The following is a 72089-nucleotide window of genomic DNA, read 5'->3' on the forward strand; positions in this document are numbered from 1 at the left end:
ATGGCTTCCGGCAATTGCTCCTTGAAAGCCCCAGCTGTTCCACCAACTTCGGCATCAAGAAAGCTTCCATCGGCACCTGAATCGATAAAGCGTTAAGCGCTAAGCTCTGATTCCTGTTCACAAGGGTAGCCGGAAACGGGTCTGACAGAGGTACTGAGAGGTTGAAACTGGCTCGCTAAAAGTCCTCCCAACTTTAGCGAGCCGGGCAGTTTGACGACCGCCGGGAACAAGTGGAGATGTAATGTCCCGAGCTACCACAGTAGAGGCAGCAGTTGGTCTTACGTCTATGTTGACGCTCCTCCTTGGTTAACCCGTGCCGCCCCACTTGCATGGGTTCAGAATCGGGAGAGAGAACCTCTCCACTAATCCATTGTGGTGGAGAATGATCGACGTGTTCTGGTCCACCACCCGACCCGACTGGGAACTGAGAAGCTGATCGATTGGACGGACCCCATTGCTTCTCCCTCCCTTCGGCTCTCGAACTCGATTATCCACCCGAATAGACAAGGCTACCAAGCTGTCCAGGTCACTAGGCTCCGGATAGGAGATCAACTCATCCTTGAGCTGCTCCGACAGACCCTGGTAAAAGGCCGCTTGCAGAGACTCCTCGTTCCACCCACTCTCCACAGCCAACGTCTTGAACTCGATCACGAAGTCGGCCACGCTGCGAGTTCCTTGGCGAAGCGAAAACAGGCGCCTAGCTGCGTCCCTCCCTCGGACGGAATGGTCGAAGAGCTTCCTCATCTCGGCCGTGAACCCCTGGTATGAAGCCATGCAGGGATCCTGTCGTTCCCAAACGGCTGACGCCCACTCCAGCGCTCGACCACGCAGCAACTCAATCACAAAGGCTATCCTAGCCTTGTCTGTGGCATAAGAGTAGGGCTGTAGATCGAACACTAATCCACACTGCATAAGGAAGGAACGGCATCTTCCCAGCTCCCCCTCATATTTATCCGGCGCCGGAACCTTGGGCTCACGGATGGACACAGCTTCAGAAGCGGCAGGCGAGATGGGTGAAACGGTAGTGGATCCTCCACCGGACACTTACGTTGGTTCTGGACCTCCGTCAGACCGGTAGAAAGGTTCCGAACTGACAACGCGATCTCCTGTAGTACCGTGCTATGATGGCCCAACATCTTCTCCTGCTGGGTAATAGCATGGCGAACAGAGTCCAGGTCCGCTGGGTTCATTACTGGCCGGATCGTTCTGTCACGGTTTACTATGCCAGAACCCAGAAGCAGACCAGGACAAGGTACGTTGAGAGAAAGGTGAGTGTTTATTTAATAGATTCCGAGTGAGGCTGAATAATCCAGGGAACAGAGCGGGTGGCGTGGATGGGTTGTTGAGGGTGCAGTGGTTGGTCCGTAATGGCTCGGCAGCCGCCGACCATCAGGCAGAGGTTGGGTGAAGGTTCCGGGTGAGAGACTGCAGACAGAACAAAAACGGAGGTCAGTACACAGCAAGTCACAAAGTGCAAAACAACAAAACTAACACTAATGGCTCAGAGGCTGATACGCTGACAAACATACTGTTCATAGCTAACGATCCGGCAGGAACTGGATGTTCGGCCAGAGCCTAAGAAGGGTGATGATCAGGACCAGGTGTGCAGATTGCTGATGGGATGCAGGTGCGGAAAACAGAGCGCTCCCGAGCGTTCCCGAACCCTCGGGAAACTGGAGATTACGAACAGGAACACTAGTCACCAGACAGGACCCGACTCAGACAGCCGGGATCGTTACAAACATTGAACTGAATACCTGTTGTTCTCTGTTTCTATAACTCTCTATGCAGTTGGAAAAAATACTGAACAAAAATATAAATGCAACATGCAACAATTTCAAAGATTTTACTGAGTTACAGTAGGAAATCAGTCAATTGAAATAAATTAACTAGGCCCTAATCTATGGATTTCACGTGACTGGGAATACAGATATGAATCTGTTGGTCACAGATACATTAAAAAAAGAGTAGGGGCGTGGATCAGAAGAACAGGCAGTATCGGGTGTGACCACGATCCATTGATAAAATGCAATTGTGTTCGTTGTCCGTAGCTTATGCCTGCCCATACCATAACCCCACCGCCACCATGGGGCACTTTGTTCACAACGTTGACATCAGCAAAATCTCGCCCACACAACGCCATCTGCCCGGTACAGTTGAAACCGGGATTCATTTGTGAAGAGGCCACTTCTCCAGTGTGCCAGTCGCCATCGAAGGTGAGCATTTGCCCACTGAAATCAGTTACGACGCTGAACTGCATTCATGTCAAGACCCTGGTGAGGACGACGAGCATGCAGATGAGCTTCCCTGAGACGGTTTCTGACAGTTTGTGCAGAAATTATTCGGTTGTGCAAACCCACAGTTTAATCAACTGTCCGGGTGGCTCGATTCAGACCATCCTGCAGGTGAAGAAGTCGAATATGGAGGTCCTGGACTGGCATGGTTAAACGTGGTCTGAGGTTGTGAGGCCAGTTGGACGTACTGCCAAATTCTCTAAAACGACGTTGGAGGTTATGGTAGAGAAATTAACATTAAATTCTCTGGTAACAGCTCTGGTGGACATTCCTGCAGTCAGTATGCCAATTGCACGCTCCCTCAAAACTTGAGACATCTGTGGCATTGTGTTGTGTGACAAAACGGCACATTTGATAGTGGCCTTTTATTGTCCCCAGCACAAGGTGCACCTGTGTAATGATCATGCTGTTTAATCAGCTTCTTGATATGCCACACCTGTCAGGTGGATGGATTATCTTGGCAAAGGAGAAATGCTCACTAACAGAGATGTGAACAAATTTGTGCACAAAATTGGAGAGAAATATGCTTTCTGTGCGTATAGAACATTTCTGGGATCTTTTATTTCAGCTCATGAAACTTGGGACCAACACTTTACATGTTGCTTTTATATTTTTGTTCAATATGCATGTTCCGATCCTGAAGTTGAGTGAAGCGTGAAACCTGTTACACATAGGTCCCCATGGAAGAAAATCAAATGCTAACAAAAGGATATCAATCAAATGTACACTGCTCAAAAAAATAAAGGGTACACTAAAATAACACATCCTAGATCTGAATAAATGAAATAATCTTATTAAATACTTTTTTCTTTACATAGTTGAATGTGCTGACAACAAAATCACACAAAAATTATCAATGGAAATCAAATGTATCAACCCATGGAGGTCTGGATTTGGAGTCACCCTTAAAATTAAAGTGGAAAACCACACTACAGGCTGATCCAACTTTGATGTAATGTCCTTAAAACAAGTCAAAATGAGGCTCAGTAGTGTGTGTGGCCTCCACGTGCCTGTATGACCTCCCTACAACGCCTGGGCATGCTCCTGATGAGGTGGCGGATGGTCTCCTGAGGGATCTCCTCCCAGACCTGGACTAAAGCATCCGCCAACTCCTGGACAGTCTGTGGTGCAACGTGGCGTTGGTAGATGGAGCGAGACATGATGTCCCAGATGTGCTCAATTGGATTCAGGTCTGGGGAACGGGCGGGCCAGTCCATAGCATCAATGGCTTCCTCTTGCAGGAACTGCTGACACACTCCAGCCACATAAGGTCTAGCATTGTCTTGCATTAGGAGGAACCCAGGGCCAACCGCACCAGCATATGGTCTCACAAGGGGTCTGAGGATCTCATCTCGGTACCTAATGGCAGTCAGGCTAGCTCTGGCGAGCACATGGAGCCCCCCAAAGAAATGCCACCCCACACCATGACTGACCCACCGCCAAACCGGTCATGCTGGAGGATGTTGCAGGCAGCAGAACGTTCTCCAAGGCATCTCCAGACTCTGTCATGTCTGTCACATGTGCTCAGTGTGAACCTGCTTTCATCTTTGAAGTGCACAGGGCGCCAGTGGCGAATTTGCCAATCTTGGTGTTCTCTGGCAAATGCCAAACGTCCTGCACGGTGTTGGGCTGTAAGCACAACCCTCACCTGTGGACGTTGGGCCCTCATACCACCCTCATGGAGTCTGTTTCTGACCGTTTGAGCAGACACATGCACATTTGTGGCCTGCTGGAGGTCATTTTGCAGGGCTCTGGCAGTGCTCCTCCTGCTCCTCCTTGCACAAAGGCGGAGGTAGCAGTCCCTGCTGCTGGGTTGTTGCCCTCCTACGGCCTCCTCCACGTCTCCTGATGTACTGGCCTGTCTCCTGGTAGCGCCTCCATGCTCTGGACACTACGCTGACAGACACAGCAAACCTTCTTGCCACAGCTCGCATTGATGTGCCATCCTGGATGAGCTGCACTACCTGAGCCACTTGTGTGGGTTGTAGACTCCGTCTCATGCTACCACTAGAGTGAAAGCACCGCCAGCATTCAAAAGTGACCAAAACATCAGCCAGGAAGAATAGGAACTGAGAAGTGGTCTGTGGTCACCACCTGCAAAACCAGTCCTTTATTGGGGGTGTCTTGCTAATTGCCTATAATTTCCACCTGTTGTCTATTCCATTTGCACAACAGCATGTGAAATGTATTGTCAATCAGTGTTGCTTCCTAAGTGGACAGTTTGATTTCAGAGATGTGTGATTGACTTGGAGTTACATTGTGTTGTTTAAGTGTTCCCTTAATTTTTTTTAGCAGTGTATTTATAAAGAATTTTTTTACATCAGCAGATGTCACAAAGTGCTTATACAGAAACCCAGCCTAAAACCCCAAAGAGCAAGCAATGCAGATGTAGAAGCACGGTGGCAAGGAAAAACTCTCAAGAAAGTCAGGAACCTAGGAAGAAACCTAGAGAGGAACCAGGCTCTGAGGGGTGGCCAGTCCTCTTCTGGCTGTGCCCGGTGGAGATTATAAGAGTACATGGCCATTAAGGCAAGATCGTTCTTCAAGATGCTCAAATGTTCATTGATGACCAGCAGGGTCAAATAATAATCACAGTGGTTATAGAGGGTGCAACAGGTCAGCACTTCAGGAGTAAATAAAAGTTTGCTTTTCACAGCTGAGCATTGAGGTCGTGGCCGCAGGTGCGGTAGAAAGAGAGGGAGAGGGAGAGAGATGGTCAAAACAGCAGGTCCGGGATAAGGTAGCACGTCCGGTAAACAGGTCAGGGTTCCTAATCCGCAGGCAGAACAGCAGAAACTGGAGCAGCAGTACGACCGGGTGGACTGGGGACGAGGACAGCCAGGAGTCGTCAGGCCAGGTAGTCCTGACACATGGTCTTTGGGCTCAGGTCCTCCGGGAGGGGAGAGAGAGAGCGAGAGAGAGATGGGAGAATTAGAGGGGGAATACTTAAGATCACACAGGACACCAGATAAGACAGGAGAATTACACCAGATAGGACAGACTGACCCTAGCCCCCCAGCACATAGACTATTGCAGCATACTTTAGATACTGGAGACTGAGACGGGGGGTCGAGGGACACTGTGGCCCTGTCCAACAATACCCCCGGACAGGGCCAACCAGGCTGGACATAACCCCACCTACTTTGCCAAATCCCAGCCCTCACACCACCAGAGGGATATCAACAGACCACCAACTTACTACCCTGAGACAAGGTGGAGTACAGCCCACAAATATCTCCCCCACCGCACGAGCCCAAGGGGCGCAAAACTGGACAGGAAGATTCCATCAGTGGAAAAAGCCTGGCATTACGTGATGCAACCCTCCTAGGGAAGGCATGGGAGAGCAGTAGCAACCCAGTGACTCAGCCCCCGTAATAGGCTCAGAGGCAGAGAATCCCAGTGGAGAGAGGGGAGCCGACCAGGCAGAGACAGCAAGGGTGGTTCGTCACTCCAGTGCCTTGCCATTCACCTTCGCACCCCTGGGCCAGACTACACTCAATCATAGGACCTATGACTGACCTATAAAGACTTAAAGGTTGAATGGTCGTTCCCTCGACGCAATTCAACGGCTCAGACACGAGACGTATGTGGAAGGGTTTACAGAAAATCACGGACTACAATAGGAAAACCAGCCACGTCGCGGACACCGACGTCTTGCTGCTAGACAAGATAAACAAGTTTTTTGCCCGCTTTGAGGATAACACAGTACCACCGATGTGGCCAGCTGCCAAGGACTGTGGGCTCTCCTTCTCCGTGGCCATTGTAAGTAAGACATTTAAACGTGTTAACCCTCGCAAGGCTGCCGGCCCAGACGGCATTCCTAGCCGCGTCCTCAGAGCATGCGCAGACCAGCTGACTGGTGTGTTTATGGACATATTCAATCTCTCCCTATCCTAGTCTGCTGTCCTCATATGCTTCAAGATGGCCACCATTGTTCCTGTACCCAAGAATGCAAAGGTAACTGAACTAAATGACTATCGCCACTCACTTCTGTCATCATGAAGTGCTTAGAGAGACTAGTCAAGGATCATATCACCTCCACCTTACCTGTCACCCTAGACCCACTTCAATTTGCTTACCGCCCCAATAGGTCTACAGACGATGCAATCGCCATCACACTGCACACTGCCCTATCCCATCTGGACAAGAGTAATACCTATGTAAGAATGCTGTTCATTGACTATAGCTCAGCATTCAACACCATAGTACCCTCCAAGCTCATCATCAAGCTTGAGGCCCTGGGTCTCAACCCCGCCCTGTGTAATTGGGGTGAATGTAGGAAACAACATCTCCACTTCGCTGATCCTCAACATTGGGGCCCCACAAGGGTGTGTGCTCAGCCCCCTCCTTTACTCCCTGTTCACCCATGACTGCGTAGCCATGCACGCCTCCAACTCGATCATCAAGTTTGCAGATGACACAACAGTAGTATGCTTGATTACCAACAACGATGAGACAGACTACAGGGAGGAGGTGAGGGCTCTTGGAGTGTGGTGTCAGGAAAATAACCTTTCACTCAATGTAAAAAAAAATCGTGGACTTCAGGAAACATCAGAGGGAGTACCCCCTATCCACATTGATGGGACTGAAAATCAGCTTTTATCTCAAGGCCATCAGACTGTTAAATAGCCATCACTAGCACAGAGAGGCTTCTGCCTACAGTTGAAGTCGGAAGTTTACATACACTTAGGTTGTCATTAAAACTTGTTTTTCAACCACTCCACAAATGTGTTGTTAACAAACTATAGTTTTGGCAAGTCGGTTAGGACATCTACTTTATGCATGACTGTCACACCCGGGCTCTGGGACTCTATATGTTGAGCCAGGGTGTGGTCATTCTATGTGTTGTATTTCTATGTTTGGGAGTTCTAGTTTGTATTTCTAGGTTGGCCAGAGTGGCTCCCAATCAGAGGCAACGAGTGTCAGCTGTGGCTGGTTGTCTCTGATTGGGAGCCATATTTAAACTGTCTGTTTTCCCTTTTGTGTTTGTGGGATCTTGTTCGAGTTGGTTTGTGTTTGACCGTTGACTGTCACGTTATCGTTTTCTTGTTTTGTTCGTGCTTTCATTTAATAAAGTAAAGTATGTTCGCAACTAACGCTGCGCATTGGTCTACTGCATACGACGATCGTGACAGAAGATCCCACCATACCAGGACCAAGCAGCGTGTCCAGGAGCAGGCAGCCTGGACGTGGGAGCAGATCTTGGACGGGCAGGGGTCCTGGACCTGGGAGGAAATCCTGGCCGGGATGGATCGCCGGCCATGGAGTGAGACGGTAGAAGCGCGACGGAGAGAGGAGCAACGGGGGGGGGGCACAGGGCATGGACGATGGGGCTGACGGAGGCAGAAAAGGGGCGAATTCAGAAGGCCACCAGGTTACGGGGGCCACTGGTCAAAGTAGGGAAGGAAGGTGTAGAGGCACGGCGAGAGGTACTGGGGTGTGTTACCAGTCCGGTCCGGCCCGTTCCAGATCCCGGGGTAGAGCCAGTGGTGTGTGTCCCCAGTACGGTCCGGCCTGTTCTGGCCCCTCGCACCAAGTGTACGGTGCGCGTCGCCAGCCCGGCCCGGCCTGTTCCTGCCTCACGCACCAAGCCTACGGTGCGCGTCGCCAGCCCGGCCCGGCCTGTTCCTGCCCCTCGCACCAAGCCTACGGTGCGTGTCGCCAGCCCGGCCCGGCCTGTTCCTGCTACTCGCACCAAGCCTACGGTGCGCGTCGCCAGCCCGGCCCGGCCTGTTCCTGCTACTCGCACCAAGCCTACGGTGCGCGTCGCCAGCCCGGCCCGGTCTGTTCCTGCCCCTCGCACCAAGCCTACGGTGCGCATCGCCAGCCCGGCCCGGCCTGTTCCTGCCACTCGCACCAAGCCTACGGTGCGCGTCGCCAGCCCGGCCCGGCCTGTTCCTGCTACTCGCACCAAGCCAGGGGTGCGAGACGTCAGCCTGGTAAGGCCCGTTGCTGCTCCACGCACCAAGCCTACGGTGCGCGTCGTCAGCCTGGTCCAGCCCGTTCCTGCTACTCGCACCAAGCCAGGGGTGCGAGTCGTCAGCCTGGTCCAGCCCGTTCCGGCTACTCGCACTAAGCCAGGGGTGCGAGTCGTCAGCCTGGTAAAGCCCGTTGCTGCTCCACGCACCAAGCCAAGGGTGCGAGTCGTCAGCCCGGTAAAGCCTGTTCCGGCTCCACGCACCAAGCCAGGGGTGCGTATCGTCAGCCCGGTCCGGCCCGTTGCTGCTCCACGCACCAAGCCAGGGGTGCGCATCGTCAGCCCGGTCCGGTCCGTTTCTGCCTCACGCACCAAGCCAGGGGTGCGCGTCGTCAGTCCGGCACAACCCGTGCCTGGGTCACCGGTGCCTAATCAGGTACCGGTCAGCTGCTCCACAGCGGAGCTGAAACTATCCGCTCCTACTATGTCCAGTTCAGCTCCAGCCAGCGGGGCCAGATCGGACCAGGGGCTCTATGGGGGGATGATTGGAGGGTGGTGGGCAAGCCCGGAGCCAGAACCGCCGCCGAGGAGGAATGCCCACCCAGCCCTCCCCTGTTTGGTTCTAGTTGAGGCGCGGTCGCAGTCCGCGCCTTTAGGGGGGGGTACTGTCACTCCCGGGCTCTGGGACTCTATATGTTGAGCCAGGGTGTGGTCATTCTATGTGTCGTATTTCTATGTTTGGGAGTTCTAGTTTGTATTTCTAGGTTGGCCAGAGTGGCTCCCAATCAGAGGCAACGAGTGTCAGCTGTGGCTGGTTGTCTCTGATTGGGAGCCATATTTAAACTGTCTGTTTTCCCTTTTGTGTTTGTGGGATCTTGTTCGAGTTGGTTTGTGTTTGACCGTTGACTGTCACGTTATCGTTTTCTTGTTTTGTTCATGCTTTCATTTAATAAAGTAAAGTATGTTCGCAACTAACGCTGCGCATTGGTCTACTCCATACGACGATCGTGACAATGACACAAGTAATTTTTCCAACAATTGTTTACAGACAGATTATTTCACTTATAATTCACTGTATCACAACTTCAGTGGGTCAGAAGTTTACATACACTAAGTTGACTGTGCCTTTAAACAGCTTGGAAAATACCAGAAAATGATGTCATGGCTTTAGAAGCTTCTGATAGGCGAATTGACATCATTTGAGTCAATTGGAGGTGTACCTGTGGATGTATTTCAAGGCCTACCTTCAAACCCAGTGCCTCTTTGCTTGACATCATGGGTAAATCTATAGAAATCAGCCAAGACCTCAGAAAAAAATGGTAGACCTCCACAAGTCTGGTTCATCCTTGGGAGCAATTTCCAAATGCCTGAAGGTACCACGTTCATCTGTACAAACAATAGTACGCAAGTATAAACAACATGGGACCACGCAGCCGTCATACCGCTCAGGAAGGAGACGCATTCTGTCTCCTAGAGATTAACGTACTTTGTGTGAGAAGTGCAAATCAATCCCAGAACAACAGCAAAGGACCTTGTGAAGATGCTGGAGGAAATAGGTACAAAAGTATCTATATCCACATTAAAACGAGTCCTATATCGACATAACCTGAAAGGCCGCTCAGCAAGGAAGAAGTCACTGCTCCAAAACCGCCATAAAAAAGACAGACTACGGTTTGCAACTGCACATGGGGACAAAGATCGTACTTTTCTGATCTGATGAAACAAAAATAGAACTGTTTGGCCATCATGACCATCGTTATGTTTGGAGGAAAAAGGGGGTTGCTTGCAATCCGAAGAACACCATACCAACCGTGAAGCACGGGGGTGGCAGCATCATGCTGTGGGGGTGCTTTGTTGCAGGAGGGACTGGTGCACTTCACAAAATAGATCGCATCATGAGGAAGGAAAATTATGTGGATATATTGAAGCAACATCTCAAGACATCAGTCAGGAAGTTAAAGCTTGGTCGCAAATGGGTCTTCCAAATGGACAATGACCCCAAGCATACTTCCAAAGTTGTGGCGAAATGTCTTAAGGACAACAAAGTCAAGGTATTGGAGTGGCCATTTTTTTATTTCACCTTTATTTAACCAGGTAAGCCAGTTGAGAACAAGTTCTCATTTACAACTGCGACCTGGCCAAGATAAAGCAAAGCAGTGCGATAAAAACAACAACACAGAGTTACATATGGGGTAAAACAAAACATAAAGTCAAAAATACAACAGAAAATATATATACAGTATGTGCAAATGTAGCAAGTTATGGAGGTAAGGCAATAAATAGGCCATAGTGCAAAATAATTACAATTAGTATTAACACTGGAATGATAGATGTGCAAGAGATGATGTGCAAATAGAGATACTGGGGTACAAATGAGCAAAATAAATAACAATATAGGGATGAGGTAGTTGGGCGGGCTAATTTCAGATGGGCTGTGTACAGGTGCAGTGATCGGTAAGGTGCTCTGACAACTGATGCTTAAAGTTAGTGAGGGAGATAAGTGTCTCCAGCTTCAGAGATTTTTGCAATTTGTTCTAGTCATTGGCAGCAGAGAACTGGAAGGAATGGCGGCCAAAGGAGGTGTTGGCTTTGGGGATGACCAGTGAGATATACCTGCTGGAGCGCATACTACGGGTGGGTGTTGCTATGGTGACCAATGAGCTAAGATAAGGCGGGGATTTGCCTAGCAGTGATTTATAGATGGCCTGGAGCCAGTGGGTTTGGCGACGAATATGTAGTGAGGACCAGCCAACAAGAGCGTACAGGTCACAGTGGTGGGTAGTATATGGGGCTTTGGAGACAAAACGGATGGCACTGTGATAGACTACATCCAATTTGCTGAGTAGAGTGTTGGAGGCTATTTTGTAAATGACATCGCCGAAGTCAAGGATCGGTAGGATAGTCAGTTTTACGAGGGCATGTTTGGCAGCATGAGTGAAGGAGGCTTTGTTGCGAAATAGGAAACTGATTCTAGATTTAACTTTGGATTGGAGATTCTTAATGTGAGTCTGGAAGGAGAGTTTACAGTCTAACCAGACACCTAGGTATTTGTAGTTGTCCACATACTCTAGGTCAGACCCATCGAGAGTAGTGATTCTAGTCGGGTGGGCGGGTGCAAGCAGCGTTCGGTTGAAGAGCATGCATTTAGTTTTACTAGTGTTTAAGAGCAGTTCGAGGCTACTGAAGGAGTGTTGTATGGCATTGAAGCTCGTTTGGAGGTTTGTTAACACAGTGTCCAATGAAGGGCCAGATGTATACAAAATGGTGTCGTCTGCGTAGAGGTGGATCTGAGAGTCACCAGCAGCAAGAGCGACATCATTGATATACACGGAGAAAAGAGTAGGCCCAAGAATTGAACCCTGTGGCACCCCCATAGAGACTGCCATAGGTCCAGACAACAGGCCCTCCGATTTGACACATTGAACTCTATCTGAGAAGTAGTTGGTGAACCAGGCGAGGCAGTCATTTGAGAAACCAAGGCTATTTAGTCTGCCAATAAGAATGGGGTGGTTGACAGAGTCGAAAGCCTTGGCCAGGTCGATGAAGACGGCTGCACAGTACTGTCTATTATCGATTGCGGTTATAATATCGTTTAGGACCTTGAGCGTGGCTGAAGTGCACCCATGACCAGCTCGGAAACCGAATTGCATAGCGGAGAAGGTACAGTGGGATTCGAAATGGTCGGTGATCTGTTTGTTAACTTGGCTTTCATAAACTTTCGAAAGGCAGGGCAGGATGGATATGGGTCTGTAACAGTTTGGATCTAGAGTGTCACCCCCTTTGAAGAGGGGGATGACCTCGGCAGCTTTCCAATCTCTGGGGATCTCAGACGTTACGAAAGAGAGGTTGAACAGGCTAGTAATAGGGGTTGCGACAATTTTGGCGGCTAGTTTTAGAAAGAAAGGGTCCAGATTGTCTAGCCCAGATGATTTGTAGGGGTCCAGATTTTGCAGCTCTTTCAGAACATCAGCTGTCTGGATTTGTGTGAAGGAGAAGCGGGGGGGGGGGCATGGGCAAGTTGCAGCGGAGGGTGCAGAGCTGGTGGCCGGGGTAGTGGTAGCCAGGTGGAAAGCATGGCCAGCCGTAGCAAAATGCTTGTTGAAATTCTCGATTATTATAGATTTATCGGTGGTGATAGTGTTTCCTAGCCTCAGTGCAGTGGGCAGCTGGGAGGAAGTGCTCTTATTCTCCATGGACTTTACAGTGTTCCAAGATTGAGAGGAAATTACTTTTAAAGAACAACCAGGCATCCTCTACTGACGGAATGAGATCTATATCCATCCAGGATACCTGGGCCAGGTCAATTAGGAAGGCCTGCTCGCTGAAGTGTTTTAGGGAGTGTTTGACAGTGATGAGGGGTGGTCGTTTTACCGCGGACCCGTTACGGACGCAGGCAATAAGGCAGTGATCGCTGAGATCCTGGTTGAAGACAGCGGAGGTGTATTTAGAGGGTAAATGAGTCAGGATGATATATATGAGGGTACCCATGTTTACGGATTTAGGGTTGTACCTGGTAGGTTTGTTGATCATTTGTGTGAGATTGAGGGCATCTAGTTTAGATTGTAGGATAGCCGGGGTGTTAAGCATATCCCAATTTATGTCACCAAGCAGTACGAACTCTGAGGATAGATGGGGGGCAATCAATTCACATATGGTGTCCAGGGCACAGCTGGGGGCTGAGGGGGGTCTGTAGCAAGCGGCAACAGTGAGAGATTTATTTCTGGAAAGGTGGATTTTTAGAAGTAGAAGCTCAAACTGTTTGGGCACAGACCTGGATAGTATGATAGAGCTCTGCAGGCTATCTCTACAGTAGATTGCAACTCTACCCCCTTTGGCAGTTCTATCTAGACGGAAAATGTTATAGTTGGGGATGGACATTTCAGAATTTTTGGTGGCCTTCCTAAGCCAGGATTCAGACACTGCTAGGACATCAGGGTTGGCGGAGTGTGCTAACGCAGTAAATAACTCAAACTTAGGAAGGAGGCTTCTGATATTTACGTGCAGAAAACCAAGGCTTTTACGGTTACAGAAGTGTAGGAGTGATACTGGGGGCTGCAGGGCCTGGGTTAGCCTCTACATCACCAGAGGAACAGAGGAGGACTAGAATAAGGATATGACTAAAGGCTTTAAGAACTGGTCTTCTAGTGCGTTGGGTACATAGAATAAAGGGGGCAGATTTCCGGGCGTTGTAGAAAAGATTCAGGGCATTATGTACAGAAAAGGATATGGAAGGATATGAGTACAGTTCAGGTAACCCTAAGCGTTGGGTAACAATGAAAGAGATAGCATCACTGGAGGCACCGATTGAGCCGGTCTCGGCGTGTATGGGGGGTGGAACAAAGGAACTATTTGAGGCAGTTTGAGAGGGACTTGGGGTTCTACAGTGAAATTGTATAATAAGAACTAACCCAAACAGCAATAGGCAAGGCATATTGACATGGGAGAGAGGCATAAAGCAATCACAGGTGTTATTAGAGAGAGCTAAGACAACGACTGGTAATAGCGATAAAGTTTGGGCTGAGGCTAAACAGAATAAACAGGACAGGGTACCGTGTAAAGGAACAGTCCAGCAGGCATCAGCTGTGCAGCTGAGTGATCATAAGGTCCAGTGAACAGCAATATGTGAGTCCGAGAGCAGTTCAAATTGGTGCTTCAGCACAGCTAGCAGGAAGCACAGTTGTAGTTTGCGTGTGCTAGCGGGCCGGGGCTAGCAGATGGATCTTCGTGGTCGTCGCAACGGGAAGCCTGTTGAAACCACATCAGACGATTTCGTCGGCAAACCAGTCGTGTTGGATCGGCGGGGCTCAGTGTCAACACTAGGAGGTCCCGTCCGGTTGACAGAGAGGTAGATAGCCGGGAGATGGGCCTGAGGCTAGCTCAAGGCTAACTGGTGCTTGCTAGGGGCAATGGTAATTAGCCAACAACAGGTTGCAGCTAGCTGGTTGCGATGATCCGGCGCTAGGGTCTAGTGATTCCGGCAGAAAGTCCGATATGCTCTGGGTCGATAGCACGCTGTGCAGACTGGCTGACGAATTGTCCAGGCTAGAGCTAGAGCTGGCTGGTGGATAGTGTAGGCCACGGACAATGGTGAAGACGCTAACGGTGACTAATAGCAAGTAGCCATTCAGTTGCAGCTAGACTAGTTTCAGCTTAAGGTTCTTGATGAAAGTTATAAAGAAATAATAGAATACTTTCCACGTTGGGTGAGGCGGGTTGCAGGAAAGTATATTTAGTTAAAGAATGAAAAGTAAAATTGAGAAATATATACAAAATAGACACAAAAAAATACAAGAAACTGGATATTTACACTAGGACACAGAATAAAACCACGACCGCACTGCTACGCCATCTTGGAACGCTGAGGTACTCAAAGCTCTGACCTCAATCCTATAGAAAATGTGTGGGCAGAACTGAAAAAGCGTGTGCGAGCAAGGAGGCCTACAAACCTGACACAGTTACACCAGCTCTGTTAGGAGGAATGGGCCAAAATTCACCCAACTTATTGTGGAAAGCTTGTGGAAGGCTACCCGAAACGTTTTACCCAAGTTAAACAATTTAAAGGCAATGCTACCAAATACTAATTGAGTGTATGTAAACCTCTGACCCACTGGGAATGTGATGAAATAAATAAAAGCTCTCTACTATTATTCTGACATTTCACATTCTTAAAATAAAGTGGTGATCCTAACTGACCTAAGAAAGGGAATTTTTACTAGGATTAAATGTCAGGAATTGTGAAAAACTGACTTTAAATGTATTTGGCTAAGGTGTATGTAAACTTCCGACTTCAACTGTATGTATGGCAGAACCAAATCAGATAGATAGCTAGGAGCAAATCCATGTAATGCTTTGTAGGTTAGCAGTAAAACCTTGAAATCATCCCTAGCCTTAACAGGAAGCCAGTGTAGAGAGGCTAGCCGAGATTCTAGCAGCCGCATTTAGCACAAGCTGAAGTTTATTTAGTGCTTTATCAGGGTAGCCAGAGAGTAGAGCATTGAAGTAGTCTAATCTTGAAGTGACTAAAGCATGGATTAGCTTTTCTGCATAATTTTTTGACAAAATGTTTCAGATTTCTTTACAATGTGTTACGAAGATGGAAAAAAGCTGCTCTTAAAATATTTTTTATATGTTCGTCAAAAGAGATCCTGGTCCAGAGTAACGATGAGGTCCTTCACAGTTTTATTTGAGACGACTGTACAACCTTCGAGATGAATTGTCATATCAAATAGCGAATCTCTTTGTTTCTTGGGACTTACTGGCATCATCAAGCTTTTGGATCATCAAATCAAAATAAAAGTAAGAATGGGTTCAGAAAAAAAGAAAGGTACTTTAGCCTTATCAGAGGGCTTTAGTTTAGCACAGGGTCATCCTCAAATGTTATTTGTTTTCAATAAGACATTTCTGAGTACAATAATTTCTTTAAATAGGAGGAAATGTGTTTTATATAATGTATATACACTCATGAATGAAGATGAATAGTCACATATTATCATGCAAAATCAAACCAAATCAATTTTTTTTTATCAATTTGAAGGTTTTGTGCTTACCCAGAATGCACAATCCAATATGGGGCCGATTCCGACCCGAGTTAAGCGCACGTAATTCCCTTTTTATGCACTTCTCTCTCTGTGTAATCTGACCTTGAACTTAAGCATGAGAATAGCCTGCTGTTTACCCGATATTCATTCGAGGTGGAGATCGAATAAATGAAGGTGTGGCGGTGTGTCTACAGATACGCTGTATTATGACCTTGACTTAATACCTCCACAAAGTAACAATCACACACAAAGACAAGGGGAGCAGAGGGAACACTTATGCAGGTACTGATGAGGGGATATGAACCAGGTGGGTGTAATAAACAATACAAAACAAATGGAGTGATGAAATGTGGAGCGACAGTGGCTAGAAGGCTGGTGACGACGAATACCAAAGCCTGCCCAAACAAGGAGAGGAGGAAACTTCGGAGGAAGTCATGACAACACCATTCTCCATGCACTGTAATTTACAACTTGATAAGAGCGATTGATAAGAGCTAGGTAAATGAGTAATCCGTTTGGATAAGGGAATTGTAAATATAAACGACACTTGTTTTAGATCTATTTTACCTTATAATCGCTGGAGACAAATGTGAAACCAGTCATACGGCAGCAAACTGAAGTATATCAACATACTGTATCAACTTTCCCACAGTAAAGTTTATGAAATGCTGTTCCATTATGCAGAATTGAAATTGTTTGGTCTTTTAACTTGCAGGGATGGGCACTCTTGAATGTCTTAATTACAGGCTAGCCCGAATTTCTCTTTTTCCTATTTATTTGTTGTTTTTTAAATATTTAGTTGTAGTTTTTTTGTTTCTCATTTTTTACACTCCAAAAACAAACGTATACATACGAACAACGACTTACAGACACACACAAACAATGACTACATCTCATCTGCCCAGACCCGCATGCTCACACCCCCATCCCTAGTGCCTGCATTATTGTTTGCCACTTGGCCTTACATTGTACCAATACTTCTGACAGCCAATTTTCTAGCTCCGCCAACAACTTCCGGACTTTATAGAATTCCCAGAAAGCATAGATTATTGAGTAATTATTAGTTTTACACTTACATTTACATTTAAGTCATTTAGCAGACGCTCTTATCCAGAGCGACTTACAAATTGGTGCATTCAACTTAGGATAGCCAGTGGGACAACCACCCTTTTTTTTGTTTTTTATGGGGAGGTGGGGGAGGATTACTGTTATACTATTCCAGGTATTCCTTAAAGAGGTAGGGTTTCAAGTGTCTCCGGAAGGTGGTCAGTGACTCCGCTCTCCTGGCGTCGTGGGGGAGCCTGTTCCACCATTGGGGTGCCAGAGCCGCAAATAGCTTTGACTGGGCTGAGCGGGAACTGTGCTTCCGTAGAGGTAGGGGGGCTAGCAGGCCAGAGGTGGATGAATGTAGTGCCCTCGTTTGGGTGTAGGGTCTGATCAGAGGCTGAAGGTAAGGAGGTGCCGTTCCCCTCACAGCTTCGTAGGCATGGTTTTGTAGTAGATGCGAGCTTCAACTGGAAGCCAGTGGAGTGTGTGGAGGAGCGGGGTGACATGAGAGAACTTGGGAAGGTTGAACACCAGACGGGCTGCAGCGTTCTGGATAAGTTGTAGGGGTTTAATGGCACAGGCAGGGAGCGCAGCCAACAGCGAGTTGCAGTAATCCAGACGGGAGATGACAAGTGCCTGGATTAGGACCTGTGCCGCTTTCTGTGTAAGGTAGGGTCGTACTCTGCGAATGTTGTAGAGCATGAACCTGCAGGATCGGGTCACCGCTTTGATGTTAGCAGAGAACGACAGGGTGTTGTCCAGGGTCACGCCAAGGTTCTTTGCACTCTGGGAGGAGGACACAATGGAGTTGTCAACCGTGATGGCGAGATCATGGAGCGGGCAGTCCCCCGGGAGGAAGAACAGTCGAGGTTCAGCTTGAGGTGGTGATCCGACATCCACACTGATATGTCCGCCAGACATGCAGTGATGCGATTCGCCACCTGGTTATCAGAAGGGGGAAAGGAGAAAATTAATTGTGTGTCGTCTGCGTAGCAATGATAGGAGAGACCATGTGAGGATATGACAGAGCCAAGTGACTTGGTGTATAGAGAGAATAGGAGAGGGCATGACTCTTGAGACATGACTCTGCCATTGTGCTGTAGAATTTGTATAATAAATTCTATACATTAGTTTATACTGGATTAACGTTTTACATTTTGTTAGTTATGCTCCAACTTTCCTGTCATTTTGTGCCATCATCAGTTATTTTTAAGTCTTGGTTCCAATAGTTTATATTTATTTCTAAGAGATTGTCAGTTGGATATGCTCTCTGCAAGGTTTTGTGTACGGTATCTTCCCTATCATATGAACATCCTTTTCTGACTCAAATAAGATTCCCTCTAGGTTGCTCTGATTTCAAATCTAAATGATATGTAATCGTGATATGTAACTTTTAAATTGCATGAATTTGGTCTGTCATGGAAATAAATGTATTTTCTGTTACCAAGTCATTTACGGTTTCTATGCCTTTAGTTTCCCATGTGGAACAATTTATCTGTGAATTCTGAAAAGCAACCAAGGATTGTTCCATAAGGTTGTGTTGTTAGGTATTTTTGTGTTTTTTTTGTAGAATACGTTTCATTTTCTTCCTATTGTTATAGTGTTCTTAACTATGAAGTTGTTAATGTTCTTAGCTCTCTCTATTCTTTGAAAATAGACACGTAAAAATATTCTGCGGATGAGCTTGCGCATCTTCAATATCTACCCATTGCTCCTTTTTAGTGCATTTAACTATATGTCGCAAGTAAAAGCCTGTTTCCTGTTTCTGTCACGTTAAATATTAGCCACCATCAGTATCGACCGTCAGTAGGCCTAAAAACAACACATTCAACTGCCAATTCACTGTTAGTTCCCTTCAGTTGGTATAGACTACATTATCATTCCATTTAATTACATTGTTTAGTTTTCCTTCATTTGCTTCCTCTGTAAACGCCATCACTGCCATGTGGTTGTTGCTGAGGATCATTAGTAACAGTTGATAATATTTAAAAAATGACATGTAGGCTAATTAAATCGTTATGGAGCGGAGCGCAGACCAAGCCATAACAGTTTGAACCCGACGCATGGCACAATACTTGGCTGTGTCATCACAGTTCCATGGTTAGTGCAGGCAATAGACAAGGGTATAGCCTACTATTGTACACTATTCTCCTTATTATAATTATATTTACACTAATCTTCTAACATTACCATGGGTTGAAGAACTGATTGTGGCAATTTTCTGAATTAATAAAACCACTGTTTTCTTTCTTTCGTGCGTAAAGGCTCTCCAAACCTGTTTTTGATTATTCATAAATACTTTACTAAACCTAAAAAATCTAAAAAATCAGAGTATTTTTAAATCTACCAATTGGTGCTGAAACAGAGACGAATATGCATATATTTAAATGGTATTCTTTCATTGATCCCTAATATTCTGAACCCGTTCTCTGGATATATTCTTGTGAGTCTGTCGACAAAATTCAAACTAAAAGGTACACCGTATTTAAAGGGCTGGCTTAAGATAAATGTACTTGGTATTTGATATTTTTGGTATTTTATTAGGATTCCCATTAGCTGTTGCGATGACATTATTAGACAAGAACACCTCAAGGACAGAACTACATACATTTAAAATGTCACACATAGCCTACATATCCGTACATACACACAAAATATCTAGGTCAAGAAGGGGAAGGCGTTGTGCTGTGATCTGTTGCTTTATCTGTTGTTTGAAACCAGGTTTGCTGTTCACTTGAGCAATCTGAGATGGAAGGAAGTTCCATGCAATCATGGCTCTATATAATACTGTACATTTTCTCAAATTTGTTCTGGATTTGGGTACTGTGAAAATACACCTGGTGGCATGTCTGGTGGCATAAGTGTGTGTGTCAGTGCTGTGTGTAAGTTGACTATGCAAACAATTTTGAATTTTCAACACATTAATGTTTCTTATAAAAACAAGAAGTGATGCAGTCAGTCTTTTCTCTACTTTTAGCCAAGAGACTTGCATCCATAGTATTGATATTAGCCATCTGATTACACTGAAGAGCAAGACGTGCCGCTTTGTTCTGGGCCAGCTGCAGTTTTTCTAGGTCCTTCTTTGCAGCACCTGACTGAGCAATAATCAAGATAAGATAAAACTAGAGCCTGCAGGACTTGCTTTTTGGAGTGTGGTGTCAAAAAAGCAGAGCATCTCTTTATCATGGACAAACCTCTCCCCATCTTCACAACCATTGAATCAATATATTTTGACCATGACAGTTTACAATTCACGATAACACCAAGTAATTAAGTCTCCTCAACTTGCTCAATAGCCACATTATTAATTATCAGATTCAGCTGAGGTCTAGAACTTAGGGAATTATTTTTACCAAATACAATGCTCTTAGTTTTAGATGTTCAGGACTCGTTTATTACTGGACACCCATTCTAAAACTGACTGCAACTCTCTGTTTAGGGTTGCATTGATTTCACTAGCTGTGGTTGCTGATGCATATAGGGTTGAATCATCAGCATACATAGACACACAGGCTTTGTTTAATGCCAGTGGCAGGTCATTAGTAAAAATTAAAAAGAGTAGAGGGCCAAGAGAGCTGCCCTGTGGTACACCACATTTGTTTAATTGGATTCAAGCTTCAATTTAAAAAAAACTCTGTGTTCTATTAGATACTGTAGATCGCTCTGAATCCACGATATGGCATAGGTTGAAAAGCCATACCACATACGTTTTTTTCAACAACAGGTTTTGGTCAATAAATCAAAGGTTGCACTGAAATCTAACAGTACAGCTTCCAAAATGTTCTTATTATCAATTTATTTCAATCAATCAGTCATTTGTGTCATTGCAGTACATGTTGAATGCCCCTCTCTATGAACATGCTGAAAGTATGTTGTTAATTAGTTTACAGAGAAATAGCATAGTATATGGTCAAACGTTTTTTTCCAAAGGTTTGGTAAGAGTCGGCAGCAAGCTGATTGGTCGGCTGTTAGAACCAGTAAAGGGTGCTTTACTATTCTTGGGTAGCGGAATGACTTTGGCTTCCCTCCAGGTCTGAGGACAAACATATTAAAGATCTGAAAAATAGGAGTGACCCATAGTTTGTTACCATCCTCAGTAGCTTCCATCTAAGTTATCAATACCAGGTGGTTTCTCATTATTGATGGACAACAATAAGTTTTCCACCTCACCCACACTAACTTTACAATGCTTTCCCTTCATTATTAGGTATTTTATGCATGAATATGATGTCTTCAAGTTTGTTGTTGGCATTTCTTGCCTAAGTTTGCCTACTCTGTCAATGAAATAGTCATTAAAGTAATTGGCAACATCAAAGGGTTTTGTGATAAATTAGCCATCTGATTCAATGAAAGATGGAGTTGAATTAGTCTTTCTGCCCATAATTTCATTTAAAGTATTTCAAAGCTTTTTTCCATCATGCTTTGTCATTTATCTTAGTTTCATAATAACATTTCTTCTTATTTTTTGTTCAGTTTAGTCACATAATTGCTCAATTTACAATCCGTTTGCCAATCAGATGTGCAGCCAGATTTATTAGACACTCCTTTTGCCTCGTCCCTCTCAACCATACAGCTTTTCAATTATTCATCAAACCACGGGGCCTTAACAGTTCTTACAGTCAGTTTCTTAATAGGTGCATGCTAATCAATAACTGGAAGAAACTATTTCATAAATGCATCAAGTGCAGTGTCTGGATGCTCCCCATTACACACATCAGACCAACAAATATTTTTTGTATCCTCAACATAGGAATCAGTACAAAATGTTTTTTTATATTCTTTATACACTATTTTAGGCCTTTGGAACATTGTCTTTTCTATATATTTTACATTTAAGTCATTTAGCAGATGCTCTTATCCAGAGCGACTTACAGTTAGTGAGTGCATACATTTTTCATACTGGCCCGCCGTGGGAATCGAACCCACAACCCTGGCGTTGCAAGCGCCATGCTCTACCAACTGAGCTACAGGAGGCTACTATATTACGGTCAGTACATCCAATGGGTATGGATACAGCTTTAGAGCAGAGTTCTACAGCATTGGTAAAAATGTGATCAATACACGAGGTTGATATAGTTCCTGTATGGTTTGTAAACACTCCGGTAGGTTGATTAATAACCTGAACCAGATTACAGGCACTGGTTACAGTAAGCAGCTTCCTCTTGAGCGGACAGCTTGATGAAAACCAGTCTATATTCATGTTACCCAGAAAATAGAACTCCCTGCTAACGTCACACTCATTATCAAGCATTGCACACATGTTATCCAGATAATGAATGTTAGCACTTGTTGGCCTATAGCAGCATCCCAAAAGAAGAGGCTTTACATGAGGCAGGTAAACCTGCAAACACGACACTTCAACAGCATTATACATGAGATCCTCTCTAAGCTTTACAGGAATGTACACTGAGTGTACAAAACAGTAGGAACACCTGCTCTTTCCATGACATAGACTGACCAGGTGAATCCAGGTGAAAGCAATGATCCCTTATTGATGTCACCTGTTAAATCCACTTCAATCAGTGTAGATGAAGGGGAAAATGACAGGTTAAATAAATATTTTAAAGCCTTGAGACAATTGAGACATGGATTGTGTATTTGTGCCAATAAGAGGGTGAATGGGCAAGACAAAAGAGTGCCTTTGAATGGGGTTTGATAGTAGGTACCAGGCGCACCTGTTTGAGTGTGTCAAGTACTGCAGCGCTGCTGGGTTTTTCACGCTCAACAGTTTCCTGTGTGTATCAAGAATGGTCCACCACCCAAAGGACATCCAGCCAACTTGACACAACTGTGGGAAGAATTGGAGTCAACATGGGCCAGCATCCCTGTGGAACGCTTTCAACACATTGTAGAGTCCATGCCCTGACGAATTGAGGCTGTTCTGAGGGCAAAAGTGGGTGCAAGTCAACATGGCTCTGAATATACACAGCAACACCTCCACAATAGGCATTCCTGTCTCTTCTGTAGATGTTATATCCCTGTATTGCTACTGCTGTATCATCAAAGGAATTATCTAAGTGAGTCTCAAAGATGGCCAATATATACATTCAACACACCTTGTAACTCTTCTGCAGTAAAACCTTGTACACCCAAGTACTTCTCTGCATCTGCCACCACAACATATAATATCTGTGATTTACGTTCCATTTCTGCGGTACAGTTGATAACTATGGCAATGAATGCTAAGAAGCCAACCTTACTAAAGCACAAATGTATCACTCTGTATTGGCCTAGGCCTACTACTCACCCTTGACCTATCATCCTCTACTCTCTTCACTGCCTTAACATACAACATCTTCTGTTCTACTCTGACCCTGGCAACCTCAACCTGTCTCTCTCGCACCGGGCACTTCTGATCCCCAGCAATATGGGCACCCTCACAATTGACACACACAATCTTTCCCACTGATACTACACATTCCTTTGTCCAATGACCACCTGTACACTTCTCACATCTTGGAATCTCCCTCCTACACACTGCTGCAACATGACCATAAGAATGACATGTGAAACACCTTAGTGGGTTTGGCACAAAAGCGCTCACTGGATAACTGACATATCCTAACATTACTTTATCAGGTAAAGCCAATGCATTCGGAAAGTATTCAGACCCCTTTACTTTTTCCACATTTTGTTACGTTACAGCCTTATTCTAAAATGGATTAAATTAATGTGTTTCCTCATCAATCTACACACAATACCCCATAATGACAAAGCGATAAGAGGTTTTTAGAAATTTTTGCAAATGTATAAACATTTTAAAACAGAAAGACCTTATTCACATAAGTATTCAGACCCTTTGCTATGATACTCCTGTTTCCATTGATAATCCTTGAGATGTTTCTACAACTTGATTGGGGTGCACCTGTGGTAAATTCAATTGATTGGAAATTATTTGGAAAGGCACACACCTGTCTATATAAGGTCCCACAGTTGACAGTGCATGTCAGAGCAAAAACCAAGCCATGAGGTTGAAGGAATTGTCCATAGAGCTCCGAGACAGGATTGTGTCGAGGCACCGATCTGGGGAAAGGTACAAAAACATTTCTGCAGCATTGAACGTCCCCAAGAACACAGAGGCCTCCATCATTCTTAAATGGAAGAAGTTTGGAACCACCAAGACTCTTCCTAGAGCTGGCCACCCGGCCAAACTGAGCAATCAGGGGAGAAGGGCCTTGTTTAGGGAGCTGACCAAGAACCCGATGGCCACTCTGACAGAGCTCCAGAGTTCCTCTATGGAGATGGGAGAACCTTCCAGAAGGACAACCATCTCTGCAGCACTCCACCAATCAGGCCTTAATGGTAGAGTGGCCAGACGGAAGCCACTCCTCAGTAAAAGGCACATGACAGCCCGCTTGGAGTTTGCCAAAAGGCACCTAAAGATTCTCAGACCATGAGAGACATGATTCTCTGGTCTGATGAAACCAAGATTGAACTCTTTGGCCTGAATGCCAAGCATCACATCTGGAGGAAACCTGGCACCATCCCTACAGTGAAGCATGGTAGTGGCAGCATCATACTGTGGGGATGTTTTTCAGCTGCAGGGACTGGGAGACTAGTCAGGATCGAGGGAAAGACAAACGGCGCAAAGTACAGAGCGATCCTTGATGAAAACCTGCTCCAGATCGCTCAGGACCTCAGACTGGGGCGAAGGTTCACCTTCCAACAGGACAACGACCCTAAGCACACAGCCAAGACAACGCAGGAGTGGCTTCGGGACAAGTCTCTGAATGTCCTTGAGTGGCCCAGCCAGTGCCTGGACTTGAACCCGATTGAAAATCTCTGGAGAGACCTGAAAATAGCTGTGCAGCGACGCTCCCCATCCAACCTGACAGAACTTGAGAGGATCTGCAGAGAAGAAAGGGAGAAACTTCCCAAATACAGGTGTGCCAAGCTTGTAGTGTCATACCCAAGAAGACTTGAGTATGTAATCGCTGCCAAAGGTGCTTCAACAAAGTACTGAGTAAAGGGTCTAAATACTTATGTAAATGTGATATTTCTGTTTTTTTTCTAAATTTCTAAAAACCTGTTTTTGCTTTGTCATTATTGGGTATTGTGTGTAGATTGATGAGGGGGGGAAAACAATTTAATTCATTTTAGAATAAGTCTGTAACGTAACAAAATGTGGAAAGCCACAAGTGGTCTGAATACTTGCACTGTATATTAATATGGGCTATTGTTTGCCCTTTCCTGGGTAGCTAAAACCCCAAAAAACCACACAAAGCATGACAAGAACATTGTTCGGCTAATAGAGTCAGTCAATCATGCACTTGTGAGTGTCAGTTGGTGTGTGTGTGTGTGTGATGTGGGGCTGAAGGTTCTCTCACTCCTCCCAGTCTTTTGGGAGGGAGGGTGGACAATGAACCTTTCGTAGCGGATGTAAGCAATGAAACCCACGCTCTCTGGCAGCTTTCATGGCTGGGATAAGTTATTTCCGAGTAGTCCTCGTTAAGGAATATGTTGGTTCCTCTCAAGTTCTTGGCTCTCTAGAAAAGCCATCTTGTCCTTAAACCATAGGGAAATTACCACTATTGGCCTGGGTCTGTCACCTGGGCTGGTTATACGTTTTCCAGACCTGTAGGCGCGCTCCACCTGTAGGCGCACTTTCTAGTGATAATTTGTCTTATTTTCTCCTCAGACACGGCCCAGTTCTCATGTGAAGACTCTGGTATGCCATCCACAACAATGTTATTCCTCCTGGATTGTCTCTCTAGATAGTCTGTTTTCCCAGTCATCTGTAATAATGATTCACAGACAGTGCTGACGTCATCTTGCGTGGACTTAGAGTTTGTTGTCATCTTGCTGCAAATCTCTTTCAGGACATCTACCTCTTTGAAAACCCTATTGAATGAAAACTGGCCAGCAAGTGGGAGGGTTTTCAGCAGTTGAATGAAATGTATTCAGAGCGTGGAAGTTCGCCACACCTGCAGAGTGCGTTACGTGACTGAATAAGGTAAATTTGAATACCAAATACTGAGAAGTGCGTAGGAAAGGTGTGTGTAGGAAAGGCATAAATTCCTACATCTGAATTGTCCCCTTAGTGCATAAGAACCTATTATAAATACGGCCCCAGGAATAACCAGTCTAGTAGTTGACCCTTTATTGGGACCCTGGGCTTGCCTGTGGTATATGTTCAGGGAAGAGCCAAGACAGCCTTAGTCTAAGACTAGCTCTACCCTGCTTTAGGAGCCCTGGTGTTTAACCCTGGTCAAACCCTAACCTAGAACAGTCCAGTGTAAATAAGAACCATATACCGAGCCATGAGGCCACCATTCTAAAAGTAGACCTCCCTTTGTCTTGAATGGGGCCGATCATAATTGCTTAGCATCTTTAAACCATACTGTAACCCCAAGTGTTTACCACTGCATTAGCTTACTGATTCCTTTTGTGCATTTCTGCTGGATTTGCCCCTTCAGATCAGAGCTGCGTCTACATACGCTCACCCTGGTTTGTTATTCTTAATAACGCCATAGTTTAATCCATACAATGAACTCTGTGGACTAGAACTAAGTGAGAGACAAAGGGTTGATCACAGAGAAGAGGGGGCAGTCAGGGAAATGGGGTGAGTGGGGGGGGGGGTCTCATTCCCTAGAGAGTATGACAGCTATTTTGCTAATTAAAATCCCTTCTTTCACCCGCCCAAATGATCTCTCTGCTGTAACGGACATTGTTGGTGTCTCTCCTATGACCACACAGAGGTGAATACATTAGAAATGTGGGTAAGTCATGAGCTTTCAAAAAATGTCAAAACTGTATGCAGGAGTCTGAGGTACAGTAGCAGATAACACTCCCTACTCCGGACCACACAAGCCCCCGTCTCGATGGGGGTTCAAGCACCTCGTATCGGCCACTTCAGTCTATGCCCCTCTAAACCTTGTATCTCCCTCTCTCCATTTCCGGATGTCCTTTCAAATAAAATAAAGAAAAAAATGCCATGCTTGTACATCTGCAATTCAGAGAGCATGAGCGTTTCTCTGGCTGTTGGCCAATGTGAGTGTTTGTTATAAGATCAAGTTGCATATCCCATTTACATTTACATTTTAGTCATTTAGCAGACGCTCTTATCCAGAGCGACTTACAGGAGCAATTAGGGTTAAGTGCCTTGCTCAAGGGCACATTTACGTCATTTAGCAGACGCTCTTATCCAGAGCGACTACAAATTGGTCCATTCACCCTATAGCCAGTGGGATAACCACTTTACAATTATACTATTTTTTATTTATTTTTTATTTTTTATTTTTTTGGGGGGTAGAAGGATTACTTTATCCTATCCCAGGTGTTCCTTAAAGAGGTGGGGTTTCAAATGTCTCCGGAAGGTGGTGAGTGACTCCGCTGTCCTGGCGTCGTGAGGGAGCTTGTTCCACCATTGGGGTGCCAGAGCAGCGAACAGCTTTGACTGGGCTGAGCGGGAACTATGCTTCCGCAGAGGAAGGGGAGCCAGCAGGCCAGAGGTGGATGAACGCAATGCCCTCGCCTGGGTGTAGGGACTGATCAGAGCCTGAAGGTACGGAGGTGCCGTTCCCCTCACTGCCCCATAGGCAAGCACCATGGTCTTGTAACGGATGCGAGCTTCAACTGGAAGCCAGTGGAGTGTGCGGAGGAGGGGGTGACGTGAGAGAACTTGGGAAGGTTGAACACCAGACGGGCTGCGGCATTCTGGATGAGTTGTAGGGGTTTAATGGCACAGGCAGGGAGACCAGCCAACAGCGAGTTGCAGTAATCCAGACGGGAGATGACAAGTGCCTGGATTAGGACCTGTGCCGCTTCCTGTGTAAGGCAGGGTCGTACTCTCCGAATGTTGTAGAGCATGAACCTGCAGGATCGGGTCACCGCCTTGATGTTAGCGGAGAACGACAGGGTGTTGTCCAGGGGTCACGCCAAGGCTCTTCGCACTCTGGGAGGAGGACACAACGGAGTTGTCAACCGTGATGGCGAGATCATGGAACGGGCAGTCCTTCCCCGGGAGGAAGAGCAGCTCCGTCTTGCCAGGGTTCAGCTTGAGGTGGTGATCCGTCATCCATACTGATATGTCGGCCAGACATGCAGAGATGCGATTCGCCACCTGGTTATCAGAAGGGGGAAAGGAGAAGATTAGTTGTGTATCGTCAGCGTAGCAATGATAGGAGAGGCCATGTGAGGATATGACAGAGCCAAGTGACTTGGTGTATAGGGAGAATAGGAGAGGGCCTAGAACTGAGCCCTGGGGGACACCAGTGGTGAGAGCACGTGGTGCGGAGACAGCTTCTCGCCACGCCACTTGGTAGGAGCGACCGGTCAGGTAGGACGCAATCCAGGAGTGAGCCGCGCCGGAGATGCCCAGCTCGGAGAGGGTGGAGAGGAGGATCTGATGGTTCACTGTATCAAAGGCAGCAGACAGGTCTAGAAGGACAAGAGCAGAGGAGAGAGAGTTAGCTTTAGCAGTGCGGAGAGCCTCCGTGACACAGAGAAGAGCAGTCTCAGTTGAATGACCAGTCCTGAAACCTGACTGGTTTGGATCAAGAAGGTCATTCTGAGAGAGATAGCAAGAGAGTTGGCTAAAGACGGCACGCTCAATAGTTTTGGAAAGAAAAGAAAGAAGGGATACTGGTCTGTAGTTGTTGACATCAGTGGGATCGAGTGTTGGTTTTTTGAGAAGGGGTGCAACTCTCGCTCTCTTGAAGACGGAAGGGACATGGCCAGCGGTCAAGGATGAGTTGATCAGCAAGGTGAGGTAGGGGAGAAGGTCACCGGAGATGGTCTGGAGAAGAGAGGAGGGGATGGGGTCAAGCGGGCAGGTTGTTGGGCGGCCTGCAGGTGTGCCTCTCATTGGCAATTTTAGCATGTAAATCTTGGTGGGGCAAACTCAACGTTTTTGTTTTAGATGCATGCCAGCAAAGCCACTACACACTAAATAATACATTAATTGCACTATAACGGTGACAAATGGTGCCCACAAACTGTTAGGGCCTACATAAAGCTATCCCTACAGCACGGCTTTTTTTTCAGCACCATGGAGAGAATCCTTACCACAACTACACCTGGCTATCAGCATAGCCTTGTCTGGCAGCGAAACAGTTCATTTAGCCTCATATACTGCCTTTAAAAAAAACATAGCCGATATGACTTGTTTAAACAAATGTCGTTTCTACTGACAATTGAGATGTACAAACTATGGCATAAGGGAACGATGAGCAGATAAGAGGCAATCCTTAATTTAGATTAAGACATTAATGAGTGAGCTAAGACGGACGTAGTCAATATAACTATTTGTTCAGCACTTTTGAAATGTACAGTAACAGAATTCAGAACATGGGCCGTTCTTATAGTATTCTCACTGTACACCAAGTCAGAACCGAAGGATAAATAAGGGGGCATATAAGCAGACAATGAAAGCTCTTACAATATTTGATGATGTCATTTCTTCAAGTGCAGTTGCAAAAACCATCAAGCGCTATGATGAAACTGGCTCTCATGAGGACCGCCACAGGAATGGAAGACCCAGAGTTACCTCTGCTGCAGAGGATAAATTCATTAGAGTTACCAGCCTCAGAAATTGCAGCCCAAATAAATGCTTCACAGAGTTCAAGTAACAGACACATCTCAACATCAACTGTTCAGAGGAGACTGTGTGAATCAGGCCTTCATGGTCGAATTCCTGTAAAGAAACCACTACTAAAGGACATCAATAATAAGAAGAGACTTGCTTGGGCCAAGAAACACAAGCAATGGACATTAGACCGGTGGAAATTTGTCCTTTGGTCTGGAGTCCAAATTGGAGATTTTTGGTTCCAACCGCTGTGTCTTTGTGAGACGCGGTGTGGGTGAACGGATGATCTCCGCATGTGTATTTCCCACCGTAAAGCATGGAGGAGGTGGTGTTATGTTGTGGGGGTGCTTTGCTGGTGACACTGTCTGTGATTTATTTAGAGTTCAAGGCACACTTAACCAGCATGGCTACTACAGCATTCTGCAGCATCATTTGTTTTTCAACAGGACAATGATCCAACATACCTCCAGACTGTGTAAGGGCTATTTTACCAAGAAGGAGAGAGTGATGGAGTGCTGCATCAGATGACCTGGCTTCCACAATCCCCCGACCTCAACCAAATTGAGACGGTTTGGGATGAGTCGGACCGTAGAGTGAAGGAGAACCAGCCAACAAGTGCTCAGCATATGTGGGAACTCCTTCAAGACTGTTGGAAAAGCATTCCAGGTGAAGCTGGTTGAGACAAAGGGTGGCTATTTGATGAATCTCAAATATAAAATATATTTTGATTTGTTTAACACTTTCTTGGTTACTACATGATTCCATTAGTGTTATTTCACAGTTTTGATGTCTTCACTATTATTCTACAATGTAGAAAATAGTAAAAATAAAGAAAAACCCTTGAATGAGTAGGGCTCAAAACAGGTGGGGCAAATTTCTTTTGAATTTCTGAAAAGGTCTCTCACTCGAGTGGAGTAATTTTTCTGATATGTTCACCTTAAAAGTGGTGTAAAGTTGAGTTGAGTCCATGTTCCACTCCAATCATGCTCATTAATTTATCCTATGGCGCATATACTGTAACAGGATCTATCATGGAAGAGATGGCATGGAGCCTTAACATGAAACCAGTTCAACTTTGAATTGATTCTTGAAGAATATTATTTATGAATTACTTTAGCTTATACAACTGTATTAAATCTACAGTCTGGTTTTGTAAAACAACAAAACAACAAAACGGCCGTTTCGATAAACAGTTGAGGGATGGTGCTGATAGAGATGTAACCACTCAAATTCATAGGCAGAGCTTTGGATGCAAGGACTGATCAGCCATGAGTTGTTTTGAAGCTATACAATGTTTGTTAACAATTACATTTTTACAAACAATGGAGTAAAACATGTTTATTTTGGGTTAGTTATATTCTTCAAGAATCAGTCTTTGTAAACTGTGTACAGCTTTAAAATATGTTTAAAATTATACTTTTTATCTCAATCTATGAATTTGAAAGTGGTCATATTTCTCCAGTCCCATCCCACAGCTTTATAACAAACCAAGTGGGTAGGGCTGCTGTTTGGCTGAAACACGAATTATGGATTGTACCTTTAATTCGGGAGAGAATGCCAGTGATTGTGACCAACAAAAAAAAGAATAACCACATAGACAAAATCCATCAGTTTTTATTCTCAGTCGCACATTTCAGATGCTGAATTAAAGACAGTTGAGTTTACAGACAAAAAGGACTAACAAATGAAAAAATGTCATTTTCACAAGACACCTGATTTCAAAACGGGGTATACTGTCGTCTGAATAAGGGCATGTCTCTCAAATGGCTTCACTGCTGTGACATCTGTGGAATTCTTCTTGGAACATATACTGGCAATCAAGTTTAGATAATGTAAGAAACGTATCTTATTCAAACACTTATTATCATGTATTTTCAGTACTAGTTTTATCTCATAAAAGAGAACATCACAGCATCAAAATTGCCCTCTTAACCTCTGGAAGACGTCTGGTGGAATCCAAAGACTGTGTCTAATCTAGTCTGTTGGAAAGAGGGGAGAGCATATGAAAAAAAAAGGTGATTCTCCTCAATCTCAGAGTAGCTCTTGCAACTACTTAGAAAGGGGGAAGGAGATCTTCTCTTTAAACCTCGGAGTTACAGATGAAGAGGAGGGGGTGGAAGAGTGAGTTGAGTAGTAATGAACCCTGAGTGAACGCTGCATGGTGCCCAAGGCTCTGATCAGTTATCTAAAACAACACTTCCTCTCTCCCTCCCTAAGCGTTTAGTTGAATTAATAACTACAGATAAGGATTTTAATAAAAGGCATTTCTAATTATGTTCCACTTGATGAAGGTGGAAGGACCAATCACCATCCCTAATAGTTAAAATAATACTGGGGCTGGCCCTGTACCAATACCGTTTTCCAATATGCATAGATATTCTAACATTAAATGTATATTGAGATATCATAAAAATGCTAAAGTTACATATAGAATAGGTCTATCTTAAATATCTACAATAGGATATAACATACTTCAACTAAAATCTTAACATCTTCTAGGTAAATATCAATCCATTTGATGACCAATGAGGAAATGGCTCTGAATAAATCCTTGGTTATGGCTGCTTAATACTATTGCACACTTTGTATCGGCTTAACTCTGTCTTGACTCTTGACAGCTAGCAACTGTGTTTGTGTTTACAGTGATAATGACGCCACTGCCAGGTAAAGATGTTGTGTTCAGTCTGTATAGTAAATATGTTTTGGTGTCTGAGTAGCCATGGTTTCTGTGCGTTATGATTATGTGGGCGAGGTGTTGCCCAGTCAAGCCAGTTGTGGCCTTATTGTAGTTGGTGCTGTATGGCTTAATGGACAGGACGGATCTAGAGGCGTGACGAGACACTGATCCTGTAGGGGCGGGGCTTCATGGTGAGCCCAAAGTCGGAACTGAGGTCCAGCTCCTGTCCCAGAACGTTCTCGATACGCAGCCGGTGGAGCAGTGTGGTCAGGAAAACAAACATCTCCAACCGGGCGAACCCATCACCCAGACAACGCCTTTTCCCCATCCCGAAGATCATGACCTTCTCTGTCAGGTCTTTGTTGAGCAGTCCCTCTTTACCCAGGAAGCGCTCGGGGCGGAACACGTCTGGGTCATCCCACAGATCTCTACAAATGAGGAAAATGACAGCTAACCATTGACGACCACAACAGGGTTGTGTTCATTAGAGCACACAAAGGAAAACGTTTCGTAACTTGGAAACGAAAATGAGCAGAGTCCAGATGGTCAGTCCCTCACTTCTGGTTGGTGCCTAGTGAACATGACCAAGACTCAAACACATTCAAACAGATTGGGAGAGAGCTGACATGTCCAAATGGTCATGTCACCTCCTCAGTGTTGGGGAGTAGGGAACTACGTGTAGTTCAACTAGTAATTAAACTACATTTTGCAGTAGCTTGGTGGTAGTTGAACTAAATTCTAATCTTGGTAGTGTTTTCAGCAGTTAATAACTTGTTTGCCATGTAGCAGTGTAGCTAACTACTAGAACTACACACTACTTATTTTGTAAACAGAAAGGAAAATATGGGTGAAGTAGGCAATAATTTCCTTTCTTTTTCAGCATCAGACCTGTCAAATTCTCACTTGAAATATTGTTTTTGTGTTTAGTAGGCTAAATTATACATTCTGTTAACATCTCAAATCAAATCAAATCTGACTCCAGAGTGATTTGTTCTAGCAATTTGTATTCTATGACATTTCAGATTTAGATATGATAATCTTTCACTAAGTAGTTTGAATGTAGTGAACTACTTTTTTAAAGTAACTTTAGTTAAGTAAACTATATATTTCTTAGCGGTAGCTTTAGTTTAGCTTAACTTCTTCCATTGTGAAGTAATTGGTAACTTGGCCAGCTATATTTTCAGAGTAACTTCCCCAACACTGCACCTCCTCAAAGGACTAACATAAATTAAGATGTGTGCTTTAAAACACATCCAGATAACACTCACATGTCATGATTAACCTGATACTGATTGATGAAGACACAGGTGTCCTTTGGAATGAAGTATCCATTAAGTGTGATGTTTTGTGTGGTGCTTAAGGGAAGAAAAGCATGGAAAAAAGAGACTATGTAAATATCAACATTCCCAGAGATAACGCTTTGACCTGAACATACTAGCAGACAGGCACCATGCAGAAATAAACATTACAAATTGTTACTGTGACTGTTATCAGAGCCTCACCAGTGTGGTATGGTGAAGGGGACATAGGATGCGTGACGAAACACCTCGTATAAGAAGGCCTCAGTAAAACGCATTTTGGGCTTGTCCTCAAACCGAGGTAGTCTGGCTGGGCCAATGTGGTCGTCTGAACCAGACAAAGGCAAAAACATACAGTCACATACAAAATACCTCGGGTGAAGACAGTGACAACTAAATAATGTACCTAAAAGTGAAAATACAGAGAAAAGGAGCAGAGACATTACAGAGGCAATCAGAAAAAGTAAGACCAAAGAAGAAAGAAAGACGGTTGGCTTATTGCCATCTATTCTTAAATTTCCATTCTCAAATAAGGGGATGATTTGTGTGGCGTGATTCTCGTACGGTGCAATACCCCTGCGTGTGATCCCCTTTGTTCCTGTCAGAGTAGACTGTCCAAGTATCCAAAATCTCTCTCTCTCTCTTCTCTCGCTCTCTCTGTGAATGAATTGTGCCTACTGAACAGACTGCACCAGTTTTTTCAGCCCACTTCAAAAATAGCTCAGGCGTTGGCGAATTAGTGACCTTTTGCGTGTTACCATGGCGAGCAATGGTCTCTAGCCATTGAGGATGGGTACGGGGACGGGGACGGGGGAGGGGGGTGACGACAACGACCCGTCTCTCAAAGATTAGATCATTGTGTGAAACTACACAGACGGCCCATCAAACTGTCAAACTGGCTGGTACTGTAGGAGACTGCTCATTAGGATGTGCTGTTTGACAACACAGGAAATACTTTCATTCATAAAACAGCTGAACTCCCACATATTTTTATAAAACAAAGTGATTATTCTTAGCAGGTAAAGCAGAAACACAAGCAGGCGTACAACGAGACGAGGTATAAGGAGACAAGAAGTCCATTTAGTGCTATAAGGGCATACTGTACAGTATTACAGTTTTCTATAGGAAAAGTACTGTTCAGTCATACAGGAGGAATAATTCATATACAGAGGATGTACAGTACCAATCTCCTGGTGTATTTTGACCTGGCTGTCAGGAAACTTGATGAGGTATAAGAGGCTCCACTGTAAACCAGCTATGATGGTATCGAATCCTGTAATGTAAAATAAATAAATATGTAACGTCAGTTACAATCGTCGTTGCTCTAGAGTTGGTCTGTTCAAACGTGTTGTTCAACCCATCATTGCTGGGAATGGTGATCCTCCAGAAGGAAATCTAGTCTCAGCAAACATACTACAGCCACAGCCCTGAAATCGCCATAGCACCAAGGTCTGTTTATAAACTTCTTGTAAATAATTAACGTACTGTGTAATAGCCTAGTGTTTATATGCTATTTATAAGCAGAGCTTCAAATCAGGTATTGCCTAACTTCTCTGTTCCATCTCTCTCACCTGCTCCAAAGATGTCGATGACAGTGTGTATGATCTGGGAGTTGGACAGCACTGCCGTGTCGTCATCCTCCTGCCGCTCCTCACAGAGCGCAATCAGAGCATCTGTGATGTCACGTATACAGTCCTGGAAACATACACATCATCACAGCTTTACTTAACACTTTACTTTACACTCTACTTGATATCGGCAGCAGTATTTGTATTTGTATTTATTAGGGATCCACATTAGCTGCTGCCAACAGACAGCTCGGTGCATTCAGCTTGTCAACACTTCTTACAAAAACAAGTAGTGATGAAGTCAATCTCTCCTCCACTTTGAGCCATGAGAGATTGACATGCAAATTTTTTGTCCATTAAAATAACATCAAATTGGTCAGAAATACAGTGTAGACATTGTTAATGTTGTAAATGGCTATTGTACCTGGAAACGGCTGATTTTTTATGGAATATCTACATAGGCGTGCAGAGGCCCATTATCAGCAACCATCAGTCCTGTGTTCCAATGGCACATTGTGTTTGCTAATCCAAGTTTATCATTTTAAAAGGCTAATTGATCATTAGAAAACCCTTTTGCAATTATGTTAGCACAGCATCAGCAATTGTGGGTTCGATTACAGGCTCAAAATGGCCAGAAACGAAGAATCTTCTTCTGAAACTGGTCAGTCTATTCTTGTTCTGAGAAATGAAGGCTATTCCATGCGTGAAATTGCCAAGAAACTGAAGATCTCGTACAATGCTGTGTACTACTCCCTTCACAGAACAGCGTAAACTGGCTCTAACCAGAATAGAAAGAGGAGTGGGAGGCCCTGGTGCACAACTGAGCAAGAGGACAAATACATTAGAGTGTCTAGTTTGAGAAACAGACGCCTCACAGGTCCTCAACTGGCAGCTTCATTAAATAGTACCCGCAAAACACCAGTCTCAACGTCAACAGTGAAGAGGCGACTACGGGATGCTGACCAGACTGGCCAATAAAAATAAAATATTAAGAAAGGCAGTCTGAGATATGGCTTTTTCTTTGCAACTCGACTGGAGAGTACTCCAGGTGTGACAAAACTAGGGCCTGTAGGACCTGCCTTGTTGATAGTGTTGTTAAGAAGGCAGAGCAGCGCTTTATTATGGACAGACTTCTCCCCATCTTAGCTACTGTTGCATTAATATGTTTTGACCATGACAGTTTAATGCTGTAATGCTTTATAACTTATTATAAGGATGTATGAGCCTTTATAATGTCTAATAATAAGGCTTGTATGTTATGTCTCTCTAAGTAAGCCCATACATGTGCAGGGGGAGTCCTAACCTAGCCACTCCAGGTTATATCTGTGTCATATTCCATATACTGATTTCTAATTAAATGTAATCCTTTCAAATTCACAAAAACCTAATACACGACCCGCCAATCAAATGTACCATCAAATTGTGAGAGTGAGACTGACAGGAAATGGTAGCATCTTCTAGAAAACATGTGAGCACGTTTCTTCCACCAGATAGATAATTCCTCATTAAAGAGTGCGTGCGAGCGTTTTAGCCCCTGCGCAACAACAAAGGTTCACTTTAGCCTCACACGATATATATAAGCCTGGTCGGGCCTGTCCTCCTACCTAGAGTATAGGTCTCTTATATTGTAGCTCAACTATTTCAATATTTCCTGTTCAATGTATTCCCTACTGTCATATACAACCTGTCATATGCAACCTAAAATCACAAGCAAAAACATGCTTTCCAAAAAGGAACCTTCGTTTTTACCCAATCTACCTCTGCTCACACTATCTCTCCCTCCCTCTATCCTATCTCATCCTTTCTTTTTCCCCTGCGTTATTCCTTCTCATTCTATCTGTCTATCCCTCCAGCACTGAAACAAATCCCTCTATGGCTGGATGGTTTTCTTTGCCTCTGAACCAGAATCTGATTGCACAGATCATATCTAATCTAACAGTTTGCTTATCTACCATATTCAGCCTAAATGTCACATGAAAGTAGAGGTTTCTCTCCAAGTTGATGTCTGCAAAAACTATTACCGTCAACTTTCTGTTTCAGTGTATACACAGTATAGATTATACGCCTCTAGGCCATAGTTTTAATAGCACATCTATCAACATATCCTACCCCTGCATCAAGCTGTAACAGTAGAACAGTTGAATATCCGTTGGATATCTTAACAAACATCAACATTGCAATATCATCATACTGTCTGCTTTCAGGGTCTGTTCATTAAGTACCAAACAGAAGAAAACCGACTGAAACAGCGAGGGACTAAATTGACAAATTTTTGTTTTCCATTGAAAAACGTTATAAAACTTTTTCTGTGGCATGCTCTAATTTGCATGACCCAGGTGTGGCTCAAACCTTGTCAAAGGTCTCCAGGTGCTCCTCGATGTTGTGTTCCATGAAGCTGTTCATTCTCCTGATGTGCTGGACCATCTTCTGCAGGGACGGGCTTGGCAGGTAGCGGAACACAGGGAAGAAGTCGGCCATGTTGCCTGCAGCGAAGATCCGCAACACCTCATTGTTGATGTGCACAATAGTGAGGAACTCCTTGTCATTGTAGTCATACCTCTTTCCGAAACACAGAGCACACACCACATTGGCCACCGACGAAACCAGCGGGACCACAGGGTCCAGACCTAGCCCCTCGCTCCCCTTTGAGCTCTCCCAAATGGCCTCCACCATCCCAGCTGCCTCGGTGCACACATGCTCCTCTAGCAGACAGGTGGTGTCGGAACCCCGCGGCTCTGCCTGCGAGAAGGAGCGCAGGGCTTTCTTGCACAGCTTCTTGTGGAGCACCCAGGCGGGGCCATACTTCTCACTGAAGGTCATGCTTGTGCCATTGGCCACGGCAGAGAAGGTGAAGAGGTCAGGGCGTCCGGCGAAAGCCTCGCCCTGCCGAACCAGCGCCTGCCTAATGGTGGCGTAGCCGCTCAGCACCACCACCACAAGGGATCCCATACGCATCTGGAAGACGTCTCCATACTGCAGCCGGAGACGCGTCAGTGACAGGTGGATCTGGTCGCCCATCTGGAACAGGTTACCCACCAGGGGCCAAGGGGTCGGCCCCGGGGGCAGGTTGCCTTTGTGGCGTCCCGTGCCCTCTCGCATGTGGCTCCTGAGAGCCACTAGGAGCAGGGTGAGGGTACAGAGTGCCACGGTGACTCCGGAGAGGGACATACAGAGGCCATCCTTGGGGAATATCCCAAATGTCATATTGCAGTCTGAGAGCTGGCCAGTCAGGACAGAAGCACTCAGACACAAACTAGAATCTGGAAGAGAGAGTGATTGGTAAACAAAGAGATACCATGAGCTGGTTCAAGTGTGAAATAGTGTAGAATAGCTCAAACGAATGAAAAACAAATACTTTCATAAACATGAAATAAAAAAAATAAAAAATAACAATTATAGATGACATTAATCATAATCTGTTCAGAATAGTCCAATATGAGAAAACTGAACTGTTTAGGTTTTTCTTTCACAGAAGTAAGAATCTATGCTTTTATGGCAATAAGGAAATAATGTGGTATCTCCCAATGAACTACCAACATGTAGCCTACTTTTGTTTAACAAGCAGTCAATGTATACATTTGTTGACAACGAAAAGACAAGGATATGTTACTCACCAGACGCCAGCAGTGAAAGTTATCTTAAATTGGAGACTCGTCTAATAAGTGCAGTTTGACCTACCACAAGGCAAATCACCGGGGGACGCAATGACTGGATACACTCTGCAAGAGGACTGGCGCTAGGCAGGGCCAAGTACCACGAGAGGCAGCGACAAGATCAGCCTATTTAAGCAGAGGCTGCAAACTGGTGGGCAGTCAATTGAACAGCTTCATAGAGCTTGATCTAGCATTCCAGGCCATTATCAGCTTGAAAATGTCATCCTGGCACGTTTTTTTTGCTAAAAGGTCAAATGTCACAGCAGCTGATGTTTTTCTCAATACAATGCAGTTAATGGGAAAAGTTGAGTGTCACAGGGTTGATGTTTTTCTCAATACATTGCAATGGGAAAAAATGTGTGTCACAGGGTTGTTTTTCTCAATACATTGCAGTCAATGGGAAAATATGAGTGTCACAGGGTTGATGTTTTTCTCAGTACATTGCAGTCAATGGGAAAAGATGAGTGTCACAGGGTTGATGTTTTTCTCAATACATTGCAATGGGAAAAAATTTGTGTCACAGGGTTGTTTTTCCCAATACATTGCAGTCAATGGGAAAAGATGAGTGTCACAGGGTTGATGTTTTTCTCAGTACATTGCAGTCAATGGGAAAAGATGAGTGTCACAGGGTTGACGTTTTTAATACATTGCAGTCAATGGGAAAAGATGAGTGTCACAGGGTTTACATTTGTCTCAATACATTGCCTCTCTCTCTCTCCCTCCTCTCTCTCCCACCTTTGTCTGTCTATTGACTCTCTCTCCCTCCACCCTCCTCTCCCCCCTCCCTCTTTCTCCCCTCTCACGCTCCCCCTTCTCTCTCTCTCCTCCCACTCCATTTTCTCTCCCACCTTCTTTCCCTCCCTCCCTCCCCCTCCACTCATCTCTCTCTCTCTCTCGCTCCCATCCCTACTTCACCCTCTCCCTCTCTCTTCCCTACCCTCACTCTCCCCTTTTCACTCTCTTCCCCCCTTCATTCTCTCTCCCTCTTTCTTTCCCTGCCTCCCCCTCCTCTCATCTCTCCCTCTTCTCTTCCACAGACAAGCCGACAAACAGACAGACAGACAGACAGGCAGACACAGACAGGCAGACACAGAAAGGCAGACACAGACACAGATAGACAGGCACAAACAGTTTCAAGTTTCAAGTTAATCTAAAAAAATCTGACCAATATCCACTTCAGAATTCATTCAATAATTCATAACAAGGATTATTTTCTTGAACTGCAAGACCATTATGTCAAATGGAGGTAAAAAATTATTTTGGGTCGATTTACTTTAAATTTCACATGTCGGGTCATGACGGTCCCCGGTCACAAATATGTTACATTTGGGAAGATAAACCTTTTTAACCCTTCGAAACCTGTCACGAATTCCGCCGAGACTGCTCCTCCTCCTTGTTCGGGCAGGCTTCGGCGTTCGTCGTCCCCGGAGTACTAGCTGCTACCGCTTGATGTTCTCTATGTTTGTTTGGTTTTGTCTTGTTGGTGCACCTGTTTCGTATTATGTATTGATTATGTCACCTATACGTTTCCTTTGGTTTTGTTTGCAGTTGTGTGTTGTTGTCCGCCTGTCCGCTGGTGTATGTTATTGTTTTCTAGTTGTTAGTGTTTTACGCACTGTCTGCGTAATCACTCGCCTCCTGTGTTTTGAGGCCCGTTATTTTGTATTTGTCTTTGTGACAATTAAAGTCGTTTTCGACTAAGCTTGTGTGTCCTGCGCCTGACTCCAACACCGCATCCACATCAGCTTCTGACAGAACAACACACCATACTATGGAGTCAGCAGGAGCAGCGGCGGCGACCGAGTCGCTGGAGGATTGGGTCAGCTGCCAGGACGCCAGGATCAAGCAACTCGGCTCCGCCATGCAGGAGGTGATGAACACCCTGCGCCGATGGGAAAGGGGAGGCGTGCCCACACCTCCTCCCACACCTCCTCCTACATTACCACCACCATCGGCCAGCCCCACCAGACCAGCTCCGGAATCCAGTGGAATTCGGCTCTCGCTCCCGAGGGCGTATGATGGCACCGCAGCCGGGTGTCAGGGGCTCCTCCTTCAGGTGGAACTCTACCTGGCCACCATACACCCAGCGCCCTCGGGATACGAGAGCGTTTCCGCCCTCATCTCCTGTCTCTCCGGCAAGGCGTTGGAGTGGCCAACGCCGAATGGAGGGGAATAGACGCCGCCACCATCAACTACGCGGAGTTCTCCCGCCACTTCAGGGCTGTTTTCGATCACCCTCCTGAGGGTAAAGCGGCGGGGGAGCGTCTGTTCCACCTCCGACAGGGGAAGAGGAGAGCACAGGAGTTCGCCCTGGATTTCCGGACTCTAGCGGCGGATGCGGGGTGGAATGAGAGGGCCCTCATCGACCACTATCGGTGTAGCCTGCGTGAGGACGTTAGTCGAGAGCTGGCCTGCAGGGACACCAATCTGTCCTTCGACCAGCTAGTGGACATGTCCATCCGTCTGGATACCCTGCTTGCCACCCGCGGACGTCCCGAGTTGGGGCCATCCATTCCATCCCCCAGCACCTCCGAGCCGAGCCCTATGGAGCTCGGGGGTGCTGGCACTAGAGAGAGAAGGAGAGAGAACCCGAGGGGGGCCATCCCCTGCACCAGCTGTGGCCGTGGAGGACACACTGCGGCTAGGTGCTGGGAAGGGTCTCCAGGGAATCGGGGCAACAGGTCGCGCACTGGGGAGTCATTTCAGGTGAGTAGGCGCCCCACTCACCCAGAGCTCTCTGTTGTTCACTTGTGTATACCTGTGGTATTTCCTCAGGTTGCATCTCATTCCCAGCATAAGGCGCTAGTCGATTCAGGCGCAGCTGGGAATTTTATTGATCGGAAATTTTGTTCTAAGTTAGGGATTCCCCTCCTGCCCGTCGATACACCCTTTCCTGTCCATGCCCTAGATAGCCGCCCGTTGGGATCTGGGTTGATTAGGGGGAGGTCACAGCGCCACTAAAGATGAAGACGCAGGGGGTCATGAGGAGATTATTCAGTTGTACCTAATTGACTCTCCTGCGTATCCCGTGGTGCTGGGGCTTCCTTGGTTGATCACCCATGACCCCACCATTTCGTGGCAACAGAGGGCTCTCAAGGAATGGTCTGGCCAGTGTGTTGGGCGATGTTTAGGTGTTTCCGTTGGGGCGACCACGGTGGAGAGTCCGAACCAAGTGCCCGCAATGCACATTCCCCCTGAGTATGAGGATTTGGCACTTGTGTTCAGCAAGACGAGGGCGACGCGATTGCCACCTCATAGACAGGGAGATTGTGCGATAAACCTCCAGACAGGTGCGGCACTCCCGCGGAGCCATGTGTATCCTCTGTCTCAAGAGGAGACGGCGGCTATGGAAACATACATAGCTGAGTCCCTGAGACAAGGATACATACGGCCCTCCACTTCCCCTGCGTCCTCGAGTTTCTTTTTTGTGAAGAAGAAGGATGGAGGGTTGCGCCCGTGTATTGATTACCGTAGTCTCAATCAGATCACTGTGAAATACAGTTACCCTCTTCCTCTGATTGCGAGTATGACTGAATCATTACGCGGAGCGCGTTTCTTCACAAAACTGGATCTCAGGAGCGCTTATAACTTGGTGCGCATTAGGGAGGGAGATGAATGGAAGACGGCATTTAGTACCACCTCAGGTCATTATGAGTATCTTGTCATGCCATACGGGTTAATGAATGCTCCTTCAGTCTTCCAATCATTTGTGGACGAGATCTTCCGGGACCTGCATGGGCAGGGAGTGGTAGTGTACATTGACGACATCCTAGTGTACTCTGCTACACGAGCCGAGCATGTAGCCCTGGTGGCCCGAGTGTTGGGTAGGCTGTTGGAGCATGACTTGTATGTCAAGGCAGAGAAATGTCTGTTTTTCCAGGAGTCCATCTCCTTCTTGGGTCATCGGTTGTCCGCGTCAGGGGTGAAGATGGAGATTGACCGTGTGTCAGCCGTGCGTAACTGGCAAACCCCAACCACTGTTAAAGAGGTGCAGCAGTTTTTGGGTTTTGCCAATTACTACCGGAGGTTTATCCGGGGTTTTGGACAGGTGGCAGCTCCCATTACTTCCCTGCTGAAGGGGGGCCCGGTGCGTTTGCAGTGGTCGGCTGAAGCGGACAGGGAGTTTTGTAAACTGAAGGACCTGTTCACTTCGGCTCCGGTGCTGGCGCACCCGGACCCCGCTTTAGCGTTCCAGGTAGAGGTGGACGCGTCAGAGGCCGGTATTGGGGCAGTACTGCCCGGCGGAACGTAATTATGACGTAGGGGACAGGGAGCTGTTAGCTGTGGTTCAAGCCCTAAAGGTGTGGAGGCATTGGCTTGAGGGGGCTCAACACCCTTTTCTCATTCTGACTGACCATCGTAACCTGGAGTACATCCGGGCAGCTAGGAGATTGAACCCTCGTCAGGCTAGGTGGAACATGTTTCTGACCCGGTTCGTTTTTAAGATCACTTACATCCCAGGGTCCCAGAACGGTAAGGCAGACGCCCTGTCCCGGCGGTATGACACAGAGGAGAGGTCCATTGAGCCCACTCCCATACTGCCGGAGTCTTGTCTGGTGGCACCGGTGGTATGGGAGGTCGATGCGGAAATTGAGCGGGCGTTACGCACCGACCCTACTCCCCCAGAGTGTCCAGTGGGTCGGACGTACGTGCCGCTCGAGGTCCGTGATCGTCTCATTTATTGGGCTCATACGTCACCGTCCTCTGGACATCCAGGTATTGGCCGGACAGTGCACTGCCTTAGTGTTAAGTACTGGTGGCCAACTTTGGCTTGGGACGTGAGGGTTTATGTCTCCTCCTGCTCGGTGTGCGCTCAGTGTAAGGCGCCTAGACACCTGCCCAGTGGGAAGTTACAACCCCTGCCCGTTCCACAACGGCCGTGGTCTCACCTCTCGGTGGACTTTGTCACGGACCTTCCCCCCTCTCAGGGGAATACCACTATTCTGGTCGTTGTGGATCGGTTCTCTAAGGCCTGTCGTCTCATTCCAATGCCGGGTCTCCCTACTGCCCTACAGACAGCTGAGGCTTTGTTCACCCATGTCTTCCGGCACTACGGGGTTCCCGAGGATATAGTGTCTGATCGGGGTCCCCAATTCACCTCTAGAGTCTGGAGGGCGTTCATGGAACGCTTGGGGGTCTCGGTTAGCCTTACCTCGGGTTACCACCCTGAGAGTAACGGGCAGGTGGAGAGAGTGAACCAGGATGTGGGTAGGTTTCTGAGATCCTATTGCCAGGGCCGGCCGGAGGAGTGGTCGGGGTATATCTCCTGGGCAGAGATGGCTCAGAACTCTCTTCGCCACTCCTCTACTAACCTGACCCCTTTTCAGTGCGTGTTAGGGTATCAGCCGGTTCTGGCACCATGGCATCAGAGCCAGATCGAGGCTCCTGCAGTGGATGAGTGGTTTCGGCGCTCGGAGGAGACGTGGAACGCTGCACACGTACATCTGCAGCGGGCCATCCGCAGGCAGAAGGCAAGCGCCGATCTCCACCGCAGTGAGGGTCCAGTATACGCCCCTGGAGATCGAGTCTGGCTCTCGACTCGAAACCTGCCCCTTCGCCTGCCCTGCCGGAAGCTTGGCCGGCGGTTTGTGGGGCCATTTAAAGTCCTGAGGAGATTGAACAAGGTGTGTTACAAGTTGCAACTGCCTAATGACTATCACATTAACCCTCTGTGTCTCTCCTCAGGCCGGTGGTAGCTGGTCCACTCCAGGAGAGTGAGATAAGAGAGACTCCTCCGCCCCCACTGGACATCGAGGGGGCTCCGGCGTACTCAGTCCGGTCCATCGTGGATTCGAGACATCGGATGGGGGGTCTACAATATCTCGTGGAGTGGGAGGGGTACGGTCCGGAGGAACGGTGCTGGGTGCCTAGGAGGGACATTTTAGATCCATCCCTCCTGACTGAGTTCCACCGTAGTCATCCTACGCGCCCTGCTCCACGTCCTCCTGGCCGTCCCCTAGGCCGGGGTCGGCGCACGGCTGGGGCCGCGCGTCAAGGGGGGGGTACTGTCACGAATTCCGCCGAGACTGCTCCTCCTCCTTGTTCGGGCAGGCTTCGGCGTTCGTCGTCCCCGGAGTACTAGCTGCTACCGCTTGATGTTCTCTATGTTTGTTTGGTTTTGTCTTGTTGGTGCACCTGTTTTGTATTATGTATTGATTATGTCACCTATAAGTTTCCTTTGGTTTTGTTTGCAGTTATGTGTTGTTGTCCGCCTGTCCGCTGGTGTATGTTATTGATTTCTAGTTGTTAGTGTTTTACGCACTGTCTGCGTAATCGCTCGCCTCCTGTGTTTTGAGGCCCGTTATTTTGTATTTGTCTTTGTGACAATTAAAGTCGTTTTCGACTAAGCTTCTGTGTCCTGCGCCTGACTCCAACACCGCATCCACATCAGCTTCTGACAAAACCGCCCCTATGACCCCAATTAAGTCACTTACTGTAATCGCAGGAAGCTGAAATTCAATGTACGGCCTCTTGGGGATACTCTTTAACAATGCCCTGAGTCTTTACATTAAGAATTGACCGTTCTAAAGAGGATGGAAGACAGTGTGTTTGTGTAACTGCAGGGAGAGAATGAAGGACCATGTTGAGGATGAATTAACACACTTCCTGTTGCCACAGGAAGCTGGACCTCAACACAGGGCATCCCTATAAGGTCATGATTAGTTGTGTGCAAGGACAGTTCGCCAGCTGAATCACAGTCTACGGGGGCGTCTTGGTTATGTGATCCTTAAGAGTCTAAGCCGGGGGGGTAAGCTAACATATGGAATTGTTTTAAGATGGTCATACCAAGGATCATTTTGCTATTTGATTTGTGATTTTGGGACCCCTTAAGGTATTAAAAAAATATGTCTAAAAAATATTTGATTAAACATTACATTTGGCCTTACTTCTATTATGTTGAAGCACTTCGTACACCATGTTATGATCTTAGTCAGATACGACTGTACTGCGCAGCAGAGCACGAGTAAATGGCTCAGCTTCAGTTTAGTGATACCCGAGCCCTACCCAGACCTAACCCAATGTATAATGTCGAGGCCCGTGGGCTCGGGTCGGGTAGCAGAGCTCTACAGCTCAACCCTAACCCTAACCCTAACCCTAACCCTAACTATAACCCTAACCCTAACCATAACTCTAGCTTCATGTCCACACCCCGGCTCAACCCTAACCCTAACCCTAACCCTAACCCTAACCCTAACCCTAACCATAACTCTAGCTTCATGTCCACACCCCAGCTCAAGCCTAACCCTAACCCTCGCTTCATCTCCACATCTTGGCTCAACCCTAACCCTAGCCATAACGCTAACTTCTTGTCCACATCCCTGCTCAGCCCTAACTCCAAGAGCTGCACCAAGATGTGGAGGACTAGGTTTAGGCTTATGGCTCGGGTTAGGGTTGAGCTGGGATGTGGACATGAAGTTTAGAGTTTGCTTGCCTGCCTCCCTGCCTGCATGCCTGCCTGCCTCTGTCGGTCTGTGAGTTTATATTATGTCTGTCTGTCTGCCTGTCTGTCTGTCTGCAATGTATTGAGAAAAACATCAACCCTGTGACACTCATCTTTTCCCATTGACTGCAATGTATTGGAAAAACATCAACCCTGTGACACTCATCTTTTCCCATGAACTGCAATGTACTGAGAAAAACTTTAACTACTGGACATTTTCATTTTCTAAAACGTGCCAGGATGACGTTTTCTGATGATATCATGTTGACCATTCCATTGTCCTCTTGTTCTTTGGTTCATTTCAACATGATGAGATATTCTTGAATTACTGTTTCGTGAGCAAATTAGAGCAGATGGTGTTAACAAACTATAGCGCCTTCATGTATTTTGTTTCAATCAAAGCACATTCTGCCTAGTGGAGCGCTGTTTTGAGTTTTGGCTGTGTGAGATTTGTTTTGGACTATTCAGCTAACCACCATAAAACCTGAGGTGGTGTTTTGAAATGAGGTGGTGTTTTGATGTAACAGTAACGTTATATAATGCTATTATATTTGGTTACATTATGTAGAATACTAATGAATCATTATGTGATCTTCCAGGACATTGATTTAGCTTTGATCTATATTTACTAAATAAGCACCATTGTGAGAAGTGCAGCACTACACTACACAGCACTTACAAGAGTAAGAACGATACGTGCTTTCATGTCAGAGTCTACAAAAGTCTCCAATAACACCAGAAGAAGTTGCTAAATGTGTCGCTAGAGGGGTCTGAAAACTTGCTAAAATATAGCGACAAAGTTGCTAAATTGGCAACACTGGCCTTGTTACGGATACAGGTATCCTGTGTCCTGTGTTTTCCTTTCCTTCTGCCCTAATCACAGGTGTCCTGTATGTTCCTGATTGGTGGTCGTTGAGATGTCTGCTGATTGCTAAGGTGGACCAATCAGTGAACATTCCTCTGCATGGCACCACCTGTTGCTGGTTTTTCAATCACACATCCCATTGTTTAAAAACCAGTCAGTTATGTTTGTTGTGAGAGAGAAAGACTGTTTCCGTATGTGAGTATGGATACTGTTGTGTCCTGTGTATTGTGTACTCACTAAGTTGCTGGTTACCCTGTTTGGTAACTTTGTTAGAGACTATTTCCGTATGTGAGTATGGATACTGTTGTATCCTGTGTATTGTGTACTCACTAATTTGCTGATTACTCTGTTTGGTAACTTTGTGTGTTTCTGGGAAAAGGGGAGTTTAAGCAAGTTGCCCTTGGGCGTACATTACCCGTAGGAAGAAATCTGTCTAAAAACACTAGTTAGACCTGAGCGGACCACCCACTGTATTTTTGTATGAGTAGCAGTAGCTTAGCGGTTCTTGAGGCAGGCAAGATCAGTTTAGGAGTGTTTTACACTATTGTTTCATTTCTTGGGTCCTGCTCAGCCCTTTTTCCCAAACCTTTACTGTGTGTTCAGCAATAAACCATTTATGTTTGACGGTAGTTTATGGTTGTCGTGTAGTTTTTGTTCTCACTGTTCCATGTCACACTCCTAATTTGCATGAATTATGTTACGGGTCTCATGTCCATCCACCCTAGACGTTTAGAGCCACGGGGTTCGTAACAGGCCTACTCTTATTGTTGCCTCGGGCAAAATTTGGTGATTCAGAAATGAGAGACTGTGGGTGTGCCCGTTTTATGAACATCTGGGAATATTTGGCCAAGGAAACATTTCTGGTTGGTCTCAGGGACTGAAAATTAGTTAGGAAGAGAGATTTTTCAAACGGGATTGAGATTGAGTGAAGAAGCAGCAAATAAATATGTTGAATGTGAAACAATGAGCATGAAGAGCCTCACAAATTTGACCAAATTACCTTATATTTTATAATCCAATACCGCTATTTACTCCGTCAAAGCACACTTTTTGTAAGTAGTTAAGTTTACTGTGCTCTCCAAATTTAGCTGTAATTTAGCCCGAAATATTTTAGAAATGTGATTGGTTGACATAGCTGGATGACATTGGCCCACATCTCCTCTTCCGCTGCGCATAATATCAGATATCAATTTCAATTGGATAAGTGTTTAACATCATCAGTAGGCTTAACTAACACATCCTTATGATATTTATTTTTTTCATAAGCGCAACGTCTGACTGAAATACGGGACAAATTGATCATTTTTCTAAATTAGTGAGGTTTGAATTGGTTGATAAAATGCGGAACATGATTATTTGTTTGCCCGACACGACACAAAGGGACTGTCCCGCACAATCCGGGACATGTGGTCAACCTAGGTCCAGACAATCCTCCCATCATTGTGTGTACAAGCGGCTGCAGACCGCACACATCCATATATTTATATTTATATTTATATATTCTTATTCCATTCCTTTACTTAGATTTGTGTGTATTAGATATTTGTTGTGGAACTGTTAGAAATTACTTGGTAGATATTACTGCACTGTCGGAACTAGAAGCACAATCATTTTGCCTCACTTGCAATAACATCTGCTAACCATGTGTATGTGACCAATACATTTGATTTGATTTTGATTTGATTAGATGGGCAGTCCTCTGCGTTCATTTGGCAGCTAGTGACCAAACATACAACATTTATGTAAATTGATGTATGGATTAGCACACCAAAAATGTCTGGACTGTCTGACTAACTGTTATATAGCCTGCCATACATGAAGAGAGAAAATAATATGATTAGTCTGAATTTATATGAAGAGAACACCAGAAGAAGAATGATCATTACCAAAGTGAATTATAAGGGATGGGTTGCCAATTAGCGATTTGACACGAAAATAAAATGTCATTCATTCATCTTTCACATCAAACTTTTATTGATATTTAAATTCATAACAATTTCATCAAGTCCAGCAAATAATGCAACTCTTATCTAATTGGACAAACTAATATATCTTCTATAGCGCGCCATGGAACAGAGGCCCCAGGTCTTCATGACATTCGGGGCGGCAGGTAGCCTAGCGTTGGGCCAGTAACCGAAAGGTAACTGGTTTGAGAGTCCTTTAGGTGCCTTTTGGCAAACTCCAAGCGGACTGTCATGTGCCTTTTACTGAGGAGTGGCTTCCGTTTGGCCACTCTACCATAAAGGACTGATTGGTGGAGTGCTGCAGAGATGGTTGTCCTTCTAGAAGTTTCTCCCATCTCCACAGAGCCACTCCTTCGTTGCCCGGGCGGTGTGTTTGGGATCATTGTCATGCTGAAAGACCCAGCCACGTTTCATCTTCAATGCCCTTGCTGATGGAAGGAGGTTTTCACTCAAAATCTCACGATACATGGCCCCATTCATTCTTTCCTTTACACGGATCAGTCGTCCTGGTCCCTTTGCAGAAAAAACAGCCCCAAAGCATGATGTTTCCACCCCCATGCTTCACAGTAGGTATGGTGTTCTTTGGATGCAACTCAGCATTCTTTGTCCTCCAAACACGACGAGTTGAGTTTTTACCAAAAAGTTATATTTTGGTTTCATCTGACCATATGACATTCTCCCAATCCTCTTCTGGATCATCCAAATGCACTCTAGCAAACTTCAGACGGGCCTGGACATGTACTGGCTTAAGCAGGGGGACACGTCTCGCACTGCAGGATTTGAGTCCCTGACGGCGTAGTGTGTTACTGATGGTAGGCTTTGTTACTTTGGTCCCAGCTCTCTGCAGGTCATTCCCTAGGTCCCCCCGTGTGGTTCTGGGATTTTTGCTCACCGTTCTTGTGATCATTTTGACCCCACGGGGTGAGATCTTGCATGGAGCCCCAGATCGAGGGAGATTATCAGTGGTCTTGTATGTCTTCCATTTCCTAATAATTGCTCCCACAGTTGATTTCTTCAAACCAAGTTGATTACCTATTGCAGATTCAGTCTTCCCAGCCTGGTGCAGGTCTACCATTTTGTTTCTGGTGTCCTTTGACAGCTCTTTGGTCTTGGCCATAGTGGAGTTTGGAGTGTGACTGTTTGAGGTTGTGGACAGGTGTCTTTTATACTGATAACAAGTTCAAACAGGTGCCATTAATACAGGTAACGAGTGGAGGACAGAGGAGCCTCTTAAAGAAGAAGTTACAGGTCTGTGAGAGCCAGAAATCTTGCTTGTTTGTAGGTGACCAAATACTTATTTTCCACCATAATTTGCAAATAAATTCATTAAAAATCCTACAATGTGATTTTCTGGAGAAAAAAAATCTCATTTTGTCTGTCATAGTTGACGTGTACCTATGATGAAAATTACAGGCCTCTCTCATCTTTTTAGGTGGGAGAACTTGCACAATTGGTGGCTGACTAAATACTTTTTTCCCCCACTGTATATACATCTTTATGTGCGTGTACCAGTGGAGGCTGCTGAGGGGAGGACGGCTCATAATAATGGCTAGAATGGAGTCAATGGAATGGTATCAAACACATCAAACACGTGGTTTCCATGTGGTTGATACCATTACATTGACTCCATTCCAGCCATTATTATGAGCCGTCCTCCCTTCAGCAGCCTCTACTAGCGTGTCCATGTGTGTGCATGCATTTGTTGTGTGTGTGAGAATGTGTGCATGTGTTTTTGCTGTGTGTTGTAATGTGTGTGTTGCTGCAACCTAGAGTTAGAAGTAGATGTAACATAGTAAATGTCTCCCTCCCTCTATTTAGTATAATATGTTATATTTCGTAAGGTATGTACTAATTTGTGGATGTGCATTATCCATTTCGTATGATATGTTACAAATTTCAATTCGTACAATATGTTATGAATTTGCAAGATGTATGATGTGTTAATTTCTACCAGCATGTTAAATGTGCAACCAGAGGAGAAAATAAACTCTAGACTAACTTTACTCCACACACAGAGACGTATACAAAGCTCTCCCTCGCCCTCCATTTGGCAAATCTGACCATAACTCTATCCTCCTAATTCCTGTTTACAAGCAAAAACTCAAACAGGAATTACCAGTGACACGCTCAATATGGAAGTGGTCCGATGAAGCGGATGCTAAGTGTCGTGGAAATATTTGACTCAAATGTAGTCAACTCAAAAATATCTCTCAAGAAACTGGAGCTTGTGAATCCAAAAATTAGACTTTATTGCATAATAGAGCCGAGCTTGCTCCATGGAGCAACTGTCTCTCTCTGGCTCAGAAATCTATTTTATACACAAACAAATGCATAGTTATGTTTACATAGCATACAAAGCTACTCCCCTTAAGATAACTGATTAACATCTTTAACTGCCACGACACTATTATCTTTCAAAGTCCAATAACATATGTTGTTTACTCCAAACGGCCATAGGCGCTTTTCCATATGGCCTCTTCCCCTTATCTCATTATATTGGTGGCGTGGCTCAGACACTTAAAAAAAAAAAAATACATACATTCATTAAAGCATGTTTACACATTGTATTGACTATATTCCTTATTTAGACATGCATCTGGATTATAAAATGTCAATCATGTGTATTATAGTTTACCTTTGGCATTTCCCTACATTTGCTTTAATGATACATAAAATATTCCTATATAATCCCCCCTTTGGGACATTCCAACAATGTCCCAAATAATACAAAGATAAATTTTAAAATGAATGTAAGCATGCGCATTTACTTATTCTTAGCCTTGCCATATGTGGTTTCATTTTACACGCATATATTTAAACCAATATATCTTCCTCATTACTTGACCCATCCTGATGAGGACCCATAGCCCAGTCAGATATTGGATACAAGTCTGCAAGGTTTTCCTCTATATTAACCCCCAAGTTTTCCTGTTGGGCTTTGTAACCATGGCAGGCCCATCCACCCCCAGGAACAACACCATACAGACATTCAGGATTCCCAAATGGACAGTCCATTGGTCTCCTTTAACATTACAAGATTTCCCATATTCATTAACATACTGTCCTGGAGCTCCCTGAACTGGGTGTATTTCTTTGGCTGAACTAGTAACAATGGTCCGTACAGTCATTTGTTTTACTGTGGTTTGAATCAAAAGTGATTTTAACAGAGGTAATATACAACAAAACACTACTCCCATCACTACAAGTGATATTCTATCATTATTGCCATTTTTGTAAACATTGCACCCCATTTTCCCAAATTTAAGTCCATCCAATCCCAAACATGAGCATCAGACCCAGCATTGTCCTTAACCTCTTTTCGTAGTCCTTTGAGCTTAGTCATTGCTTCAGTGAAAGAACCACCCGGGGCAGTATTATTGGGGATAAAAGTACAACATTCATCTCCAAACATAACACAAACTCCACCTTTTTCCGCTAATAGCCAGTTTAGGGCCTGCCTATTCTGCCATGCCATTCTACTGGTAGCCTGTACTTGCTCTCCTAAAGCTGATAATGCAGAGTCTGTGTAATTAATAAACCTTTGTAGATTATAATAAATATAATTGATCCATTCTAGGTTTTTGTTGGTTGAAATCCAGACAAATATTGATTCAAATCCTGCTTTAATTTCATCTCTTGCCTTACATTCATTTGGAATTCCTCTGGGTTGACCTATTGCATCTAAATATACATTGGGGTCATGTTCATATGATCTTTTTACCCTTTTATTATTATTCTGTGCATCCCTATTTGTTGTTTTGTCTACCTCCCACTCTGATATAACCACCTCCTGAAGCATTTGTACTCTAGCACATACTCCCTTCCATCCTTTAGGCAAAGTAGCTCTAATCTTTTGTTCTCCACATACCCAAAATAAATCTGCCACTGCCACTGATTGATCCTCATAAGGAGAAATCAATGGCATTGCCAGTGTTTGCTTCTCACATTCCCCAGGGTCCCTCCATTTGTAGCTATTACCCCAGTACTTGATTCTGCTGCCTGATAAACTGCTCTGTGGGGGGTATCTTCATTCCAGGACATATCATTATTTAGGTGCCATGTGGTCTCACACTTTCCCTTAAATTTTCCCAAATCGTTTTCCGGTGCTTCCATTTTTCTGGGCTCTATTCTGATATCTAATTTTTTACACCACTCTCCCCATCCTACTTGATTATAGAATCTGTAATGATAGGGATTTCCCAAAAATGATAAACATTCTGCAGGACAGTAGGGCCTTTCTCCTCTTTTAAGATGAAAGTAGCTTCGTTTAAAGTTAGCACAGTCCTTGTAACTGTGTGGATTTGGTATTACTATTACTACCGTCTTCAAGAGAGCGAGAGTTGCACCACTTCTCAACAAAAAAAAACACTCGATCCCTCTGATGTCAACAACTACAGACCAGTATCCCTTCTTTCTTTTCTCTCCAAAACTCTTGAGCGTGCCATCTTTAGCCAACTCTCTTGCTATCTCTCTCAGAATGACCTTCTTGTTCCAAACCAGTCAGGTTTCAAGACTGGTCATTCAACTGAGACTGCTCTTCTCTGTGTCACGGAGGCTCTCCGCACTGCTAAATCTAACTCTCTCTCCTCTGCTCTTGTCCTTCTAGACCTGTCTGCTGCCTTTGATACTGTGAACCATCATATCCTCCTCTCCACCCTCTCCGAGCTGGGCATCTCCGGCGCGCCTCACTCTTGGATTGCGTCCTACCTGACCGGTCGCTCCTACCAAGTGGCGTGGCGAGAATCTGTCTCCGCACCACGTGCTCTCACCACTGGTGTCCCCCAGGGCTCAGTTCTAGGCCCTCTCCTATTCTCGCTATACACCAAGTCACTTGGCTCTGTCATATCCTCACATGGCCTCTCCTATCATTGCTACGCAGACGACACACAACTAATCTTCTCCTTTCCCCCTTCTGATAACCAGGTGGCGAATCGCATCTCTGCATGTCTGGCAGACATATCAGTGTGGATGACGGATCACCACCTCAAGCTGAACCTCGGCAAGACGGAGCTGCTCTTCCTCCCGGGGAAGGACTGCCCGTTCCATGATCTCGCCATCACGGTTGACAACTCCGTTGTGTCCTCCTCCCAGAGTGCAAAGAGCCTTGGCGTGACCCTGGACAACACCCTGTCGTTCTCCGCTAACATCAAGGCGGTGACCCGATCCTGTAGGTTAATGCTCTACAACATTCGGAGAGTACGACCCTGCCTTACACAGGAAGCGGCACAGGTCCTAATCCAGGCACTTGTCATCTCCCGTCTGGATTACTGCAACTCACTGTTGGCTGGGCTCCCTGCCTGTGCCATTAAACCCCTACAACTCATCCAGAATGCCGTAGCCCGTCTGGCGTTCAACCTTCCCAAGTTCTCTCACGTCACCCCGCTCCTCCGCACACTCCACTGGCTTCCAGTTGAAGCTCGCATCTGCTACAAGACCATGGTGCTTGCCTACGGAGCTGTGAGGGGAACGGCACCTCCGTACCTTCAGGCTCTGATAAGTCCCTACACCCAAACGAGGGCATTGCGTTCATCCACCTCTGGCCTGCTGGCCCCCCTACCTCTGCGGAAGCACAGTTCCTGCTCAGCCCAGTCAAAACTGTTTGCTGCTCTGGCACCCCAATGGTGGAACAAGCTCCCTCACGACACCAGGACAGCGGAGTCACTAACCACCTTCCGGAGACACTTGAAACCCCACCTCTTTAAGGAATACCTGGGATAGGATAAAGTAATCCTTCTACCCCCCTTACCCCCCAAAAAAAAAAAATATATATATATATACATATTGTAAAGTGGTTATCCCACTGGCTATAAGGTGAATGCACCAATCTGCTAACTGACGTAAATGTTAATATTATGGCAAGAACAGCTCAAATAAACAAAGAGAAACAACAGTCCATCATTACTTTAAGACATGAAGGAAAGTCAATCCGGAAAATTTCAAGAACTTTGAAAGTTTCTTCAAGTGCAGTCGCAAAAACCATCAAGCGCTATGATAATGCCGCCGGAGGAGATGGCTGCCGTTTTACGGGCTCCTAACCAATTGTGCTATTATGTGTGTTTTTTCACGTTATTTGTAACTTATTTTGTACGTAATATTTCTGCCAACATCTCTTACGACCGAAAAGAGCTTCTGGATATCAGGACAGCGATTACTCACCTCATACTGGACCAAAAAAAAATATTTAACGAGTCGGACGCACAGGATTTACTTCAGACACCCGACAAGGCCCAAATCCCCGTCATTCGCAGGAGAAGGAGACAGAGATATTGGGGACATAGGTCGGTGTGCCTTGTAAGGATCCGACGGCGAGTGGATAATCTGCCTCTTCCATCAGTCCTATTAGCCAACGTGCAATCACTGGATAACAAAATTGACGAGCTACGATCACGAATATCTTACCAATGGGACATTAAAAACTGTAATGTCTTCTGTTTCATTGAGTCATGGCTGAACGACGACATGGATAACATCCAGCTGGCAGGGTTTACGCTGCATCGGCAAGATAGAACAACAGCCTCCGGTAAGACAAGGGGTGGCGGGCTGTGTATATTTGTCGGATGTGGCAGGGCTTGAAAACTATTGCAGACTACAAAGGGAAGCACAGCCACGAGCTGCCAAATGACACAAGCCTACCAGACGAGCTAAATCACTTCTACGCTCGCTTTGAGGCAAGCAACACTGAAGCATGCATGAGAGTATCAGCTGTTCCGGACGACTGTGTGATCACACTCTCCGTAGCCGATATGAGTAAGACCTTTAAAAAGGTCAACATTCACAAGGCCGCAGGGCCAGATGGATTACCAGGACGTGTACTCCGAGCATGCGCTGACCAACTGGCAAGTGTCTTCACTGACATTTTCAACCTGTCCCTGACTGAGTCTGTAATACCAACATGTTTCAAGCAGACCACCATAGTCCCTGTGCCCAAGAAAACTAAGGTAACCTGCCTAAATGACTACAAACCCGTAGCACTCACATCTGTAGCCATGAAGTGCTTTGAAAGGCTGGTCATGGCTCACATTTGTATTTGTATTTATTACGGATCCCCATTAGCGGCTGTCAAGGCAGCAGCTAATCTTCCTGGGGTCCAATCACAATTTACATACAATAAAAGAATACATAACACAACACATTATTACACACTACTCTACCGTAACATATTTATAATACAAAATCAATAATACAGCAAAATAACAATATTAAAATGTGTGTGTGTGTGTAGAGTGCGTATGTTAGCATGTATTTGCGAATGCTCTGTGTGTGTGTGTGTCTCTTCACAGTTCGCGCTGTTCCATAAACTGTAGTTTTATCTGTTTTTTCAATCTGATTTTACTGCTTGACTGAGTTACATGATGTGGAATAGAGTTCCATGTAGTCATGGCTCTATGTAATACTGTGCATTTCCCGTAGTCTGTTCTGGACTTGGGGACTGTGAAGAGACCTCTGGGGGCATGTCTCGTGGGGTATGCATGGGTGCCAGTATTCCAAACAGACAGCTCGGTACATTCAGCTTGTCTACACCTCTTAAAAAAAACAAGCAGTGATGAAGTCAATCTCTCTTCCACTCTAAGCCAGGAGAGACTAACATGCATGTTATTAATGTTAGCTCTCCGTGTACTTTTAAGGGCCAGCCATGCTGCCCTGTTCTGAGCCAACTGCAATTTTCCCAAGTCCCTCCTTGTGGCACCTGACCACACTACTGAACAGTAGCCTAGGTGCGACAAAAATAGGGCCTGTAGGACCTGCTTTGTTGATAGTGTTGTTAAGAAGGCAGAGCAGCGCTTAATTATGGACATACTTCTCCCCATCTTAGCTACTGTTGTATCAATATGCTTTGACCATGACAGTTTACAATCCAGGGTTACTCCAAGCAGTTTAGTCACCTCAACTTGCTCAATTTCCACATTATTCATTACGAGATGTAGTTGAGGTTTAGGGTTTAGTGAATTATTTGACCCAAATACAATGCTTTTAGTTTTGGAATTATTTAGGACTAACTTGTTCCTTGCCACCCATTCCGAAACTAACTGCAACTCTTTGTTAAGTGTTGCAGTTACAGTATTTCAGTTGCTGTATCAGCTGACGTGTATAGTGTTGAGTCATCCGCATACATAGACACACTGGCTTTACTCATGTCATTAGTAAAGATGGAAAAAAGTAAGGGGCCTAAACAGCTGCCCCGGGGAATTCCTGATTCTACCTGGATTAAGTTTGAGAGTCTTCCATTAAAGAACACCCTTTGTGTTCTGTTAGACAAGTAACTCTTTATCCACATTATAGCAGGGGGTGTAAAGCCATAACACATGTTTTTCCAGCAGCAGACTATGATCGATAATGTCAAAAGCCGCACTGAAGTCTAACAGGAAGTCTAAAGGAAGTCTAAAGGAACTAGACACGGACACGAATTATCTGTTTAGTGTGTTAACACACTATTGGTAGTTTGTTGTAACCAAGTATTGGTGCTAAACTGTGTGTTATTGGATGCTAGCATGCTAGTTAGCTATAGCGTCATAGTTAGCTAGCTGAATAAAGTAAGTTGAGTCTATTCCTTGAAACATTGAACCGCTGTAGTTCACAACAATTCTAATTTCTAAAGTGGAAGTTGGGAGAGTTTTATTCGGGTGGTTCAGTGAAACAATTATAGTTTCTGAGGTGAAGTTGGGAGAGTTATATTTGGGAGTTTTGGTTTTTACTCTCTCCTTTCCCAGATGTTTAGTTCATTTCATTCCGATCTCCTCTGCATTATTGTAGCCATTTGCTACAGCCTGTCAACTATGCCTCTGCCTATCCCTGTTCTCTCCTCTCCGCACAGGCTACACAAACGCCTCACACCGCGTGGCTGCTGCCTCTCTAACCTGGTGGTCCCTGCACGCACCCCACACCTGGAGTTCCAGGTCTCAGGCAGCCTCTGGAACTGCCGTTCTGCTGCCAACAAGGCTGACTTCATCCCAGCCTATGCTACCCTCCAGTCCCTCGACTTCCTGGCGCTGACGGAAACATGGATTACCACTGAAAACACTGCTACTCCTACTGCTCTCTCCTCGTCTGACCATGTGTTCTCGCATACCCCGAGAGCATCTGGTCAGAGGGGTGGTGGCACAGGAATCCTCATCTCTCCCAAGTGGACATTCTCAATTTTTCCCCTAACCCATCTGTCTATCTCCTCATTTGAATTCCATGCTGTCACAGTCACTAGCCCATTTAAGCTTAATATCCTTGTCATCTATCGCCCTCCAGGTTCCCTTGGAGAGTTCATCAATGAGCTTGACGCCTTGATAAGTTCCTTTCCTGAGGATGGCTCACCCTCACAGTTTTGGGGGATTTCAACCTCCCTACGTCTACATTTGACTCATTTCTCTCTGCCTCCTTCTTTCCACTCCTCTCCTCTTTTGACCTCACCCTCTCACCGTCCCCCCTACTCACAAGGCAGGCAATACGCTTGACCTCATCTTTACTAGATGCTGCTCTTCTACTAATCTCACTGCAACTCCCCTCCATGTCTCCGACCACTACTTTGTATCCTTTTCTCTCTCGCGCTCCTCCAACACTACTCACTCTGCCCCTACACAGATGGTAATGCGCCGCCGCAACCTTCGCTCTCTCTCTCCCACTACTCTCTCCTCTTCCATCCTATCATCTCTTCCCTCTGCTCAATCCTTCTCCCTCCAATCTCCTAATTCTGCCTCCTCAACCCTCCTCTCCTCCCTTTCTGCATCCTTTGACTCTCTGTGTCCCCTATCCTCCCGGCCGGCTCGGTCCTCCCCTCCAGCTCCGTGGCTTGATGACTCATTGCGAGCTCACAGAACAGAGCTCCGGGCAGCGGAGCGGAAATGGAAGAAAACTAAACTCCCTGCCGACCTGGCATCTTTTCACTCCCTCCTCTCTAAATTTTCTTCATCTGTTTCTGCTGCTAAGGCCACTTTCTACCACTCTAAATTCCAAGCACCTGCCTCTAACCCTAGGAAGCTCTTTGCCACATTCTCCTCCCTGCTGAATCCCCCCCTCCTCTCTCTCTGTGGATGACTTCGTCAACCACTTTGAAAAGAAGGTTGACGACATCCGATCCTCATTTGTTAAGTCTAATGACACTGCTGGTCCTGCTCACACTGCCCTACCCTATGCTTTGACTTCTTTCTCCCCTCTCTCTCCAGATAAAATCTTACGACTTGTGACTGCAGGCCGCCCAACAACCTGCCCGCTTGACCCCATCCCCTCCTCTCTTCTCCAGACCATCTCCGGTGACCTTCTCCCCTACCTCACCTCGCTGATCAACTCATCCTTGACCGCTGGCTATGTCCCTTCCGTCATCAAGAGAGCGAGAGTTGCACCCCTTCTCAAAAAACCAACACTCGATCCCACTGATGTCAACAACTACAGACCAGTATCCCTTCTTTCTTTTCTTTCCAAAACTATTGAGCGTGCCGTCTTTAGCCAACTCTCTTGCTATCTCTCTCAGAATGACCTTCTTGATCCAAACCAGTCAGGTTTCAGGACTGGTCATTCAACTGAGACTGCTCTTCTCTGTGTCACGGAGGCTCTCCGCACTGCTAAAGCTAACTCTCTCTCCTCTGCTCTTGTCCTTCTAGACCTGTCTGCTGCCTTTGATACTGTGAACCATCAGATCCTCCTCTCCACCCTCTCCGAGCTGGGCATCTCCGGCGCGGCTCACTCCTGGATCGCGTCCTACCTGACCGGTCGCTCCTACCAAGTGGCGTGGCGAGAAGCTGTCTCCGCACCACGTGCTCTCACCACTGGTGTCCCCCAGGGCTCAGTTCTAGGCCCTCTCCTATTCTCCCTATACACCAAGTCACTTGGCTCTGTCATATCCTCACATGGCCTCTCCTATCATTGCTACGCTGACGATACACAACTAATCTTCTCCTTTCCCCCTTCTGATAACCAGGTGGCGAATCGCATCTCTGCATGTCTGGCAGACATATCAGTATGGATGACGGATCACCACCTCAAGCTGAACCTTGGCAAGACGGAGCTGCTCTTCCTCCCGGGGAAGGACTGCCCGTTCCATGATCTCGCCATCACGGTTGACAACTCCATTGTGTCCTCCTCCCAGAGTGCGAAGAGCCTTGGCGTGACCCTGGACAACACCCTGTCGTTCTCCGCTAACATCAAGGCGGTGACCCGATCATGCAGGTTCATGCTCTACAACATTCGGAGAGTACGACCCTGCCTTACACAGGAAGCGGCACAGGTCCTAATCCAGGCACTTGTCATCTCCCGTCTGGATTACTGCAACTCGCTGTTGGCTGGGCTCCCTGCCTGTGCCATTAAACCCCTACAACTCATCCAGAATGCCGCAGCCCGTCTGGTGTTCAACCTTCCCAAGTTCTCTCACGTCACCCCGCTCCTCCGCACACTCCACTGGCTTCCAGTTGAAGCTCGCATCTGTTACAAGACCATGGTGCTTGCCTATGGAGCTGTGAGGGGATCGGCACCTCTGTACCTTCAGGCTCTGATCAGTCCCTACATCCAAACGAGGGCATTGCGTTCATCCACCTCTGGCCTGCTGGCTCCCTTCCTCTGCGGAAGCATAGTTCCCGCTCAGCCCAGTCAAAACTGTTCGCTGCTCTGGCACCCCAATGGTGGAACAAGCTCCCTCATGACGCCAGGACAGCGGAGTCACTCACCACCTTCCGGAGACATTTGAAACCCCACCTCTTTAAGGAATACCTGGGATAGGATAAAGTAACCCCCCCCCCCCGAAAAAAAAAAAAAAGATATTGTAAAGTGGTTATCCCACTGGCTATAGGGTGAATGCACCTATTTGTAAGTCGCTCTGGATAAGAGCGTCTGCTAAATGACGTAAATGTAATGTAAATGTAACAAAACAGCCCCCACAATCTTTTTATCATCAATTTCTCTCAACCAATCATCAGTCATTTGTGTAAGTGCTGTGCTTGTTGAATGTCCTTCTCTATAAGCATGCTGAAAGTTTGTTGTCAATTTGTTTACTGTAAAATAGCATTGTATCTGGTCAAACACAATTTCTTCCAATAGTTTACTAAGGGTTGGTAACAGGCTAATTGGTCAGCTATTTGAGCCAGTAAAGGGGGCTTTCCTATTCTTAGGTAGCGGAATGACTTTTGCTTCCCACCAAGCCTTGGGGCACACACATTCTAGTAGGCTTAAATTGAAAATATGGCAAATAGGAGTGCCAATATCGTCAGCTATTATCCTCAGTAATTTTCCATCCAAGTTATCAGACCCCGGTGGCTTGTCATTGTTAATAGACAACAATACTTTTTTCACCTCTTCCACACTCACTTTACGGAATTCAAAATTACAATGCTTGTCTTTCATAATTTGGTCAAATATACTTGGCTGTGTAGTGTCAGCAATTGTTGCTGGCATGTTATGCCTAAGTTTGCTAAACTTGGCAATGAAAAAAATATTAAAGTAGTTGGCAATATCAGTTTGTTTTGTGACGAATGAGCCATCTGATTCAATGAATGATGGAGCTGAGATTGCCTATTTTTCCAAAATTTTCATTTAAGGTGCTCCAAAGCTTTTTACTATCATTCTTTATGTAATTTATCCTTGTTTCATAGTGTTGTTTCTTCTTCTTTTTATTCAGTTTAGTCACATGATTTCTCAATTTGCAATACGTTTGCCAATCGGTTGTGCAGCCAGACTTATTTGCCTTTCCTTTTGCCTCGTCCCTCTCAACCATACCATTTTTCAATTCCTCATCAATCCACGGGGATTCAACAGTTTTTACAGTCATTTCCTTAATGGGTGCATGCTTATTAGGAACTGGAATAAACAATGCGTCAAGTGCAGTGTCTGTTTGCTCCTCATTACACACCATGGACCAACATACACAACATAGGAAACACTACAAAACTTATTGTATGACCTCTTATACAATATTAGGCCCAGCCTTTGGAACTTTGGTTTTCCTACATATGGCTACTATATTGTGATCACTACATCCAATGGATTTGGATACTGTTTTCAAACAAATCTCTGCAGCATTAGTAAAGATATGATCAATAGATGTTGATGATTTAATTCCTGTACTGTTTGAAACTACCCTGGTAGGTTGACTGATAACCTGAACCAGATTGCAGGCACTGGTTACAGTTTGAAGATTTCTCTTGAGTGGGCAGCCTGATGAAAGTCAGTCAATATTTAAATCACCCAGAATGTATACCTCTCTATTGATATCACATACATTATCAAGCATTTCACACATGTTATCCAGATACTGACTGTTAGCACTTGGTGGTCTATAGCAGCTTCCCACCTGAATTGGCTTTAGGTGAGGCAGATGAACCTGTAGCCATATTACTTCAACAGTATTTAACATGAGATCCTCTCTAATCTTCACAGGAATGTGGTTCTGAATATAAACAGCAACACCTCCACCATTGGCATTTACATATTTTCTGTTAATGTTATAACCTTGTATTGCTACCACTGTATCATCAAAGGTATTATTTAAGTGAGTTTCAGAGATAGTCAGAATATGAATCTGTTACTAGCAAATTATTGATTTCATGAACCTTGTTTCTTAAGCTACATATGTTAACGTGGGCTATTTTGAGCACTTTTCTTCTGGGATGCTTACTTGTTTTTATTGCTTTACTAGGAAGCTTAGCCGCAGTAGATGTGGTCATGTTCTTTATGTTAGTGCAGGGTGAGCTGCACACAGTGGCCTTCTTCCTCGGGCACACCGGCTCAGTGCTAACAGTATAACTCTGGTTCTTAGGCACATGATTACTACATACAATAGCTGTAGGATCAGCAGAGGCATTCGGGGCAGTTAGAGGGACATAAATTACGTTAATTATATTGTGTCTACCGACGCCCCTGGTGTAATGTACATTTGCGGAAGTAGTTTGACAACTCTGCATCACAATGGTAGGGATTAGCTGAGCTGGGCATGGGTCATTGCTAAGTCATTGTCTCAACGCAGCCTTATAATGCTGTGAAAAGATACAGGAACCCAAATTATTTGGGTGGATCCCATCCTCCTTATAAAACGTGTTTTGTTTCCAAAAGGTATCGAAATTGTCAACAAAAGTTACACCCATTGAGCTGCAATAATCACGGAGCCAGTTGTGAAGAGCAAGAATCCTGCTAAAGCGTTCAATGCCACGATTCAGAGAGGGCACGGGTCCAGATATTATGTTTTTTTTGTTAGTGTCTAGCAGAGAGTCAATCAGTTCTTTAAAATCCAGTTTCAACTGTTCAGAGCTGCCCTTCATAATGTCATTAAAACCCACATGGACTACAATAGAAACGATCTCCATGTCCTGACTTAGTACATTCGGGAGCATCTTAGTAATGTCATTTACTTGAGCTCCGGGATGGGACATTGTTTTTGCACCAGGAACGGTCACATTTCTTACCATGAAACTGCCCAAAATCAACAACACCATTATCCCAGAAACCGTAGACCCACTCTAATTTGCATACCGCCCCAACAGATCCACAGATGATGCAATCTCTATTGCACTCCACACTGCCCTTTCCCACCTGGACAAAAGGAACACCTTCGTGAGAATGCTATTAATTGACTACAGCTCAGCGTTCAACACCATAGTGCCCTCAAAGCTCATCACTAAGCTAAGGACCCTGGGACTAAACACCTCCCTCTGCAACTGGATCCTGGACTTCCTGACAGGCTGCCCCCAGTTGGTAAGGGTAGGTAACAACACATCTGCCACGCTGATCCTCAACATCGGGGCCCCTCATGGGTGCGTGCTCAGTCCCCTTCTGTACTCCCTGTTCACCCATGACTGCATGGCCAGGCACGACTCCAACACATTCATTAAGTTTGCCGACGACACAACAGTGGTATGCCTGATCACAGACAATGATGAGACAGCCTATTGGGAGGAGGTCAGAGACCTGGCCGTGTGGTGCCAGGATAACAACCTCTCCCTCAACGTGATCAAGACAAAGAGATGATTGTGGACTACAGGAAAAGAAGGACTGAGCACGCCCCCATTCTCATCGATGGGGCTGAGGTGGAGCAGGTTGAGAGCTTCAAGTTCCTTGGTGTCCACATCACCAATAAACTATCATGGTCCAAACACACCAAGACAGTCGTGAAGAGGGCACGACAAAGCCTATTCCCCCTCGGTAGACTGAAAAGATTTGTCATGGGTCCTCAGATCCTCAAAAAGTTATGCAGCTGCTCCATCGAGAGCATCCTGACTGATTGCATCACTGCCTGGTATGGAACTGCTCGGCCTCTGACCGCAAGGCACTACAGAGGGTAGTGCGTTGCGGTCCAGTACATTACTGGGGCCAAGCTTCCTGCCATCCAGGACCTCTATACCAGGCGGTGTCAGAGGAAGGCCCTAGAAATTGTCAAAGACTCCAGCCACCCTGGTCATAGACTGTTCTCTTTAATACCGCACGGCAAGCGGTAACCGGAGCGCCAAGTCTAGGTCCAAAAGGCTTCTTAACAGCTTCTACCCCCAAGCCATGAGACTCCTGAACAGCTAATCAAATGGCTACCCGGACTATTTGCATTGTCCCCCCCCACCCCCTCTTTTACGCTGCTGCTACTTTCTGTTTATTATCTATGCATAGTCACTTTAACTATACCTACATGTACATATTACCTCAATTACCTCAACTAACCAGTGCTCCCGCACATTGACTCTGTACTGGTACCCCCTGTATATAGCCTCGCTACTGTTCTTTTTATTGTTATTTTACTGCTTTCATTTTTTACTTATCTATTGTTTACTTAACACTTCTTTCTCTTAAAACTGCATTGTTGGTTAAGGGCTTGTAAGTAAGCATTTCACTGTAAGGTCTACACCTGTTGTATTCGGCGCATGTGACTAATAACATTTGATTTGATTTGATGAAACTGGCTCTCATGAGGACCACCACAGGAAAGGAAGACCCAGAATTACCTCTGCTGCAGAGGATAAGTTCATTAGAGTTAACTGCACCTCAGATTGCAGCCCAAATAAATGTTTCACAGAGTCAAGTCACAGACACATCTCAACATCAACTGTTCAGAGGAGACTGGTGCATCAGGCCTTCATGGTCGAATTGCTGCAAAGAAACCACTACTAAAGAACACCAATAAGAATAAATGACTTGCTTGGACCAAGAAACACGAGCAATGGACATTTGACCGGTGGAAATCTGTCCTTTGGTCTGATGAGTCCAAATTTGAGATTTATGGTTCCAACCGCCGTGTCTTTGTGAAACACAGAGTAGGTGAACTGATTATCTCTGCATGTGTGGTTCCCACCGTGAAGCATGAAGGAGGAGGTGTGATGGTGTGGGGGTGCATTGCTGGTGACCATGTCAGTGATTTATTTAGAATTCAAGGCACAATTAACCAGCATGGCTACCACATCGTTCTGCAGCGATACGACATCCCATCTGGTTTGGGCTTAGTGGGACTATCATTTGTTTTTCAACAGGACAATGACCCAACACACCTCCAGGCTGTGTAAGGGCTATTTTACCAAGAAGTAGAATGATGGAGTGCTGCATCAGATGACCTGGCCTCCACAATTCCCTGACCTCAACCAAATTGAGAGCCAACAAGTGCTCAGCATATGTGGGAACTCCTTCAAGACTGTTGGAAAAGCATTCCAGGTGAAGCTGGTTGAGAGAATGCGAAGAGTGTGCAAAGCTGTCATCAAGGCAAAGAGTGGCTACTTTGAATAATCTCAAATATAAAATATATTTTGATTTGTTTAACACTTTTTTGGTTACTACATGATTCCATATGTGTTATTTCATAGTGTTGATGTCTTCACTATTGTTCTACAATGTAGAAAATAGTGAAAATAAAAGAAAACCCCTTGAATGAGTAGGTGTGTCCAAACTTTTGACTGGTACTGTATATACAGTTGAAGTTGGAAGTTTACATACACTTAGGTTGGAGTCATTAAAACTCATTTTTCAACCACTCCACAAATTTCTTGTAAACAAACTATAGTTTTGGCAAGTCAGTTAGAACATTTACTTTGTGATTTTTCCAACAATTGTTTACTGACAGATTATTTCGCTTATAATTCACTGCATCACAACTCCAGTGGGTCAGAAGTTTACATACAATAAGTTGCCTGTGCCTTTAAACAGCTTGGAAAATTCCAGAAAATGATGTCATGTCTTTAGACGATTCCGATAGGCTAATTGACATCATTTGAGTCAATTGGAGGTGTACCTGTGGATGTATTTCAAGGCCTACCTTCAAACTCAGTGCCTCTTTGCTTGACATCATGGGAAAATGAAAATAAATCAGCAAAGACCTCAGAAAAAATATTGTAGACCTCCACAAGTCTGGTTCATCCTTGGGAGCAATTTCCAAATGCATGAAGGTACCACATTCATCTGTACAAACAACAGTACGCAAGTATAAACACCATGGGACCACAAAGCCGTCATACCACTCAGGAAGGAGACGCGTTCTGTCTCCTAGAGATGAACGTACTTTGGTGCGAAAACAGAAAAGGACCTTGTGAAGATGCTGGAGGAACAGGTACAAAATGATCTATATCCACAGTAAAACGAGTCCTATATCGACATAACCTGAAAGGCTGCTCAGCAAGGAAGAGGCCACTGCTCCAAAACTGCCATATAAAAGCCAGAATACGGTTTGCAACTGCACATGGGGACAATGATTGTATTTTTTTGAGAAATGTCCTCTGGTCTGATGAAACAAAAATAGAAATGTTTGGCCATAATGACCATCGTTATGTTTGGAGGAAAAAGGGGAAGGCTTGCAAGCCGAAGATCACCATCCCAACCGTGAAGCACGGGGGTGGCAGGATCATGCTGTGGGGGTGTTTTGCTGCAGGAGGGACTGGTGCACTTCACAAAATAGATGGCATCATGAGGAAGGAAAATTATGTGGATATATTGAAGCAACATTTTCAAGACATCAGCCAGGAAGTTAAAGCTTGGTCGCAAATGGGTCTTCCAAATGGACAATGCATACGTCCAAAGTTGTGGCAAAATGTCTTAAGGACAACAAAGTCAAGGTATTGGAGTGGCCATCACAAAGCCCTGACCTCAATCCTATAGAAAATGTGTGGGCAGAACTGAAAAAGCGTGTGCGAGCAAGGAGGCCTACAAACCTGACTCAGTTACACCAGCTCTGTCAGGAGGAATGGGCCAAAATTCACCCAACTTATTGTGGGAAGCTTGTGGAAGGCTACCCGAAACGTTTGACCCAAGTTAAACAATTTAAAGGCAATGCTACTAAATACTAGTGTATGTAAACCTCTGACCCACTGGGAATGTGATGAAAGAAATAAAAGCTGAAGTATATAATATAATTCTCTCTACTATTATTCTGACATTTCACATTCTTAAAATAAAGTGGTGATCCTAACTGACCTAAGACAGGGAATTTTTACTATGATTAAATGTCAGGAATTGTGAAAAACTGAGTTTAAATTTATTTGGCTAAGGTGTATGTAAACTTCCGACTTCAACTGTATATATAATTGTTTTTTTACACATATTTAACCCCCTTTTTTGGGGTAGGAACAAAACTACCTCCATACTTCCATTAATATTTTTAAACTGGTACTGGTTACCTTCAAACGAGTCCCGTGACCTGTGGGGGTCGTAGAGCAAAACTGAGAACACCATTGTGTTCGTGAGAGTCTCCCCTTTGTAGGCCAAACCGTTTGGACACTGAAGACCGATTTTCGGGATGTGTCATGGTCTGACAAACACCACTGTAGCTCGATGCGGAAGGCCGCCATAAGCGGATGTGGTGGATTGCGACGCAGCCCATGCAGCCCATGCAAAATATCTCTAGCTTAAACTGACGGACTCTAAGGGGTTTTAATATCAAAATCGTAAGTCTTTCACACTACCACATTTGATGATTGTTCTCATATACAGAGACATACTTTGTTTCTCACACACAGAAATGCATGCATTAGCATTCTCAAATGATCTGTCTGTCTCCCTCTCTTTCTCTATAACCCCCCCCCCCCCACCTAATAGGCCTTTTTATTGTCACGTACACTGGATAGGTGCAGTGACATATGTTGTTTTACATGGTCAGCCATAGTAGTACGGCACCCCTGGAGCAAATTAAGGTTAAGTGTCTTTCTTAAGGGCACATCAACATATTTTTCACCTTGTTAGCTTGGGTATTCGAACTAGCAACCTTTCTGTTAATGGTCCAATGCTCTAACCACTACGCAACCTGCCGAGAGAGATTCTCTGTTTGGGCTGATCTGTGACCCGCTAGCACCTCCCCCGGGAAAGGGGAATGAGACAACCTCAGAGATACACACAAGGGAACTTTACTGCCATACACACACACAACTGACAGGGAATAGATGTGGGAATGATGTGGTTCTGTAAGACAGGAGATAAACAGTAATGAATAGGCTGTACACAATTAGCACAGCATGACCATGAATCCAACACAATTAGCACAGCATGACCATGAATCCAACACAATTAGCACAGCATGACCATGAATCCAAACACAATTAGCACAGCATGACCATGAATCCAACACAATTAGCACAGCATGACCATGAATCCAACACGATAGCACAGCATGACCATGAATCCAACACAATAGCGCAGCATGACCATGAATCCAACACAATAGCACAGCATGACCATGAATCTAACACAATTAGCACAGCATGACCATGAATCCAACACAATTAGCACAGCATGACCATGAATCCAACACAATAGCACAGCATGACCATGAATCCAACACAATTAGCACAGCATGACCATGAATCCAACACAATTAGCACAGCATGACCATGAATCCAACACAATAGCACAGCAAGAGCACTGGTAAGGTCTGTATAAATATAAAGGACTGTATAGATCAAGACTAGATAAGCAAACAATTATTGTTAACTACTACCAACAGTAAATAGTATACACACACAAGTTACAACAATAAGAAAAACAACTAACTTCTGCACACACTCAGAGGAGTGAAGAGATGCTGGCCTACACAGTCAGAAGAGCTGTCTGGTGTCCTGCCCCCTAACAATGTACCTCTTAGCAACCAGTCAGGGCCCAGGTCACACAGGTCAGAGAGAGTTTGAGAGGCCGGTTTATGGTACCCCTAGACTCTCAGGCACTGGTCATGGGGATGGGGAGTGGAGTGTGCAGCTTCAACGGGTTGTGTGATGCTGAAAACAGTCACCGGAAAGGAATTCGTAACATAGGGTGTGTCTATATATGGTCAAATACACGTTGTAAAAGTTAGACCAATCGATTGGTTGAAAGAACAGATTACTCTCGGCCTACCAATATATTTTTTTGTCGAGGACAGCCCTAGTATGAATACAGTAGCTCACTTTGAATCAAACACATATAGGCCTGGCCTATTTTCAGGCTTAACTTTCTTGTGTTTCACTTTTTACAGCACAAGGCTTAGAAGCCTAGGTTTGGTGTTGAAGATGGAGATTATTTCATCATAGTACAAAGAGTCACTGAGTTCCCTTTTAAATGACAACAGGGCTAAATTGTTGAGACGTGCAGTCAGCATGCATGGAACCCTGATTAGGGCTGTCCCCGACAAAAATACATCTTGGTTGACTGAGAGTCATCTGTTCTTTTGTCTGTTATATAGACACACCCTATGTGTTTTAATAGAATCAACTATATGCACTGAGCTTGTCTGATGCATTAAGTGCACTGTTTGATTAAATAACTAAGACACACAAATTACTCAAGAGGGAATCAGAGAGCAACTTAACCAGAAGATAAAAACCTGTTCCTGACCTGTCCCTAGTTATCACAGCCACAAAGTCAGAAACCAGGGATCATATATTTATATTTATATTTACGTCATTTAGCAGACGCTCTTATCCAGAGCGACTTACAGTTAGTGCATACATTCTTCTTCTTTTTTTTTTCATACTGGCCCCCCGTGGGAAACAAACCCACAACCCTGGCGTTGCAAACCAACTGAGCTACCTCCCTGCCGGCCATACCCTCACCTAACCTGGACGACGCTGGGCCAATTGTGCGCTGCCCCATTGGTCTCCCGGTTGCGGCCGGCTACAGCAGAGCCTGGATTCGAACCAGGATCTCTAGTGGCACAGCTAGCACTGCGATGCAGTGCCTTAGACCACTGCGCCACTCGGGAGGTTGTATCATCAACTAGATTCTGGCGTGGGCCAATTTTCTTCTTGAGCGGATGGTCGGGGTGCCGGAACATAACTACAAATAATTTGTAGACTGCAAATTGACCGCAAGAAGCCCAAACAGTTATAATATTTCACTAAAATATAATAATTTCAAACCTTGTTTACATTTGTATACGATCACGTGTCGCTCTATTATGCATGGGAATGCTTGGGAACAGATTTCCTAAATTAAAATCAATTGGAGCTGATTTCCTGGTGTTTTTACAGTCTTTTATGTCCAACAATGAAAATTTAATAAAAAAAGACATTCCGAAAATCGTTCTTCTCACGAAACGTTCGGCCTACAAACTATTATGACCACTCTATGGAACGGGGAGATTCTCACGAACACGATGGTGTATTGCTCTACGACCCCCACAAGTGTCACAGGACTCATCTGAAGGGAACCATACAAACAAATGGAAGTATGGAGCTACTTTACTGTCAACAAAAATAAGGGGTTAAATATGTGTCCAAAACAACAAAAATATTTCCTGAGCTTTCTTATATCTACTAGATATAGGACAGACACTTCATAAACTTATTCCTTATTTATTTGTTGACTGTCTTTTTTGCCATTTATGAAAGTGTTATTCAATGTGTTTCTATGGGCTATAATAGTAAAGGCCAAATTCAATATTTTATCAAATAACCCTAACCTTAAATTAAGACCAAATCCCCTGCTGATTTTGTACATTTGCCCACTGACAAAGACATGATCAGTTTATAATTTTAATGGTAGGTTTATTTGAACAGTGAGAGACAGAATAACAAAAAATCCAGAAAAACGCATGTCAAAAATGTTATACATTTATTTGCATTTTAATGAGGGAAATAAGTATTTGACCCCAAAACATGACTTAGTACTTGGTGGCAAAACCATTGTTGGCAATCACAGAGGTCAGATGTTTCTTGTAGTTGGCCACCAGGTTTGCACACATCTCAGGAGGGATTTTGTCCCACTCCTCTTTGCAGATCTTCTCCAAGTCATTAAGGTTTCAAGCCTGACGTTTGGCAACTCGAACCTTCAGCTCCCTCCACAGATTTTCTATGGGATTAAGGTCTGGAGACTGGCTAGGCCACTCCAGGACCTTAATGTGCTTCTTCTTGAGCCACTCCTTTGTTGCCTTGGCTGTGTGTTTTGGGTCATTGTCATGCTGGAATACCCATCCACGACCCATTTCAATGCCCTGGCTGAGGGAAGGAGGTTCTCACTCAAGATTTGACGGTACATGGCCCCGTCCATCGTCCCTTTGATGCAGTGAAGTTGTCCTGTCCCCTTAGCAGAAAAACACCCCCAAAGCATAATGTTTCCACCTCCATGTTTGACGGTGGGGATGGTGTTCTTGGGGTCATAGGCAGCATTCCTCCTCCTCCCAACACGACGAGTTGAGTTGATGCCAAAGACCTCGATTTTGGTCTCATCTGACCACAACACTTTCACCCAGTTCTCCTCTGAATCATTCAGATGTTCATTGGCAAACTTCAGACGGCCCTGTATATGTGCTTTCTTGAGTAGGGGGACCTTGCAGGCGCTGCAGGATTTCAGTCCTTCACGGCGTAATGTGTTACCAATTATTTGCTTGGTAACTATGGTCCCAGCTGCCTTGAGATCATTGACAAGATCCTCCCGTGTAGTTCTGGGCTGATTCCGTACCGTTCTCATGATCATTGCAACTCCACGAGGTGAGATCTTGCATGGAGCCCCAGGCCGAGGGAGATTGACAGTTATTTTGTGTTTCTTCCATTTGCGAATAATCGCACCAACTGTTGTCACCTTCTCACCAAGCTACTTGGTGATGTTCTTGTAGCCCATTCCAGCCTTATGTAGGTCCCTGACATCCTTGGACAGCTCTTTGGTCTTGGCCATGGTGGAGAGTTTGGAATCTGATTGATTGATTGCTTCTGTGGACAGGTGTCTTTTATACAGGTAACAAACTGAGATTATGAGCACTCCCTTTAAGAGTGTGCTCCTAATCTCAGCTCGTTACCTGTATAAAAGACACCTGGGAGCCAGAAATCTTTCTGATTGAGAGGGGGTCAAATGCTTATTTCCCTCATTAAAATGAAAATCAATTTATAACATTTTTGACATGCGTTTTTCTGGATTTTGTTGTTGTTATTCTGTCTCTCACTGTTCAAATAAACCTACCATTAAAATTAT

The 72089-nt window shown here is 45.3% G+C and overlaps 1 protein-coding gene across 1 annotated transcript; it reads right to left on the reverse strand.

The window, feature by feature from the left end:
• Positions 1-30946: 30946 nt before the first annotated feature.
• LOC121584099 (cytochrome P450 1A1) lies at positions 30947-38587 on the reverse strand. The gene is made up of 7 exons (XM_041899929.1): positions 38480-38587; positions 37215-38125; positions 34869-34992; positions 34481-34570; positions 33502-33625; positions 33268-33354; positions 30947-32427 (listed from the first exon to the last, which is right to left on the reverse strand). Exons 2-7 carry the CDS (start codon positions 38067-38069, stop codon positions 32145-32147), a joined length of 1563 nt encoding a protein of 520 aa, XP_041755863.1. The 5' UTR covers positions 38070-38125; positions 38480-38587; the 3' UTR covers positions 30947-32144.
• Between the last annotated feature and the right edge of the window lie 33502 nt (positions 38588-72089).

This window comes from Coregonus clupeaformis, chromosome 16 (assembly GCF_020615455.1).
Source record: "Coregonus clupeaformis isolate EN_2021a chromosome 16, ASM2061545v1, whole genome shotgun sequence".
Classification (NCBI taxonomy): domain Eukaryota; kingdom Metazoa; phylum Chordata; class Actinopteri; order Salmoniformes; family Salmonidae; genus Coregonus; species Coregonus clupeaformis.

Coding starts and splice junctions, on each gene's coding strand:
- LOC121584099 (XM_041899929.1), bottom strand. CDS start 38,069: ATGACATTTGGGATATTCCCCAAGGATGGCCTCTGTATGTCCCTCTCC. Junction 34,571..34,868: donor CATCGACATCTTTGGAGCAG/GTGAGAGAGATG, acceptor TTTACATTACAG/GATTCGATACCATCATAGCT. Junction 32,428..33,267: donor TATCAGGTTAATCATGACAT/GTGAGTGTTATC, acceptor CCTCATTTGTAG/AGATCTGTGGGATGACCCAG.